Source organism: Schistocerca piceifrons, chromosome 8 (assembly GCF_021461385.2).
Source record: "Schistocerca piceifrons isolate TAMUIC-IGC-003096 chromosome 8, iqSchPice1.1, whole genome shotgun sequence".
Taxonomy (NCBI): Eukaryota; Metazoa; Arthropoda; class Insecta; order Orthoptera; family Acrididae; genus Schistocerca; species Schistocerca piceifrons.
The window spans coordinates 206,575,231-206,647,319 of NC_060145.1; positions in this window are offsets into that span (position 1 = coordinate 206,575,231).

Sequence of the window (72,089 nt, forward strand, 5' to 3'; positions counted from 1 at the left end):
AGGGGCTACAGCAGAAATGCTAACATTCAACACACCAACAACTTCACACCCACAAATATAAACATCTGCACTGTCTTCTTCAGTTTCACTTTCGGGTGATGGTGACTGTTCAGGTCAGTTGTCACTAAATTTCTCCTTGTAGTGAGTGTAGCAATTCCTGCAAATTGGATGTGACACTAATACAATTACTTGAGGACCAAGATATTTCTGCAATACCTCTGACGTATTTCCAACAAATGTGAAGTGTTTTTCACTTTTCTTAAACATCACCTTTTTCTGTCTTTTTTCATAGTCCACACACCTCACTCTTTCACTACCGTATTTCCTCACTGACATTGTATCTAACAAAAACTTCAAATCAAACACAAAACTCAATGCAGAATGGTTTATGTGCAAGTTCTCACTCATTTGTAATAAACAGAGGAGCACTGGAAACAGTGTTACCAACATGCATATTTTACACTAGAAATTCAGTGGTGTGAAATATACAGAATGTTGAAAAGTTTTTTTTTTACACAGAAAAATATTGCCCACTGTTTTTGCACTGTCTACTAACATATTAACCAAACAATATTTTGTTTAGCTCTCAAAAGTTTTCGGTCACGGGTTTTTGAGTAAATAATTGGTAAAAATCTCAGAAAAAACAAGTTTTGACATTTTTAGTAATAAATATTTACATAATACAGAAACCTGTAACAGAGAAGATAATGTTTAAAATTACATCAATAGTATCTGGTAATATGACAAAAGACATCATTCTGTGACTTTCCAAATAAGAAAAAAAAATGGTAAGTGAAAAAATTAACTTACATTTCATATTTTCGTCTTAAATTTGTAAGTTTAATGAAGTCAATAAGCGTGCAGGTGTCAACTAAATTTCAGCACACTAGGAGGGAGCATTAACGCAAAACATCTGCCAGGTGTAGAGTAGTTTTGGTTCATTAGTTATATTTTTTTGTTCTCTACTATTTTAAGAGTTATTGAAAAAACATTTTTCAAAGGGCCATACCACTTACAAAAATTAAGGTAAAAAAAATACTTTATTTCTTAACACTTATGACATAAGAGGTCTAATATATATTTTTCCAGAGAAATTCATGACCACAAGTTGACATGACATGCATGAAATCACCCTATATCAGGTGGGGCATGAATGTAGGCCAATAAGCAGATTTTATAAACCTAGATTTTCAGTAATTGTGGTAGTAACATTTACACTGCAGACATAATTAAGATTTGAACATACTTAATAAGTTTACAAGTATGTGGCTTGGGATGAAGAGTTGTTGAGTCATATAACTGAGTACACTGTCAGGGACTGCTATTGTTCATCAGAGATCAGGGTAACATCAAGAGTGTCCATTGAAATGAGACAGAACTACTGTCTTTCTCCATGTACATTACCCATCAATCTGAGACTGTAAGCTGATGCCACTGTTACTGCTATATGCGACAGGAGTGATTTTAAACGACTGACAGAATCTCTGTTTGGTATGATGAATGGCAGTTTGTGCTAAATGTATCTAAGTATCAGTTAATTGGGAAAGATAGGAGAAACATTACTGTAACATTCAAATCCAGGATAATGCTATGCTGCTTGATTCACTCATAGGTGTAATGTTGTGAAATGATACATACTGGGACAATTACATAAGGTCTGTTGTAAAGAACATGAAAGGGAGAGTTCTGTAACTACTTACGGAACACATGCACTAACAATTCTGAAATACTACTCCAGTGTTTGAGAACCCCACTAGGCAAAATTAAAGGAATACATAGCAGTAATTCATACGTTTGCCGCTAAATTTGTTACTGACTGGTTCCAAATCCTTGGGAGACGAATATCTTTTTGTAAAATGTTATTGAAGTTTAGAGAGCCATCATTTGCAAGATGCTGCAAAACAATTCTAATGTCTCCAATGTTAACGCTGTGCAAGGAAAAAATAAGAGTGTTTAGGGCTCATAGAGATATAAGATAAAGACAATTATTTTCCCCCTTCATGCATGGAAGAGGAAAAGAAAGGAAAAGAAATAACTAGCAACAGTGTGAAGTATCATTTGCTTCGCAGTGTTCAGTTGCTTCCAGAGAGAGAGAGAGAGAGAGAGAGAGAGAGAGAGAGAGAGAGAGAGAGAGAGAGAGGATGCAAGTTAATGCACTTGCCAAATAGATTTCTTCTCGATTACAATGAAGTTTGTAACTGCTCCTCTTCCACAATCTGAGAATGGAGGTGCTTTACTTTCACACTCTAACTTCAAACAACCTTCACAGATGTTTAGCAACACACAGGCAATCCACATGGATGCTTTATCAAAAATATGTCGAGTAAAACATCACTCAATTTATGGAAACATACATGGCACTTGTGCTTACCAGTAATATTCATTTTTACAACATGATATATGGTATTACTGAATACTGATGACAGAAGTGATGAACATACTTGCAAATTTTTAAACAGTAAAGTGGTAATGACAGAACAAAATTAAATGGATGTTACTATCTATCTACCAAACATTTTAAGTGATTATTTGTTAGAAAAGGAGGCAGATGAGAAAGATGGAAAGCTAACAGAGTTGAAGAGAGCTTTGAAAATCTATTAAATAAAATGTAATATACTTACACAAGGCATGAGAGGTCAGTCAGTTGGTCAACAAAATCAAATAACTGGCTTATGTCGTATGTGATGGATGGAGTGTTTGGATTTTGCCTCTTCAGGTGTTCTTCATAAATTTTGCACACCCCTGATAAAAACAACCGAGAAATAATTTAAAGGAAACTTTACTTAATTTAAATTCTTGACACTAACACAGAAGCAATAGAAATCATGTACCTAAAAGATAAGGCTTCATTCAAGTTTAAAAGTAGTATTTTTCAATAAGAGAAGTTTTTACAACAAAAATAACAAATTAAATATACAAGAATACATAAATACATGGAATATAATATGCAGTCATGAACAAGGAAAATCCTTAAAGAAATTGCTTGCAATGAACAGCTATGATTGTAATCTTATGTTCATTTTTCAGCAACATCTATTCTATCCTATGAGTAATTTACACTTCACTTCAGTATGGTATGTGTTTCAGGCACTTTCTTACATCATTTAACAACACAAACTGCTCACACAGCTTACTTAGGATCATCCCGTCAGTTCTGCCAGTCAATACTAAAATGGCCAGAAGTTCTCATTAGGCTTTAGAGCAACTGTGAGTCAGCCACATGACTTAAGTAATTCCAATTTATAAAAATAAAACTTGAAGTGCATCATCAAGCAAAAATGAGAAAAGTCACATATAAATTGGTACATCATATGCAGTACAGAACAAATCACTAATCAAAAGGTTCCAGTAATCATGACACATGGAACTGCAACTGGTTGAACAGGATCATATCACAAAAACAAAGTCCATATTATGACACTCGCTACACAAAATGCCACTGCAGGAACATTCCATACGTCTAAGTGATTTCCATAGCTATCAATGAGTAACACGATTCAACACTCATGCTGTTCTTCCACTGTTCTAAGAATCCAATCGGGGTTTGAACACTACTACTCATAGATGAGAGTCCAGTATCTAAACTCACTGTCATTGCAAGAACGAGCATTGTTTCATGTTCGTAGGTTCACAACAAACTGGAAGACAGAAATTAAAAGATTATAGATGGCTTTGAAATGTGGCATTACAAAGAACTGTTGTGTACCAGATAGTTTATACACAAATGTGGACTTTTGCAGTAATCTCCCTGTAATGGTTGAATTATTCTTGGCTAATTAATTGAGTTAATATTTTCATTCTGAGGTGACATTTCAACTAGTTTCTTGTCGTTTATCTTCTGCAAAAAATGTCTGGATCTTGTCTGACTATTATTTATTCTTTCTGGTAGTATCTTTCATTTCCAAGAGTAACACCAGGATAGTAAATTTCAAGCCCTACAAAGTGATAGTCCTGGTAGAGGAATGGCCACATGTTTATTTTTGACAGAGTAATCAGAGTACATACTTGTTAAATTTTTGGTATTTCATTGCCCCAAGTTGACCTGAAATGGAAGCCTGCACTTTTGTTCATTAGACTTTCATGTAATCTTATTTATATCACTTTCTTGATTATAGAACACAGGAAACCCATGATACAATGTAGCACCCTTCTATTTTTGAAGTTCAATGTTAGTCCCTCACTGATGCTGTAATATACCACCAGATCAAGTTGAACCCCAGAATTTTTGAGCTACTGAGTTAAGGTGGAGACAGTGGTTAGCGTAAAGACAATATGAGGCAGTGTAAAAAGTTTCTGATCACCAGTCTTTGCACCAATGTCTTAGATTAAATTCCAAACCTCTCTGCAGTGTCTCATGAAGTGAGCACATGTGACTGGCACTGCTGTTGGTGATCCGCCCATTATACAGGGACGTTAAGCTCAGTGGCTCCCTTGGCACTATTCAAGAGGGTAGGCTATGTGCCAGCACGATGTTTCACCGTCTAACTTCTATCATCATCATCCAACATGAACATGGTATTACACACACACACACACACACACACACACACACAATTACAGTCGCCAACACTTTAACAGATACACTTACTTACACAGTTCTCAGACTTCACAGTGGAAAGCTGCCTGCAGGCACAGATGATAGGGAAAACCTTTCCAATTAGGCAAATGAATTCACCCTTTGGGGTCTCCCAGCCATTCATGCCATACGACTTTTCTTTACTGACTTTACGTTAATGGGTGAAAGAGAAGGCAGTGGTAAAGGACATAAATAGACAATGGCAGAGAGAAGGAGATGCTGAGTACAAAGGCTGAACTACAAAGAGAGACAAGTTGAAAAGATTTAGCATTTTCTGTGTTAAAAGAGACCGAATATGTTAGCATGCCAAAATTTTTGGTGAGAAAGGCAGAACGCGGTTTAAAGCAGCTGCTTCCCCAATTTTCAGTCAGAGTTAACCCTTTAACTGCTCTGGATGTGTTAACGCACGCCCCTTTGTACCTGTCCCTGTGTGCCCTGAACGTATTTACGCGTGCAACCAGTCCTCCTACCTGGTACTCTGAATGCAAGACACGTTCAAGAAAGTGCTTTACTGGCTGTTGTCCTAACGGAAATTGTTCTGACCTGAGCACATGCAACCTATCCACCTTACAAGATAGGTGGGGCTGGAGTGAGGAGGATCTGTAATTTACAGTGGAAATTTAACCACAGTGTTCCTTGATGTTTTCCATAGGGCCAAGTAACTACTGTAAAAATTATGTAGACACAAAACTGTTAATTTCTTAGAAGATATAAAAAAATTAAAAACCAACAACAACAACAACAACAACAACACAAACAAAAAAACACCCTAGCCTATAACTGTATTATCAACGAATCACAACTGGAATTGGCAAACTCCTACAAATACCTGGGTGTAACACTTTGGATGGAAATGAAATGGGATGATAACATAGGCTCAGTCATGGGCAAAATAATTGCTAGACTTCAGTTTACTGGTAGGATACTGGGAAAATGCATTGAGGCTACAAAGGAGATTGCTTAAAAGTAAATCTTGTGACCCATTCTGGAATATTGCTCAAGTGTCCAGGATCTGAACCAAAAATGACTAACTGGGAATATGGAACGTATACAGAGAAGGGCAGCACAAATGGTCACAGGTTCATTTGACCCATGGGAGAGTTTCACACATACACTGAAGAAACTGAACTGGCCGACTCTGGAGGGGTGGACAGAAAGTTTACTCAAATGGTTCAAGAAATAGCTTTAAATAATAAGTCTAAGAATATACTACAACTCCAATTTATTGCTGAAATAGGAATCATACAGACAAGATTAATTTAATCATAGAAGAAACAGACGCATTTGTACAATCATTCTCTTAGTGCTCCATATCTGACTGGAACAGGAAGAAACCTTAACAACTGGTACTATGGCACCCCCCCCCCCCTTGTTTCTTTAAAGAATATAACTCCCATGTACAAAACGGTTTCAAACATGTGATTACAAGTTTACAAATGATTAATGTGTTAAATATTTAATGTTAAGCATGCAAAAACTTTATGGTTGAGGACACAAACCCCAAATTTTGTTGGCTTTATTAGTTTTGGGTAGCGAGAACTATTTACAGTTTTCTGAAAAGCTACTTTTTCTTCTAAACTATGGGTCATACAATGATACAATGTTGAAGGTACATTCTGTGGCATATGTTGATCTTGTCTGCAAAATGCGTAGTGAATGCTGTTAGTAGCAAATAAATAATACATTAAAACATTACATTTGTAGTTTGTAAACTGTTTTACTTTCATCATTTTGTGGGGCAGTAAGCAAGAGAAGGCTCACAAAAGTTTTCAAATTCTGTTTAAAGTTTATTGGACATTGCTAAGTGCACTCATCAACAAACACTGGATGAACATAGTCTGGGTTATTTGCATGCCATTTTAAGGAAAGTTAATTTTTCAAGCATCTCAATGTTTGACACCATATCTCCCAAATTATGAGTCATAAAATGACAATTTTGCAGTACATTCAGTGATATGTGGATACTGTCTGCAAAATTTGTTGCAAATAGAGTTGATATTAAAGAAGTAATAAATTTAAACATCATGCTCAATGCTGATGTTTTACTGCATAAGAAGCAAAAATGTACGCAATAAACTTTTTTCCTTTTATTTTTCTGTGGTATGTCAATGAGAAGTTTCCAAAAGGGTTTGAAATTGTGTGCACTTGATGGCAGTCATCAAGTGCTTTCACTCTCAAATACTGGATAAATACAGTCTGTGTTATTTGCACACCATGAGTTACACTGCATCAAGACACATACACAGTTTCCTAACTTTAGTACTTAAGTTACACATTTAATGAAGAATTATACCTCTTAAGGAGAAGAAGACAGTGTTTCAAATTTTTGAATCCGGTCAATATGAAACACAGAAAATAATTATTTTTGCCCCTGAAAGCCGTTAGATTGACAACCTGCAGCTGGAACCATGTGGCTGTTTTAGCCATTTTGTAATATTGAGATATTTGTGAACTGTCATGACAGAACTGCTGCAAGTGAACTGCATTGTCCTTGAGCAGCAAGAAAAGCAAAGATTGTTTCTCAGTAAGCAAGTGTGTTTAGGTAAATTGATATACACAATTCAGTCACATAAATGGACCACTGCCTGTGTTCATTGTCAATAACCTCTCACAGATGACAGCACAAGCAATGAAGGGTGTATAAAGTGTGTCAGGGGATGCAGAAAACAGTGCAGTCATCGTAAAGCAGGAAATGAGCAATTTATTTACGTTCAAAAGGGCATTATCATTGGCTTTCGGGCCAAGGACGGAAGCATTCCCAAAATTACTAAGTTTGTAAACTTTTTGCGAGATGGCAAGGTAAAGTTAACTGCGCAATGCAAGGTGGCACTATCCAAATGGGGCACCAAGGATACTGTGATGCACTAAGGACCATAAATGACAGATGAATGAAGGCTGTGGAGATACGTAAGGGCGAATCGATGTGCAACTGTTGAGCAACTGACTGCTGGATGAACCTAGGGGCTACCAACAGTGTCTCCTCTACAACTATTCACCAAACATTGCTGTGCATGGGCCTCAGGAGCAGGCATCTTGTTCAAGCAATCATCCTCACTGATATTCATAAATGACAAAGGCTGGAATTTGCATGACAATACTGTAATTTGATGTCCACTGAGTGGCAACAGTTGGCCTTTTCAGATGATTATTTATGCTCCATCAGACAGGTGGTTATTGGCATGTATGACATGAAACATCTGAAAGTAAACATCCTACAACAATAATTGGAAGAGTCCACGCAAGAGGAGGGAATGTTATGGTCTGGGGACTTTCATGGCTTTCTCTGGGTGATCTCATCATTCTGGAAGGCACAATGGATCAACACATGTATGTATCTAGCCCTGGGAACCATGCAAGGATGACCAATCTACTGGCCGATTAAACTTCTTTGATTTTGCCAAGACTTTTCCAGAGTTTTATTTTTCCCAAATAGTGTGTCACGGTTGGCACTGTTCCAATGTGTGACCTAAGATGGCATTACTTCCACCATCTGTGATTTATGAGATAGCTACCAGAAACAGTAGTTATCTGGGGAGGGAGGGGGGCAGCAAGGAGGAGACAGTTGGTGACAGTACTGAGTGCGACGAGGAAGCAGACAGTTGTGACGGCTTTCCTTGTAAACAGATGTCCACAACTGGCCTGGTGTGTGCCCTAAGTTTATGCTCTGAAAGACTGTATATCAGACATCTGTATCCTGCTGGGCCTGTACGATGGAAGAGTGTGCACTTGTGTGTGTAGTGAGCCTGGGCTGTGCCTACTTATTTGTGCTAAAAGGTACTGTCTTGAGTCCATCGACAGACTGTGTTCCTGAATTAAAGAATACAGATTGTTTCTTTTGGCATTGAAATTTCTCCTCATTATTTTATGAATCTGAGTTGTACTCAAGTGATTAACTATCAGTTACTAGAATATGTACTGGTATTTACACCAGCCAGTAGTAGTAGTGAAAGGAAATGTTGAACTGCCTTGATGTTAAGAACAGTGATTACTAGCTATTAGTTATTGTTGCAGATTCGATTCCCTTTACATTTATTACCTGAAAGAATTTATGTGCTAAATGTCTGCCACAGGTATGAAGGAAAGTGATGCAGGTGCAGAATGCAGTGAAAAATGGAAGCTAACACTGTTTATGCCTTATATTACACTCATGTTCAGAAAAAACAGAACACCTTGAACAAATAGTGATAGGACATTCATTTTCACAGAACATGTACACGAGTATGTTCCCCAGAAATGGTAAGCATTTGAGCCACATTAGCCTGTGGGTCCAACATCAACATCAACATCATGGCGCACCACCACCTACTGGTAAAATGTGACTGCGGCTCTCGTTGCCACTATAAACTGGAGGTGGATGAAAAGTGTGACTTGAGACATGCAGGACTCCTGGCAAACATACTGCATGAACTGCACCATAAAATCAGTGATTTTGAAAGAGGGCACTTTATTGGCATAAGAGAATGTGATGCATCCATCTGGGTAATTGCTGCTCATGTAAGATGAAGTGTTTCAGAAGTGCAATGGGTGTGTGCAGACAGCGCAACAGTGGAACAATGTAACACATCATACACTATCAGTGGTGACAGTCCGTTGCCATTTATTATGGCACAGTTACATGTGACTCGTCAACTTTTCCAACTGCCTTTGATGAATGTATAGAAACATGCCAGACAGCAGTGCTGTATGGAACAATGTCACTGGGGATAGGAATGGCATCAGACAGTGTTTCCGGACGAATCCAGGTTCTGTTTGTTTGAAAATGATGGCTGCATTTTGGTTCACTGCAGACAGCGGGAGCAGCATCACAGTGGCTGCATTCGCACAAGACATTCAGCGCCAACTTAACGCTTTATGGTGGGGAGTGCTATTGGGTACAACCACAAATGACAGTTGGTGCAGGTGAGAGCAGTGCGACCCGTAGCCATACCCTTTCCTCATAACACCTCAGATGCCATTTCTCAGCAAGACAATGCATGACCACATGTTCCGGCATGAACACTTGCCTTCTTGGTGTCATAGTATGTCAACCTTTTGCCCTGGCCTGCCTGATCACCAGACTTGCCACCAATCAAAAATGTATGGGATATGGCGAAACGACAGGTACAGTGCTGTGATCCAATGCTAACCACCACAGATGAACTATGGAACAAGATAAACGCAGAGTGGGTGGCTATACCACAGGCCATTCACACCTTATACCTGTTGATGTTATCAAGCATGGAAAAGTTATCAGGGCCCATGGTGGATTCTGTGCCTACTAGACAATAGGACATATGCTGAACAGGGTGACTGAAATGCTAATCATTTCTGCAGAATATACTAACATACACGTTATGCGGAATATATTAACATACATGTTCTGCGAATATGAACATCTCCTCTATAAACATTCATGGTGTTCTGTTTTTTTCTGAACATGAGTGTATCATGAATGTACTGTCTATTATTATAGCTTTTTCTAATGTTAGTTGGAAATGCTGAAAGATAGTTTTCCCCGTGATTGATGTACCAGTCTTTAAGCAGCTTCATTCCCTATGTTTGCATAATAATGTGCCGAAGAGAACCATGTGATCGAGAGTTTCCTTTGCTAGTTATTGTTGTATGTGTGTCTTGCCTAATTTTCAATTTAATCTTTTACAATTAAGCTACACTTGTCTTGACTGAAGCATATTTTTCTCAAAGACATTGTGGTTTATATGCCACAGTTAGGTATTAGCTGCCAGTTATTAAATAACTAAACCATTAATTCTTTCTTCAGATAAGATTTTTTCACTGTTGCGTTACATACCTGCCTTTCTTCTCCTAACACTAAGTATTTCTGAATTTGTAGTTACTGTCCAACTTGTTTACATAATTGAAAGACACACTGGATAAAGCTGTCTTGATATGAGATTTTCTGAATTGTTTTCTTAAATGATGTAAGTGAAGGCTTAAGTCTTAAGTAATTCTGGCTTGCTCTCAAATTCATATTTCTTTGAGCTGTGACACCATGTAAGTCTGTTTTGGTATGTTGATGTGGGATACTGTTAAATTTAATAACAGTTTCAATGTTTTATGTAAAATGTGTGAACAAGCTTAGCTGATCACTCTACCCTTTTAATCCTAATGACAACATCTGCAATATTAGTCTTTTTAGGGGTAGAAACTGAATGTTGAGCATGCTTAAAATATTCAGTATTTTTACTTTTCTTTAAATTGCCAGTTTTATATGATGTAGTATAATTGAAAGCATTTAATGTACTCAGGCAAATTGCCATTTCAATGTGCCACCAAATGGTAAAGTGAACTGGATAAAGCACACGTACCTGACAAGAATATTCCAGATATGAAGTGCACACATTTTTAATAGACACCCGAAATAAGATTAAATTAACTGATTTGACCATCAAAAATTGTGATAAATATTGAAAATATCACATTTATTCGTTGTGTGTAAACAAGCATAAGTTTAACTAATGGCCTACTACTTAAATAAAAATACTGGCAAAATACTTACAATTTAATGCAAATCCAAAATTCATACACTTTTGGAAGACTTCTTGTGAGATGGTATTTAATAAACTGAATCTCCTGTTTGATGATGTGGAGAGTGTATTTCCTTATATTTTACTGTTACACAATCAGTATTGAATAGAACAATATACTAGTCACATTAACACGCATGTAACTGTATTGCAAGTAGATAATCTTCTCCACATGCAAATTGTAAGAAAAACTTTAACATTATTTTGAAATTCCTAAAAATTCTGTAGATGCCTCAAATATACATAACTATAAGGAAGAAAGTTTTTTGTGAGACTTCTTTACAAGTTCTTGAATTTTTTCTTCATTAAGTTCCTCTTCCTTTCCAGCATCTGTTAATAATTTTAACTTTTTCATTGTAAGAATTTTAATTTCTTCAGTGTCTCTCTGCCACTATGCCTTTTCCTTTTGTTTTCTTGTTTTCTTTTTTCTCCATTTCCAGTGACTCCACACAATGAGAACGACCATTTTTCACTGTACATATGAATTGTGTTGTTATTTCAAATTTACTATCTCTCCAGAAGAAATAATAACCATCAAAAACCTGCCACTGAGCAATCAGCATATTTTCTTTTCGATGTTCTATGACACATTCTGAATTCACAGAAAACCCCCAATCCAATTACGCATTCCCATGAGAAATTAAGGAAATAAATCTTACCAAAGATTTTACATCAGGAAATTCCTCTTCCACAAATGAGCTTAAAAGTTTGATTCAGTGTTGATCCAGTATACTTTCATTTGTACATGGACATTTCTTCTTTTATTCTTGATAGTGCAATAAACTCCTTAAACTGGTGCTTCTGCATTCCAGAAAGCCATTCTTTCTCAACCACAAGCTGAAGGCACAAGTGTACATGAGTGGTTGCTTCTGCTGATTTTAATGCCACCAAATTTGGATCTAAAAATGAAATTGTCTTCGTCAAAGAAAATTTTAATGGTGACTTCTCCATTAACTTCTGTAACAGTATCTTCATACAGGATGAACAGACATTTCAGTCATTTCGGAACTGTAGTATATTTAAATCAGTGATGCCTTTAACCTACTTTAACTATTTTTTGCTGCAAAACCAAGATCAATACTTCCTGAAGGAATAAAATTACCTTTGTTAGGTCAGTTGAGGGAAAATAAGATACACTGTTCAAAACTTTCTTTTATGACACATTTCATAAAAATCTTCACAATATTTGTCAACACACCATAAGGAATGGGAGCTGATGACATCACTTTGGGACCCAGTTAAAAATGGTTCAAAGTGTGAAGCAACAGATACAAAAAATTTCAATTTTATGCCAAGTAATTTACGCGTGATGTGCTCTGAAATTACTTTGAAACTCTGACTGGTCTGACACACAGACTCTGATCATCATCTGTAACAAATACTGATAAATTTGACAATATAGAAATAGCTCACTCAGCTACATTTATATTTTCTAGCCATCTCATTCAGCAAAGCTTAAGTGGGAAAGTACTGGAACATGTAGAGTTAATATAATTACCTCTTCTTGTGGCATATCCTTGAATAAATAATACAATGGTCACAAAAACTCTACTGTATTCCAACCAACGTTTCTAAAATCTGTATTACAAGCATAATGTAGTGTGTGTAATACATATGTAACAATTTTTAAAAGAACTGCACCTGTAATTGTTTTAACTCACTTAACTCTTGCAATACCTTCAAAGTTGAAATTAGGACCATCCATTGATATTTGAATAAATTTCTTCATGTTTTCTTCATACAAACCACTTTTTAACCCATTTAAAAGTTTCATGTTGTTTGTCCTAAGAAACCGATGTTAAATATCTCGGGGAGACCTCGTTTTTCTCGGTATTCCAAAATCCTTTTGTTGCTTCTGAGTGATTATATTTAAACTTTTGTCACAGCATGCAACAACAGTCACTTTTTTTACAGTTTTTAAAATGATATCACTAAAAAATTGCGTGTACAACTTTGGTACGCTATAGCTGCATTTTTGGTGCAACAGCACTATCTGGAAACAACAACGTAAAAAGAGAAACAGTATCTGCTGTGTTGCAAAAAGATCTTGCTGAATCACGCCACTCAGGCACCACACAATTTCAGCTTTTGTCGATTGCTCCGATGATTAAACATGTTTACAGAATTTCTCTTGCACGAGTATCAGAAGTGGCATTTGACGAACAAAATGCTTGCACTGTACTTAGTCATCACTTTCCAGATGTAAAGGCTCTGTGACTCAACCAGCTTCTAAATCTTTTTTGACAAAACGAGACCCAGGTAAACATTTCTTTGAAAGTTTAAATGCAAATTTATGTTTCTTCCCTTCCATATGACTTGTTAATGCATCTCTACCCACATTACTTAAACCAAATGATCTTTGCTTAGTTTACAGTAGGCAAAATACTTGTCTTTTTTTCATTTCATCTAACCATACTCAGTATTCTTCATTGAGCTACCACAGAAGGTTGAAAGTACATCTGCTACCAGCACTCATCTGTGAAAGATGTTTTCTTATTATTTAGGTACTTAATTATTAAAACTGCACGATTAATCTGGTGCATATAAACATTAAAAACACAACTTGGGTACTGTGCTTAATAAAAGTTATACCATAATCTTAGTTCAACAAGTATAAATAAATATTAATGCCATGTATTAACTGTTAAACAAAATTGCAATTCGTAACTTACTTTTCAACATGTACAGAAACGAAAATGGTAACATGAAATAATGAAGCACAGCTCACTAACACAGGTTTTGCAAAGTGGAGAAACTGCACATTTTGTGATGTCACCCAGTTCAAAAAACTAATAGATGCCAGCCACGCTGTGGAAGAAATATCTTGCTTCACACGACATCACCTGGTAGCAAGGCTCACATATACTGAATATTTTTGTCTGCTTCTTGGCAAAACCTGTCTTAGCGAGCCATGAAACACTCGCCACTAGTAGAGCATTTCAAACACTTCAGCATCTTTTACACAAGATCTGTACGACACTAAAAGAGTGCGCCGTTTTTAGAGCTATGAACTTAAATCCCAGAAATAAGATACGAGGCCTGTCTAAAAAGTATCGGACCTTTGGCCAGAAAAAATATTTCGAATATGTGACGGGGTTGGGACCCTAATCCCCTTCAATGTAGGCCCCTTGTGCCTGCACATACTTAGCCCACCGATCCTTCCACTGCTGGAAACACCTCTGGAATTCTTCTTTTGGAATGGTGTTCAGCTCCGTCATCGTGTTCCACATTATCTCTTCTCCACTCTCAAAATGGGATCCTTTCAGTGGCGTCTTCAATTTTGGAAGCGACTGGAAGTCACAAGATGTCATGTCTGGAGAGTAGGGAAGTTGGCGCACGGCTGTAATTTCATGTTTGGCCAAGAAATTTTGGATCAAGTGGGATGAATGTGCAAGGGTGTGGTCATGATGAAGTTGTCAGTTTTTTGCCGTCCACGTCTGGTCTTCTGCACCAAACTGCGTCACGGAGAACATCTTGATAGTACTCCTTTGTCACTGTTTGTCCTTCTGGTGCATTTTTGTGATGCACAATTCAACAACAGCTGCACTCCAAGCAGTCTGAGGACTGCCAGAATGCTGGTCACTCTCCGCTGATGTGCGGCCATTTTTGAATTGGCTGAACCACTCCTTAATTTGTGTTACACCCATCGCATTTTCTCCAAACACCTGCTGAATTTTACAAACTGTTTCACTTTGAGAATCATCAAGCTATTGACAAAATTTGATGCAGTATCTTTGCTCAACACATTGTCATTTTGAGAGAATCAGTAAACCGACAAACACGTTGTTTCTCCCTCAGCAACCGACCGGCAGCGACTGATGCATTGGAAAGTAGGGACAACACACACACATAAATGTCTCTTCCTTTACAGTGTACAGTGGAACCGCGCTATAGTCTCTATTTTGCGCAGGAAAATCAAAGGTCGTATACTTTTTACAGACCTCGTATGTGAAAAATTCCTGCTTTTTCCCAGAATTTTACAATTCCCTGATGTTTCTCAGTTTTCCCAGTTTCTACATTGAGTGGCTACCCTGCAGTTTGCTTCTCCTCAGCACAATGGCATCTACCAGCATGACAATGCAGCAAGTCACACAACCAACAATTTACATGCATGGTTACAGGAGCACCAAACTCCCTGGATTTAAACCCAATCAAGAATCTGTTAAACCACCTCAATCAGGCTGTTCACACCATAGATCCTTAACTGATAAACACAGTGGAGCTGGCCACAGTACTGGAATTGGCATAGTTCCACATCCTTGTTGGTAAATTCCAGAACTTCACTGATTTTTCCTGCCAAAGCGAATGCAGCAGCTCACCTCACTTTACATGTAACTTCGTTTGGTTTTTCAGTAGATCTGATGCAAACCTCACTTTACATTCTGTGCCAATTTCTTTACCTCTGTAAAGTTACAACAGCTAACACCATCAATAATGCGTCTATTGGAATGGTGTTCAGCCAGGCCATCATATTCCACATGACTCAAATCATGTTCCTTTCATGAGTACCAACAGTTTGAGAAACAGCCAAAAATCACACGGAGCCATGTCAGAGTAGTAGGGAGCCTGCCTAACCATAGCAATGTGTTTGTTGTGGACAGTCTGAATCAGACACGCAGAATGGGCAGGTGATTTATCACGTTGGAGCTAGTTTTTGCTGTACACGGATCTGGTTGTTTGCACTGCTCTGCATGAAGGTGACAAAGGGCCTCCTGATGCTGAAGAATTTCCACAGTGATGGATTGACCTTGTGCTGTGTATTCATGAAGCACCACCCATGAGTGTCAAAGAAAACAGTAAATCTTGTCTTGACATTGCTGCAGATCTGAAGTGTGTGTTTATCTCCCTCCCTCAGCAATTCGGCAAGAATTTATTGACACATTCTCCTTGCACAAATTGTTAGTCAATACTGAGCGTACTGATCCCACACTGAGCTCATCTTGTTTGCGAGATCTCATAATGTGATATGACACACTGTTGTGTGCCACTTCTAAAGCGGTTGTCCCTTGAGTTGCTTGTGGCATTGGCCCTAAAAGCCTGCTGAACTTTGCAAATGGTTTCCATTTGCATATACCCAAGCTTTAGACAGAATTTGATGCAACATTGCCACTCAATTTGTTCCACTTTATAACTTACGATTGGATAAGCACTCACTATGTGTCCTCAGTCACAGAGTGACTGTCAGTAATTGATTTCTGCCAGCAGGACAAAATTTGCAACTACACGTGTATGTCCTCCATCACATATCCACTGAAGAAAGGCTTTCAAGGCTTCACAAGGTTATGCAGGAAAGGAGGTGGCTCAACACTTTGAACACACCCCATATGCAGGTTAAGGTAAGGAGAAGTAGTGAAGCTTTAGCAAGTGAGAGAATTGAGATGGCTGGGTTTCAACAAAAGTGGTAAAATATGTTTAGAACAATCAACAACCCACCATTTTGACTGTTGTCAGTTCCACAATAAAAAGTAGTTCCACCGAATACCACATCTACAGTAAAAACTAATATTCTGATTATCTTGCCACAACTTTTACTCACTATCAAGCTGACACATATATTCATATACTTTTTCCGTAAGTTTAATGAACACCAGAGATACATATAATAGAGACTTTAGTCATCAATATTGTATTCTCTGTCATTATTTACAACAGTTGGCCAATGCTGAGGTAACTTTTTGATTCTGTAACTGCAGAAATCACATGGTTCTGAGTTGAGTAATTCCTCTAGATATGTTTGGAACACATTTTGGTTGGTTGGTTGTTTGAGGGTAAAGGGACCAAACAGCAAGGTCATCAGTCCCTTGTTTCAAATAGACTCCATTCTGCTAACGGGACATCTCAGAAAAGTCAGAACAATAAAACGGAAAAAGGGGAAACGTGAAAGAGCAGTCACGTTGTCAATAGTAAAAACAAATGAGGGAAGTTGGCAAGAGAACGAACCCAACACTATGCTGAAGCAGCATAGGCAAGACCACCTGTGACTTAAAAGGTACAACTGCTATAATGCAGAAAGTACGTATGGGAATAGAAAAACTAACCAAGCCTTAAAAAGAAGGGGTAAAAACAGAGTAAAAGGGAAAGAAAAGAGGATTCCGGTCAGGGAGGTGAATCGGGAATCTCTGAACACTGCCTACAGTGGGAGACACCCAAACACTCACCGCCCTGCCCCAACACCAGAGGGAGATTAAAAACTTTAAAACTGAGAATAAAAACCACTCTCCCGGAGGAAACCTAGAACCAGAGAGACCATCCGGGAATCGTCAGCCAACATCAAAGGTAAAGTGTGGGGGAGTCTGTACTTAGCACGCAGAGCCAAAAGAAGGGGGCATTCAACCAAAATGTGGGCCACTGACTGGAAGGCTCCACAACCACATAGCGGGGGTGGCTCATCACGCAAAAGGAAACCATGGGTCAGCCTGGTATGGCCAATGCGGAGACGACACAGTGTGGTCGAGTCCTTGCGGGAGAGGCGAAAGGAAGAACGCCATGGGCCTGGATTCACCTTAATGGCACGAAGTTTATTTGACAGTGGAGTAGCCTCCCAAGAATTGGCCCATGACTGTGCAAAGTGGGATTTGATGTGAAGCCGTAAATCCGCTGCAGGAGGGGTTACAGAAAATGGGGGGTAAGTAACTGCTCCCCCAGCCAAACGATCAGCGAGCTCATTACCCGGGATACCCACATGGCCCGGGACCCATAGGAAGTCAATGGAACAAGCAGCACGGTGAAGATCAGCGAGATGGTCATGGATGGCAGAGACCAAGGGATGGCGCGAAAAACACCGGTCAATAGCAAGAAGGCCACTCATCGAGTCCGTACATAACAAAACGCGGTTTTGTTGGGACTGTTTAATAAAGGTAAGGGCCCGGGAAATTGCCATCAATTCCGCAGTAAACACCCCACATGAGGGTGGCAGTAGATGATTTTCCGCTCCAACAGAGGACGTGAAGGCATACCCAACATGATCAGCAGATTTAGAGCCATCAGTGTAAAAAACAACAGCATCCCGAAACTCCCATAAAATTTGGCGGAAAAAGGAACGGAACACCACCGGGGGGATGGAATCTTTTGGACCGCGGCGGAGATCCATCCGAATTCGAGGCCGAGGAACTAACCAAGGAGGGGTGGAGGAGAGGGAGCGAGGAAGACAGGACAAAGAAGGAAGCCGAAAATCACGGTTAAGAGACGCAAGGCGCAGTCCAACCGGTAAACCCGCCCGAGGGCGGGAGTCAGGCGGGCGACGTCCATGGTCTGGGAATAGAATAGAATAGGAAGGATGAGCGGGAGAAGAACGGATAGTAAGGGCATAAGACACCAGAAGCTGGGACCGCCGAACAGAAAGGGGGGGGATCCCAGCTTCAACCAGGAGACTATCAACAGGGCTAGTAGGGAAGGCACCGGTGGCCAAACGGATACCACGATGGTGGACCGGATCCAGCACGTGCAGCGTGGAAGGAGCAGCTGAACCATAAACTTGACAACCATAGTCCAAACGTGACAGAACTAGAGCACAATAAAGACGGAGGAGGAGGGAACGGTCCGCACCCCAAGAGGAGTGGGCAAGGAAGCGAAGGACATTGAGTTTACGGAAACATCCTACCTTCAGGAGTCTGATATGGGGCAGCCAAGTGAGCTTGTTGTCGAAAAGAAGACCTAGGAAACGAAACTGTGGAACCACAGGCAATCTTTGTGCAGCGAGATAGAGCTCTGGATCAGGGTGGACCATAGTACGGCGACAGAAGTGGACCACCCGCGATTTTAAAGGAGAGAATTGAAACCCGTGTGAGAGGGTCCATGCAGAGGCACGCCGTATAGCCACCTGGAGCTGCCGTTCTGCAGATGGCATCGAGGAGGAACTAACCCAAATGCAGAAATCATCCACATACAGGGCAGGGGCGACCAAGGGACTGACAGAGGCCACAAGTCCATCGATAGCAATGAGGAAAAGAAGGACACTCAAGACAGAACCCTGTGGGATGCCCGTCTCCTGGGTCCGTGGAGAACTAAAAGCAGTACCAACTCGAACTCTGAATGACCGATGGATCAGGAACTGGCGGATAAAAATCGGGAGTGGGCCCCGAAGACCCCACTGATGAAGGGTTAGTAAGATGTGATGGCGCCAGGCCGTGTCATAGGCCTTGCGAAGGTCAAAAAACACTGCAACCAAATGGCGGCGCTGGGAAAAAGCCTGCCGAACTGCGGATTCCAAGCGAAGTAAATGATCGATTGGAGATCGTCCCTCTCGAAAGCCACACTGGTAAGGGGACAATAGATCCCGAGATTCGAGGACCCAAGTGAGCCGACGGGCTACCAGCCGTTCAAGTAACTTACAACCAACATTGGTCAAACTAATTGGCCGATAGCTGTCAACAGATAGGGGGTTCTGACCAGGCTTAAGGACAGGAACCACAATGCTATCCCTCCACTGAGAAGGGAAGTCACCCTGGAGCCAGATACGGTTAAACACCCGAAGAAGATGGTGCCGTTGTGGAGCACTGAGATGTTGAAGCAGCTGGTTATGAATGGAATCTGGGCCAGGGGCCGTATCGTGAGAAGAAGATAGAGCAGAAAGAAATTCCCATTCAGTGAAAGGTTCGTTGTAAGATTCTGACTCACAAGTGGTGAAACATAAGGCGACAGCTTCAGCAGGAACACATTTTCATCTGGAAAAGTGTTCCTTGAAGGTTATTCAATAGAGAGCAAAAAAGTTGAAAATCTGAGGACGCAAGATCAGCTGAATAAGATGGGTGCAGAATGACTGCCCAATCTAACTCCTGTATAGTTTTTATCAGTCTAGCAGAATGTGGGTAGATAATATCGTGGAATAGCATCCCATCGTGCAGTCTTCTCGGTCATTTTTCCTAGGCTGTGTCAGTAAGACATCTCAGTTGTTGACAGTAAATGTCAGCACTGATAGTTACACAGCAGGGAAGCAATTCATAGCACTCCACACTGTCACTGTTCCACCAGAGTCATAACATTATCTTTTGTGGATGCACGCAGGTCTGTATGCAGGGAGTTGTTAAGTGGAGTCACTAATGTCAAGATAAACCGCCTTAAAACGAGAAAATCTTTTTTTCCAATGACATTAATCCCACACACGGTGCAAATGTTTCTGGCTATCTCCCCTGCTGTCACCCCTCCACTGAACTCAAACAGAAGAATATGTCCTGACCAACTAATCAAGCATATCTCTCAGGACACTTCTTCCCACATCTCTAATGTCATCCTCACATATGCCTACTATTCTCATCATGAAGCAAGCCAGACATACATTCCATAACAGCTGGTACATGCTTACAAGGGAAACTCGTCGTCACACCCCCTCAGATTTAGCAACAAGAGGACCCAGTGGATAGCCCGTCAAAAACTGAACACAGATCAAGCATGAAATCAGGAAGAAAGTATATTGGAGTGTGAAAGAAAGCAAAATAGAAACTGTGAACACTCCAGGAACAAGAAGTGCAATATAATGCAGCCAGAAAGAGAAACAGCGTCATGGTTAAGTGGTTACGGTGTTGGACCGTCAAGCGGGCAAGCCATATTCAAAACTCCTTTGTGCCAATTTTCTTCTTCTTCTTCTTCTTCTTCTTCTTCTTCACATTACGATTTATTCACTTTTGTGTTTGTGTCATGATGTAATGTCAGTTTGCAACAGCGAGGGTAAGGTGGGTACCGATAATGACTGATTCTGCACAACTACTCTAGCAGCAGCCGAAATAAAGTGGCTTTCGAATGAAAAAGACAAACATTTGATGACAAGGCCATAAGTTAACTGAATCATCCACCAGAAAACACATCTGGTGTGCCATATATGGCATTAGTGACAGCATGTACATCATATGATAGGAATCTCTTATCGACATACCTAATTTGTACGACTGGTGAGTGAGACACGCCCCATTGCCTGGTATGGGTGTGTGTTTGAATGTGAATGATCACTTCCAAGGAAACAATGAAAACGTAATAGTTTGTCGCATAAGCTGAAACAAATGAATGCAACAACTTCACAATCACACAGTTTTTCTGTGCTCTGTCAAAATATGTTTTTAACATTTTTCAAGTTGCATTCTGTTTTGAAGTTTTGACTCTTGAAGTCCTTTTATTGTAACATAGTTCACACCCGTTTATTTGTTGTTTTCATTTCTGTGCGACATCTATGTAGTATCTCGCCTGCTCCCACTATACATCACATTTACTTACGATGGTAACGTATTCTTACCACATGACTCATATTCTATAACAAACGTATAGTATGACAATTGCCACGACTACAGAAAGAGAATAAAACATTTCAATGACAGGATGGACAGTTCATAATGTTGTGAAAAATAAGAAATAAAATAAGTGGCACAAGGGAGTTTTGAACATGGCTTGACACCACTGCTGTCTCAGGCTGCTCTTTATTGTACTTCTTCCTCTTACACCATTCACTGCTTCTATTTTGCTTTTTATCACAGTTCAGTACACCATCTTCCTGTTTTCATGCTTAATATATATTTTTGACAGGGTATCCACTGGGCCACCTTACTGCTACATCTGAGGGGTGGGGGTAGGGGGTGCAATGCGGAGTTTCCCTTGTTATAACCAAACTGGTATATCACACAGAATGCACTCCTCGTGTTTTGCAACTATTGCTCTTTAGCAGCAATTTATGGACGTATCTCATGCAAATCAGTTTGTTTACAAAAATGGATGTGTGTAACATTGCTAAAGTATCTCTATTACCTTACACATTCCTCAATTGTTCATGTGCTACACATGTTATTCTGTCTGTAGCACAGATCAATGAAAACTTCAATACCCCCTAATAAGATACAAGGCAGAATAAAAGTTCTAGCTTTTAGAGCTTTCATTACAAATAGCGTGATACAAATTTAGAATACTCTTCCATAAGGGACAGAAATTATTTCATCATTGTTACTTTTTATTTATATATGTACGTGTGTGTGTGTGTGTGTGTGTGTGTGTGTGTGTGTGTGTGTTTTCCATCATATACTGCAGAATTTGATATGAATTAGTTCATAACATGATCCAATGGGATTGATACTGTAATTCTGCATTTACTATAATTTTGAAGTCATAACCGAAATGATGTTACATTTTACAAACAGAAATGAAGTATGAAGCTAACATAAGGTAAATTATTTCATCAGAAATTTAATTACTTTGCATTTTTAATGTATTTTACAGTTACATTCACATCTGAAGTCATGAATATTTAAAATGATAATTATAATTATACTTATTGTTTATGTAATTACTCTGAAAGATAAATTAATTGACATCTGTTTTTCTCCATGAAATAGTAATGAAATGTTGTAGCTTTTAGTTAATAAATATCGAATAACCAATTGTTTACACACATCTTCCACTAAAATTGCCATATTTCTGTTCTTGTTGATCAGTGTAACTAAATGTTGGATGAAGCATCTTACGAGCAGTTGTACTGTGAAGACATGTACTGACAATGTAGAAAGTTTTGTCAGCAATGAAAGTTTGTGGTTATGTGTAACTGTGGAGAATAAACTAGGGAAACTGGAGCTGACAACATGGGTCCGCAATGTTGTGTGGACGTGGTTCTTTATGACATTTTTAGTTAGTTCCTGCATGTGGGGCGAAGGGGGGGGGGGGGGGAGGGGGGAGGAAGCGAGCGGGCTAAACAGGCAAGGAGTCTACTTAGTTCTGCTTGTGACACGGAAGGTGATTCTGCATCTAACTGGCCTTATTCCTTCCCCGAAGCAGAAATCTGATGCGTTTTATTCAGTCTATTATGCTTTGGAATGCACTGGAACGAGAAATTCCCTATTGTTTAACTTGTCGCGAAATTGAAGTAGATACTTCCTGTGAGTTAGTATGCGCAGATGCCATTGTTGGCAACCAGAATAAAATAATAATTGGATTCTTTTACCGACCTCCCAATTCAGATGATACACTGGCTGAAAGGTTCAAAGAAAACTTGAGTTAGATTTCAAAGACGTACCCAGCTCATATGATAACAGTTGGTGGTAACTTTAATTTACCCTCTACATGTTGGCGAAAATATATGTTCAATTCCGGAGACACACATAAAATATCATCTGAAATTATGCTAAACGCATTCTCTGAAAATTATTTCGAGCAGTTAGTTCATGAGCCCTCACAAATAGTAAACGGTTGTGAAAACACATTTGACCTCTTAGCAAAAAATTATCCGGAGTTAATACGAACATCAAAACTGATTCACGGATTAGTGAACACAGGGTTGTCGTAGCGAGATTGAATATTGTAACCCCCAAATCCTTGAAAAATAAGTGAAAAATATACCTATTCAAAGAAGCAGATAAAAAATTACTTGACACCTTCCTGAGAGAATCTCCACTCACTCCAAATTAATAATATAAGTGTAGACCAGATGTGGCTTAAATTCTAAGAAATAGTACTGGCAGCAATTGAGAGATTTACACCAAGTAAATTAACAAACAACGGAGCCGATCCTCCTTGGTACACAAAATGGTTTAGAACACTGTTGCAGAAACAACGAAACAAACATGCCAAATTTAAACGGACACAAAATCCCAAGATTGGCGATCTTCTACAGAAGCTTGAAATTTAGTGCGGACTTCAATGTGAGAGGCTTATAACAGTTTCCACAACGAAACTTTGTCTCGAAACCTGGCAGAAAATCCAAAGAGATTCTGGTTGTATGTGAAGTATGTTAGCGACAAGAAACAATCAATGCCTTCTCCACGTGATAGCAATGGATATACTAGTGAAGACAGTGCTACCAAAGCAGAGTTACTAAACATAGCCTTCTGAAATGCCTTCACAAAGGAAGACAAAGTAAATATTCCAGAATTCAAATTGAGAACAGCTGCCAACATGAGTAACGTAGAAGTAAATATCCTCAGAGTAGTGAAGCAACTTAAATCAGTTAATAAAAGCAAGTCTCCTGGTCCTCCCTTTCGGAGTATGCTGATGCATTAGCTCCATACTTAACAATCATATACGACTGTTCGTTCGCCGAAAGATCCATACCCAAAGACTGGAAAGTTGCACAGGTCACACCAATATTCAAGAAAGGTAGTAGGAGTAATCCACTAAATTACAGGCTCATATCATTAACGTCGATATGCAGCAGGATTGTGTTCGAACATTATGAATTACCTCAAAGAAAAACGGTCTACTGACACACAGTCAACATGGATTTAGAAAACATCGTTCCTGTCAAACACAACTAGCTCTTTATTCGCATAAAGTGTTGAGTGCTACTGACAAGGGATTTCAGATCGATTCCGTATTTCTGGATTTCCGGAAGGCTTTTGACATGGTACCACACGAGTAGCTTGTAGTAAAATTACATGCTTATGGAATATCGTCTCAGTTATGTGACTGGATTTGCGATTTTCTGTCAGAGGTCACAGCTCGTAGTAACCAATGGAAATTCATAGAGTAAAACAGAAGTGATTTCTGGCGTTCCCTAAGGTAGCGTTATAGGCCCTTTGCTGTTCCTTATCTATATAAACGATTTGGGAGACAATCTGAGCAGCTGTCTTTGGTTGTTTGCAGACGACACTGTTGTTTATGGACTAATAAAGTCATCAGAAGATCAAAACAAATTGCAAAATGATTTAGAAAAGATATCTGAATGGTGCGGAAAGTGTCAGTTGACCCTAAATAACGAAAAGTGTGAGGTCATCCACATGGGTGCTAAAAGGAACTCATTAAACTTCGATTACATGATAAATCAGTCTAATCTAAAAGCCGTAAATTCAACTAAATACCTAGGTATTACAATTACGAACAAGTTAACTTGGAAGGAACACACAGAAAATGTTGTGGGGAAGGTTAACCAAAGACTGCGTTTTATTGGCAGGACACTTAAAAAATGTAACAGACTTACAAAGGAGGCTGCCTACACTATACTTGTCCGTCCTCTTTTAGAATACTGCTGCCTGGTGTGGGATCTGACGGAGTACATCGAAAAAGTTCAAAGAAAGGCAGCACATTTCGGATTATCGCAAAATATGGGAGAGATTGTCACAGAAATGATACAGTATTTGAGCTGGACATCATTAAAAGAAAGACATTTTACGTTGCGACGGAATCTTCTCATGAAATTCCAATCACCAACTTTCTCTTCCGAATGCGAAAATATTTTGTTGACACCAATCTACATACGGAGGAACGATCACCATGATAAAATAAGGGAAATCAGAGCTCGTACGGAAAGATATAGGTGTTAATTATTTCCGCGCGCTATACAAGATTGGAATAATAAGATAATTGTGAAGGTGGTGTGGTTCGATGAACCCTCTGCCAGGCACTTAAATGTGATTTGTAGAGTATCCATGTAGATGTAGATGTGATGTCATAGGACTATAATAGTTCATCTATGAAAACTTTCACATGTTGTATGTGGACTGCTTAAACATGCCACCACTACCCGTCACCAACTGGTCACATCACCCAAAATTACCCAGGCCTTGAAATATTGAGCTGTATCTTTCACTTTTAATCTGTCTGCTGAGAAGGTGATATCCTATCAAAAAGTTTCAAGCCCACATCTCTCAACCTCTCATATAATTCTTAACATCCTGAGTTTACTCCTACGCCCATTCTGCAGTCACGATGCCATTCCATGGCTTCAGGTTTCATACAATCACAGGCGCGCTCTCTCTCTCTCTCTCTCTCTCTCTCTCTCTCTCTCTCTCTCTCTCTCTCTCTCACACACACACACACACACACACACACACACACACACACACACACACACTCCCCCCCCCTCTTCTCATTTTCCATCACTACTCTGTATCACGGTGACACAGGACTCTTAGCGCAGCATTTAACTGAATGCTGTCTCTATGTTTATAATAAGGTTTTTTTTTTTGTTTTGGTTTTAGGGCGCAAAACTTCTAAGGTCATTAGCGCCCAGTCCGTGACTTAGGAAACAGTAAAAAAACGAAATTGAAAACCAGCAGCAATTAGAACGAAAGTCATAAAACTGGAGAAACTAAAAGCAGAAGGAAGGCTTAAAAATCCCCTAAAGAAAGGGGTTGGTTGTCCCCAAAAAAAGCTTCAGATGACTGACGTCTTTTCACTGGCACTAATAATCTTGCGAACGCGGTCAGCTGAGCGCATGTCATCTGCTAAAATCGACGATATATCAGGCGATAGCTGTAGACGGGAGCGTAACGGATTAAAATAGGGGCACTCAATTAAAAGGTGTCTTACCGTCCACAGCTGAGAGCAGTGGGGACAGAGTGGGGGAGGATCTCCGCTTAAACGATGTCGATGGCTAAAAAGACAGTGCCCTATCCGGAGTCAAGTTAAAATTACCTCCTCCCGACGACGCGTTCAGGAGGAAGAGGTCCAAGCACAAGGAAGAGCTTTCATGTCCCGCAATTTATTATGGGTAAGTGTCGACCAATGCGTGTGCCATAAATGAACAACACGTCGACATAGAACGCTTCGTAGATCGACGAAGGGAATCGATTGAATAGCTGGCCGAGGAAGAGAGATTGCAGCCTTGGCCGCTATATCAGCCGCCTCATTTCCACAGATACCAACGTGTCCCGGGAGCCAGAGGAACGCCACCGAGACGCCCCCCAGGTGGAGCAAGCGCAGACAGTCCTGAATCCGGTGGACCAGAGGGTGCACAGGATAAAGAGCGTGGAGACTGAGGAGAGAGCTGAGAGAATCTGAGCAGATTACGTACTGTATCCGCTGATGGCGGCGGATGTAGTGGACAGCCTGGAGAACAGCGTAAAGCTCCGCAGTATAAACCGAACACTGGTCGGGAAGCCGAAAGTGATTTGGGGTGTCGCCAACAATATAGGCACTCCCTACACCTAACGATGTTTTCGAGCCGTCGGTGTAAATAAATGTGGCGTCCGTCATTTGTGCACATAGAGCAGCAAATGCCCGACGATAAACAAGTGAAGGGGTACCATCCTTGGGAAATCGACAAAGGTCACTGAGCAGGCAGATCCGGGGACGGAGCCAAGGCGGTGCTGTACCCCAAGTTGTCAAGAAGGTTTTAGGAAAGCGGAATGAAAGAGACTGGAGCAGTTGACGGAAGCGGACTCCCAGTGGCAGTAGGGAGGAGGGGCGGCCTGCATACCCTACATCAAAGGAGGCGTCGAAAAAAATGTCATGGGCTGGATTAGCAGGCAGGGAAGACAGATGGCTAGCATAACGACTCAGAAGGACTGCTCGCCGATTGGACATCGGAGGTTCAGCAGTCTCAGCACAAAGGCTTTCCACGGGGCTGGTGTAAAAAGCTCCAGATACTAAACATAATCCACGGTGGTGGATAGAGTCGAGATGCCGAAGAATAGACGGCCGAGCAGAGGAATAGACTATGCTTCCATAGTCCAATTTCGAGCGCACTAAGGCGCGATAGAGGCGGAGAAGGACCACTCGGTCCGCTCCCCAGGAGGTACCATTCAGGACACAGAGGGTGTTAAGGGATCGCAGACAGCGAGCCGAAAGACAGGAAATGTGGGAGGACCAGCACAGTTTTCTGTCAAACATAAGACCCAAGAATTTAGCGACGATTGAAAATGGAAGGTTGACAGGACCTAGATGTAAGGAGGGCGGAAGAAACTCCTTACGTCGCCAAAAATTAACACAAACGGTCTTACTGGGAGAAAAGCAGAAGCCGGTTTCGATGCTCCAAGAGTGGAGGCGATCGAGACATCCTTGAAGACGTCGTTCAAGAAGGCTGGTCCGTTGAGAGCTGTAGTAGATCGCAAAATCGTCCACAAAGAGGGAGCCCGAGACATCAGGAAGGAGACAATCCATAATTGGATTGATGGCAATGGCAAACAGTACAACACTCAGCACGGAGCCCTGGGGTAACCCGTTTTCTTGGGAGAAAGTACGGGAGAGAGTAGTGTTCACCCGCACCCTAAATGTGCGCTCTGCCATAAATTCGTGAAGAAAAAGGGGCAGCCGACCTCGAAAGCCCCAAGAAAACAGTGTGCGGAGGGTGCCTGTCGTCCAACAGGTATCGTATGCTCTCTCCAGATCAAAAATTATTGCTACTGTTTGGCGTTTCCGGAGAAAATTGTTCATGATATAAGTGGAGAGAGCAACAAGATGGTCAACTGCAGAACGATGCTTTCGGAATCCGCATTGGGCTGGTGTTAAAAGACTGCGGGATTCCAGCCACCACGCTAAACGGTAATTCACCATATGCTCCGAAACCTTACAGACTCTACTCGTGAGAGAAATGGGGCGATAGCTAGAGGGGAGATGTTTGTCCTTTCCAGGTTTCGGAACAGGAATGACGATAGCTTCCCGCCATCGTCTGGGAAAAGTACTGTCAGTCCAAATTCGATTATAAAGGCGAAGGAGGTAACGCAGACTATGGGTAGATAAATGCAGCAACATTTGGACGTGGATACCATCCGGTCCTGGGGTGGAGGAGCGAGAAGAAGAGAGTGCATGTTGGAGTTCCCGCAAGGAGAAAACAGTATTGTAGCTTTCGCGATTTTGAGAGGAGAAAGCAAGAGGTCGCACTTCCGCTGCACGTTTCTTCGGGAGAAACGCTAGCGGGTAATCTGAAGAGCTCGAAATCTCAGCAAAGTGCTGTCCCAACGAGTTAGAAATTGCGACGGGGTCCACTAATGTGTCATGCGCGACAGTGAGCCCAGAGACCGGGGAGAAACTAGGCGCGCCTGAGAACCGTCGAAGCCGACTCCAAACTTCCGAGGAGGGAGTGAAGGTGTTAAATGAGCTAATAAAGAATTTCCAGCTTGCCTTCTTGCTATCGCGGATGACACGACGGCATCGCGCTCGGAACTGCTTATAGCGGATACAGTTGGCCAAAGTAGGATGGTGGCGGAAAACGCGGAGAGCACGTCGCCGCTCACGTATTGCATCACGGCATGCCTCGTTCCACCAAGGAACTGGGGGGCGCCGGGGCAATTCGGAGGTGCGTGGTATTGAATGTTCCGCAGCTGTAAGAATAACGTCGGTAATGTGTGTGACCTCATCGTTGACGCTGGGAAAGGGACGGTCATCGAATGTCGCTAGAGACGAAAAAAGTGTCCAAACTTCCAGCATCGCGGGCGAAAGTAGGGCAGTTGAGGTTGCAGTCTAAGGACACATGGAAGGTGGTCACTCGAACCTGTATCATCAAGGGCGAACCATTCGAAGCGTCGAGCTAGCGGAACAGTACCGCCCGCAAGGTCCAAATGAGATAAATTTGTCGTTGATGCAGACAAAAATGTAGGGACCCCAGTGTTGAGGCAAACTAGATCTGCTTGGTGGAAGATGTCTAGCAATAGTGAGCCACGTGGACAAGGACGTGGAGATCCCCAAAGCGGGTGGTGGGCATTGAAGTCCCCAACCAGCAAATATGGGGGTGGAAGCTGACCAAGAGAATGAAGGAGATCAGCTCGTGCCATTGGTGTGGACGATGGAATGTATACAGTACAAAGAGAGAACGTGTATCCGAAAAGGGAAAGACGGACGGTGACAGCTTGGAAGGAAGTGTTTAAATGGATTGGGTGATAATGGAGAGTTTCATGGAGAAGAATCATGAGTCCTCCATGTGCTGGAGTGCCTTCAACAGAGGGGAGATCATATCGGATGGACTGAAAATGAGGGAGAACAAAGCGGTCATGGGGATGCAGCTTTGTTTCCTGAAGACAGAAGATGACCGGCGAGTAGGATCGTAAGAGGATCGACAATTCATCCCGATTGGCTCGAATACCGCGGATATTCCAGTGGATAATGGACATAGGGTGAACAGAAAATGGAGGAATGTGACCAAGGTCACTGTCAACTCAACGACTGCTCTGAGCTTGCGACCGACAGCATGGAATGGCATTCAGCCGAAGGCAGAAGATCCTGATCCATAGGTTGCTCAGGAGCAGCTCCTGCCACCAGCGATTGACCGGTTGATCGGTCGCCAGCAGTGCGCCTCGGCGACACAGAAGACGGCCGAGGGCGATTTCCGCCAGGTGGTGCTGTAGATGGGACTCGCCTTTGCGGAGAAGGAGAGGAACTGTGTTTCTTTGTAGCCTTCTTGGAAGTATGATGTTTAGAGGAAGGAGGAACCGATGGTTGGGAAGTTGCCGTACGTAAAAACTCTTCACGAGTATGCTCTTTTTTCGAAGTCTTGGTGTCTGACTTTTGGGCTCGAGATTTAGCAGAACTTGGCGAAGGGTGAGCCAGAGAGTGGGCAGGCGAAAGTGGTGAGGTTGAACGGGCGATGTTTGCGCTGGCCAATCTGACGACCGTGGCACTAAAGGTGAGGTCGCAAGTCTGCGTGGTCGCCTCCTTTGTTGGCCGAGGAGAAGCAAGGACAGTGCTGTATTTTCCTTTCTGAGGCACAGTGGGCTGTCGACTGGCGAATAATTTTCGAGCAGCAAAGGTCGACACCTTTTCCTTTACTCTAATTTCCTGGATGAGCTTTTCGTCCTTAAAAATGGGGCAATCTCGAGAGGAAGCAGCGTGGTCACCCATACAGTTGATGCAGCGAGGGGATGGAGGCAGACAAGCACCCTCATGGTCATCCTTGCCACATGCAACACATTTGGCCGGATTGGAACAGGACTGGCTGGTGTGATTGAACCGCTGACACCGATAGCAACGCGTAGGGTTTGGGACGTAAGGGCGAAAGGAAATTATCTCATAGCCTGCTTTGATCTTCGATGGGAGTTGAACTTTGTCAAATGTCAAGAAGACAGTGCGGGTTGGAATGATGTTCGTGTCAACCCTTTTCATAACTCTATGAACAGCCGTTACGCCCTGGTCAGACAGGTAGTGCTGAATTTCTTCGTCAGACAATCCATCGAGGGAGCGTGTATAAACGACTCCATGCGAGGAATTTAAAGTACGGTGCGGTTCCACCCGAACAGGGAAGGTGTGTAGTAGTGAGGTACGCAGCAATTTTTGTGCCTGGAGGGCAGTGACTGTTTCTAACAACAAGGTGCCATTCCGTAATCTGGAACAAGACTTTACAGGACATGCAATTGCGTCGACACCTTTCTGAATAATGAAAGGGTTGACCGTGGAGAAGTCGTGACCTTCGTCAGACCGAGAAACAACAAGGAACTGTGGCAACGATGGAAGAACTGACTGTGGCTGAGACTCAGTGAACTTACGTTTGTGAGCAGACATAGTGGAAGGTGAGGAAACCATTGCGGAAGAATCCCCCATGATTACCGGCGTCTCCGATGGCGCGCTCCTCCCTTGTGGGGGCCCTCCCTGAGGGCACTCCCGCCTTAGGTGATTGTTCACACCTCAGGTCACACCTCCCGACAAACGGACGGAGGGACCAATCGGCACTTTCGGAAGGTATCAGCTCGGGTAATCACCCCTCCCTGGGCCTGGCCGTTACCAGGGGGTACGTACGTGTCCTACCTGTCTACCCGGGGCGGGGAATTACGCATTACCCCGTCACCGGCTACGCATGGAAGTGCGTGGGTCGGCCTTCAGACACGCACAGGGAGGAAGAAAGAGAAAGGGAAAGGAAAGAAGAGAGGTCTCAAACGCCACAGCGGAGAAAAGGGTAAAGAGAAAAGGTAAGGAAAAGAGAAGGACAAAGGAAGGATGAAGACATACAAGCAAGGAAGGCGAGAAATGCGGTACATTTACAAGCGTCTGTCTCCGGACGTAGGCACAAACCATACTCCCAGAGGGGAAGAAAGGGAAGGAAAGAGCCAGAGGTGGGGGGGGGGGGGGGCAAAGATGGGGGATGGGGAAGGATGTGGAAAGGGAAGGTATGCTGCCTGGAAAGGAAGGAGGGCCACATCAGCTCGGGGTCCCGTGCTCGCTACGCACGTATCCACAAAAGAGGTGTGGATCCCCTGGGGGGTTATAATAAGGTGTTAAATGATTTTTCTGGAGATATGCACTCCATTCTGAGCAATGATTGGTGAAGAAGAACACAGGTTTCAAATTTTGGGAGGGTTCAAAACTATTCCCCAAATTGTTAGGGATTAGCTTCCAATGAGCAAATGACTGCATCTTCTGTATTATTAATGTTAGTGATCACCCTGCTAAACGTCAACTTTATCCTCGCAGAGCAGATACATAGGGTAAATATTGCTAGACTCAATACTCCAAAACTTCATATAGCCAATAACATTCAACCCCTAACTAGTCAAGGAGGTCAACACCCCTTTACGGAACTAGCACATCCTGAATTGTTGAAGTGATTACATGGGTAGAGACTCTCCAACAATTCCATACACAATTTGTTTTTGTTAGGGGGAAGACAATAAAATGAGGGGTCTGAGAGACTGTTGTTGCTTTTAATGATGGCAACATGGAATGTGTGACAGTGTACAGGACTTGATCCTGGAGTAAATTGCATCAGAGAACTTGAACAGACGGACAAGGTCCGCACCAATAAAGCAAAGTATGCTGCACTAAAGGCCACCAAGGAGTCCACAAGGAATAAAAGAAAAGATTCTTGGAAAATGGTCAAGAGACGATACACATTGTGGTGTACAGTGCTTCTGAGTGAGGGGGAGGGGGGGGAATTATTTGCCATTTCAAAATTTAGAAGCAGTTGCAGAAAATTTACACTTTCTGTTACAGTTTTCCCTCAATCTCAGGAATTACTTAAGGTAGTACAGCCAAATTTTCTGGGATTTGCAGCAAGCAGATACTGAGTCGAGCGCACTAAAATAAAAACAATGTAATAATATGGAAAGCATAGACTGTTACTCACCACAAAGAAGGGGGCAATGAGTTGCAGACTGGCAGAATGAAAAGAATGCTAAAAATGTTTCTATCATTTTTTCATAGCACATGTTGCAATGCAATGTCTCCTGTATGTGGTGAGGAAAAAACTAACCTTTCCATATTACCATTATCTTGCAACTTTCCACTGTTTGAAAAACACAATGTAAAGTGTAACTAATATTACTTTGGAGCAAGTACACAAAATTTAACTGTATGGTTAAAAAACAGTACTTCCAAAACCAGTCACTGAAATGCAATAGTTTTAGTACAGTACACTAAGAACATGATGTACAATGTCCATTAGCAGGTCCAGGTCCATTGCTACAGTGATTTCTGAGATGTGAAGAAGCCAGTTAACACAATATAACATTGTTGATATAGGCATTCCAACCCCCCTTAGTGTGTTGCGCTTCTCGCAGGTTTTTTCCACACCCTCCCAAAAATTGACATTATCACACAGTGTCACAGAACTACTAATATATTTTCATGATACAACATATGTTAGCAATGAAATTCTTCTTTTCTTCATTTCATAAAATGTATACATTCACATAAAGATAAGAGTGCCAATAATCAATTAGTTGCACGTCTTGAAATCATCATCATTTTACTGAATTTTATAAGCATGGCTAATATGCAGAGCATATGAATAGTGTGGCAACATTTGTTGTTTCTGGATTTGAGACACCACAGCACCAGTCGTACGTCATACCCCACAATGGTGGATGGGGTCTAACAACTGAAATGTCGAAGGTGACGTAGAACCATAGACAGGACTCCTGTAGTCTAAACGAGACTGGACCAGTGCTTTGTACAACTGCAGTAGAATAGATCAGTCTGCAACCCAGGTGGTATTGCATGGACATCTAAGAACATTGAAATGTAACCAGCACGGCCTTTTCAGCTGTCGAAGATAAGAGAGCCACATCAACCAGGCATCGAAGACCAGACCCAAGAAGTGATCGGTGTCCACCACCTCGAGGGATTGGCCATCGAAGAACAGGTCAGGATGGGGATGGACTGTATGGAAATGGCAGAAATACATGACACACAACTTGGCCATCGAAAACTGAACGCCATGGAAGAGAGACCAAGATTGCGCCTGGTAGATTGCCCCCTGTAGATAGCGTTCTGCAGCACCCATGACTGAGGAAGCGATGTAAATACAAAAATCGTCAGCAAACAAAGAGGGGGACACTGCTGGCCCAGCAGCCACCACCACCAGTCCATTAATGGCTACAAGAAAGAGAGGGATGCTCAGCACGGAACCCTGTGGATCCCCATTTTCTTGCCAATGGGAAGTGCTGTAGAAGGAACCAACATGGACCTGGAAAGAGCGACAAGAAAGAATTACGGATAAAAACGAGCAGAGTGCCACAAAGGCCCCATTCGCAAAGGGTGGTGAGTATGTGGTGGCGCCAGGTAGTGTCATAGGCTTTATGCAGGTCAAAGAAGACTGCAATGAGATGTTGCCGAAGAACAAAAGACGGGCGGATAGCAGACTCCAGGTGGACCAAGTTATCTGCCATAGAGCAGCCACAGCGAAAACCACCTTGATTCAATGATAACAGGTCGCGGGATTCAAGGATCCGAAAACAGCTGCCAACTCACTGGGCATTCAAGGAGGTTGCATAGGGTGTTGGTAAGGCTAACTGGACTGTAGCTATCCAACTGAAGCGGTGGCTTCCCATCTTCAACACCGGAATAACAAAGCTTTACTGCCACTTAGTAGGAAATACCCCCTCACTCCACAGATGGCTGAAAATGGTCAGTATATGAAGGTGGCCAGCCACCAATAAGTGTTGGAGCGTTTGGTTATGTATCCGATGAGGGCCTAGGGGGAGGGGGCGAGGGGGGGGGACGAGGGGGGGGGACGAGGGGGGGGGGGCAAGGGCACTGGTGAATTGCCACTCGCTAAATGGGGCATTATAAGGCTCCAAGCAGCGAGAAACAAAAGACAAAGGCAGTCGTTCCGAGCTCTCTTTCAGGAGGAGGAATGTGGGTGGATACTGAGTTGATGCAGAGGCTTGGGCAAAGTGTTGAGCGAAATGCTCTGCGACAAAGTCCGGATGGATAAGGACAACACCATGAACAGAAATTCTTGCAACGCTGGTGGGAGGATGATGGCCAAAAATACGCCTGAGTTTCGTCCATACTTGTGAAAAGTGGGTGTGAGGTACTATGGCAGCCACGTATCATTCCCAGCAAACCCGTTTCTGACATTTGATTAGGTAACAGGCCCAGGTGCGGAATCATTTAAAGACCACAAAGAGAGAAGTAGAAGGGTGCTGCTTGAAGTGTTGAAGAGCACAGCAGCAGTCTTTTATGGCCACAGCAATTTCCGGAATTGACCAAGAGACCATCTTCCAATGGGGGGAACCCGAGGAAAAAGGGATGGCTGAAACAGCTGCAGAAAAATGGCGGCAATCAAAGTTGTGCAGACTCATCAATTCTGCTGTGTGGCAGTACAGGGGGGATGGTAGCAGGAGAAGGCACCACCATCAGCTTTAGAGAAGGCCCACCTGGGAGGGTGGCGGAGCGCGATACACTAAAGGAAGGTCAAAACAGTCGGGTAATGATCGCTGTCACATAAGTCATCACGGACACCCCACTGAAAGGAGGGAAGAAGGCCGGGACTGCAGATGGAGAGGTCAATGGCAGAGAAAGTGCCATATGCCACACTACAGCGTGTGGGAGTGCCAGTGTTCAGTACAGGGTTATTACAAATGATTGAAGCGATTTCACAGCTCTACAATAACTTTATTATTTGAGATATTTTCACAATGCTTTGCACACACATACAAAAACTCAAAAAGTTTTTTTAGGCATTCACAAATGTTCGATATGTGCCCCTTTAGTGATTCGGCAGACATCAGGCCGATAATCAAGTTCCTCCCACACTCGGCACAGCATGTCCCCATCAATGAGTTCGAAAGCATCATTGATGCGAGCTCGCAGTTCTGGCACGTTTCTTGGTAGAGGAGGTTTAAACACTGAATCTTTCACATAACCCCACAGAAAGAAATCGCATGGGGTTAAGTCGGGAGAGCGTGGAGGCCATGACATGACTTGCTGATCATGATCTCCACCACGACCGATCCATTGGTTTTCCAACCTCCTGTTTAAGAAATGCCGAACATCATGATGGAAGTGCGGTGGAGCACCATCCTGTTGAAAGATGAAGTCGGCGCTGTCGGTCTCCAGTTGTGGAATGAGCCAATTTTCCAGCATGTCCAGATACACGTGTCCTACAACGTTTTTTTCGCAGAAGAAAAAGGGGCCGTAAACTTCAAACCGTGAGATTGCACAAAACACGTTAACTTTTGGTGAATTGCGAATTTACTGCATGAATGCGTGAGGATTCTCTACCGCCCAGATTCGCACATTGTGTCTGTTCACTTCACCATTAAGAAAAAATGTTGCTTCATCACTGAAAACAAGTTTCGCACTGAATGCATCCTCTTCCATGAGCTGTTGCAACCGCGCCGAAAATTCAAAGTGTTTGACTTTGTCATTGGGTGTCAGGGCTTGTAGCAATTGTAAACGGTAAGGCTTCTGCTTTAGCCTTTTCCGTAAGATTTTCCAAACCGTTGGCTGTGGTACGTATAGCTCCCTGCTTGCTTTATTCGTCGACTTCCGTGGGCTACGCGTGAAACTTGCCCGCACGCGTTCAACCGTTTCTTCGCTCGCTGCAGGCCGACCCGTTGATTTCCCCTTACAGAGGCATCCAGAAGCTTTAAACTGCGCATACCATCGCCGAATGGAGTTAGCAGTTGGTGGATCTTTGTTGAACTTCGTCCTGAAGTGTCGTTGCACTGTTATGACTGACTGATGTGGGTGCATTTCAAGCACAACATACGCTTTCTCGGCTCCTGTCGCCATTTTGTCTCACTGCGCTCTCGAGCGCTCTGGCGGCAGAAACCTGAAGTGCGGCTTCAGCCGAACAAAACTTCATGAGTTTTTCTACGTATCTGTAGTGTGTCGTGACCATATGTCAATGAATGGAGCTACAGTGAATTTATGAAATCGCTTCAATCATTTGTAATAGCCCTGTAGACAGAGGTCAGGCCCTGCCAGAACAGCTTGAACTGTCCTGCCCAGGGCAGTAGTCTTGTGACTACCCCAAAGATGGTTGTGGACATTAAAATCCTCTAGAAGCAGCAAGGGAGAAGGGAGTTGTTAAAGAAGGGTGGTTAGGGCAAGGGATGTGGGCAGCCTATCAGGTGGGAGGTAGAGATTACAGATTGTGATTGGAGTGGCCTGATGGATCGTGACAGCAATTGCTTCCAGACCAGTATGGAGGGGAACCCATTTACTAAAAATGTCCTTGCGGACCAAGGTGCAAACACCACCACAATTCAGTTCCAACAGAAAATGTGGAACCCACAAAGGGTGGGTGAGTAAGAATTGACAAAATGGGTCTCCTGGAGAGCAATGCAAGCAGCAGAGTATGAGGAAGGAAGGAGCTGCAACTTCAGGGAGTGCAAATATCCACTGGAGGATTCTCAGGCTGGGGTCCAAATGGGAAGCAAATGGACCAGAGCCAATCACGCCACATAGTTGCCATCCGTCATGGATAAGGATGGAGTAATGTCCATATAGGTGGGGTCAGACACTGTTGGTTCATTGGCTGCAGGGGGGAAGGTGGCACCTCACGGGGTACCAGAGGGGCCTTGCCCTTGTTCTTGTGTTTCTGCTTCTTCTCTTGTGAAGGAAGAGAAGGGCAGACTGCAGCGAGGTCAGGCACGGAATTACACCAGGCAATCTTGGCACCCACCGGCCACGGATCGCAAGGCCAATGTGGAGCTGCAGATCGCCTTCCTGGGGGATGCTGTGAAAAGGAGTGCCGGGAGGGAGCTCCATTACCCGCAGCTGCTGAAGAAGGGGAGCATTTCTCCGGCGGGAGAGGGGGAGCAGCACCTGAAGTGGTGGGTATGGGTACTGATGGGGAGGAGGAGAGTGAGGGTGAGGCAGAAAGTGTGGGACGAATGGGGCGTGGCTGGGAAGAGGAGGGATAGGAGGGTGAATGGATATAACTGAAGCAAAAGTAGAAGTTTTAGGCATGGAATGGAGCCGGTCGTACTTTCAACAAGCCTCTATGTAGATAAGTCGATCTAAGGTCTTGTACTCTTGAATCCGTCATTCTTTCACATACACCGGACATGCTGGCAAGCATGGAGGATGCTGCACATTACAATTTACGCACACTGGCGGGGGAGCACAGGCATTCCCCTCATGGAGGGGGCGCCCACAGTCACTGCAGAGGGGTCACTGGTGCAGCAGGACGACATGTCTCCAAATTTTAAGCATTTAAAGCATCTCATCGGTGGTGGAATGTAAGGTTTCACATCACGCCGCTACACTATCGCCTTAACCTTATCTGGGAGGGTATCCCCCTTGAAGGCCAGGATAAAGGCGCCTGTATCGGTACAATTTTTTATAGGGCCTCACTGTACACGGCGGATAAATCAAACTCCTCACCACTCGAGGTTTGCACGGAGCTCCTCATCAGTTTGGTGGAGGAGAAGGTCCCGGAGTAAAATGATGCCCTGTACTGAGTTCAAAGACTGGTGTGGTGCAACGGAGACTGGGATGTCACCGAGATGGTACCAAGCATGCAGGGCTTCAGATCGGGCAGCAGAAAAGGTCTTTATGAGCAAAGAACCACACCGCATTTTACTCATGGATTCCACTTCGCCATACTTATCTTCAATTATCTCCACGAAAAACAAAGGCTTGGTCGTGGCAAAACTTTCGCCATCTGTCCTGGTACAAACCAGGTACCGAGGGAAAGGTTTCAACCCAAGCCAGCGAGCTTGACCCTCTTCCCAGGGTGTGGTCAGGTAGGGGAAGGCCGAAGGATCGGAAGGAGGAGTGTCATGTCTTCTATCACTCTTAGAGACGGCCACAGAATGGCCAGGACGTTGAAGCTTTCGTCGCTTCATGTGCAAGGCATCCAGCCTAGAACCACCCACTCCAACCAGGGGCTCGTCCCATGGGCGCCACCCAGTCACAGCAAGGGCCGTCTGGCATGGCGGCCATTGCCGGGAGTTCTGATGCCCCAAAGTGATGAGCATCGACTCCTTGGCATACACAAGGCATTAACAGCTCAGGTACTAGCAGTGTGATCCCTGTGTTGTCAGGGAGCTTAGCCAAGTGGGTACTTAACAGCCCCACCACAAGGACTGGCTACCGTGCTGGTGACCTAGAAGGAAGGGGTGCAAGGGGAAAAGGGAGAGCATGGGGAAAGGAGTCTGCACCATGGAAACTAGGTTGGGAGTTCATCCCCAAATGAGTCACACTGAACGGAAAACGGAAATGGTGGTCAAACCCCGAGGGGACCAAAAACGCTGAAAATGAGATGGAAACAGCAAACTAAACAACAGCATATACCAAAACAAAGCCGGGAGGATAGCCAGGTCCATATAAAGAAGTCCACCAAGAGGTAAAGGAGGGGGGCAAAAACAGGGAAGGAAAGGAACCGGGATGGTAATGCAGTCTGGAAAAAGAAAGAGACTGCAATAGCTCGGGGCCCTGTGTGCGCCACACATGTACCCACAAAAGGGACTGTGGGCCCCCCTGCGGGTTCCATGCGAAGGTCATGAAACTGAAGGTGATAGATAAGGCTGGAGTAGTGTCCTCAGGAAGCAAATGAAGGCCAAGGTGAACACGGGTCACCATACGGAACCAAGGTGGTGAAGTGTTCACACCTACAGGCAAAGTTGCACGTAGCGTGAAGTTAAGCCACCAGAGCTAGTGACGAAAGTGGACTCCAGGAGGGATGCACCCCATACTTGTGATCGAAGGAGCCATCAAAGGAGGAGGCATAGGATGGGTGGCCTCAAATGGCAGACAAATGGCATGCACATCTGCTGAGGAGAAAATCACGGCAACAGGACAATGGCAGTTCAGAAGCTTCAGCATACAGACTCTAAACCGGGCAAGTGTAAAAGGCACCAGTGGACAAAAGGATGCCACGATGTTGGCTAGTGTTGAGACAGCGTAAGAGGAATGGATGTGCAAACGCATAAACAAAGCACCCATAGTCTAGTTTCGAACGGACAAGGGACTGGTACAAACGGAGGAGGGTGGTGCGATCTGCACCCCAGGAAGTACCACTGAGGACACGTATGACATCAAGGGACCATGTACAGTGAGCTGCCAGGTAAGACACATAGGAGGACCAAGAGAGTTTGCTATAGAGCATGAGCTCCAGGAATTTTGTAGTTTCAACAACAGGCCCAAGATATAAAGATGGTGGGAGAAACCACTGTGCCACCAGAAATTCATACAAACGGTTCTGGCAGTGGAAAAATTAAAGCCATTGTCAATGCTCCATGAATAAAGACAATTGAGACATCACCGAAGACACCGCCGTTCAATGAGACAGGTCCATGGAGAACTGCAATAGATCGCAAAATCGTCAACAAAAAGGGAGCCAGAGATTCCTGGTGGGAGACAGCCCATTATAGGGTTAGTAGCAATAGCAAAGAGAATGACACTCAGGACGGAATCCTCTGGTACACCGTTTTCCTGGATAAAGGTGTCCTACACGACATAAACCACACACACCTTGAAAACTCAGTCTTTTAAAAATTCCTCAAGGAAACGGGGCAGGCAGCCACGTAAGCCCCATGTGTAGAGAGTACGGGGGATACCAGTTCACCAGCAGGTGTCATAGGCCTTCTCCAAGTCAAAAAACATGGCCACAGTCTGGGCTTTCTACAGAAAACCATTATGACATGGGTGGACAAAGTGACGAGTTGATCAACTGCAGAATGGCTAGCTTAAAATCCACACTGTGCAGTGGTTAGTAAATTGAGAGACTCGAGCCATCATACGAGCCGGGCATGAATCATATGTTCCATCAGCTTGAAAACAGCTGGTGAGAGATGGTTTGGTCACTATAAGGTAGATGTTTGTCCTTACCGGGTTTAGGTATGGCTATGATGGTGGCTTCACGCCAGTGACCAGAAAATGTGCCCTCTGCTGAGATGTGGTTGTACGTATTAAGCAGAAAGTGCTTGCCCACAAAAGAAAGGTGCTGCAACATCTGAATGCGGACACTGTCTGGCCCTGGGGCGAAGGATCTGAATGAACTCTGAGCATGATCTAGCTGCCTCACAGTAAAGGTGGCATTGTAGCACTCACGATTCTGAGAAGAGAAGGGTATCGCCCAGGCCGCCTCCACTTGTTTCCGATGGAGGAAGGCAGGCGGATAGTGGGAAGAATTCGAAATTGCCGCAAAATGGCAGCCCAAGAGGTTGGAGATAGCAATAGGGTCCACAATGACATCGTCTGGTACTGTCAGGCTGGAAATTGGGGAATGGATCTTGGTCCCAGACAGCCGTTGGAGGCTGGTCCACACGGCGGAGGAAGGGGTGGAACTGTTAAAAGAACTAGTGAATGAAATCCAGCTAGCTTTTTTACTATCCCAAAGAATGCGACAACACTGTGGACGCATCTGTTTATAATGTATGCAGTTTGCCGTCATTGAATGACTGTTAAAAATGTGGAAAGAACACATTCGCATGTGAGTTTTGTTGCGGCATGCCGTTGTCCACCAAGTGACTGGGATAAGGCATGGTAAAGAGGAATGGCGAGGAATGGAATGATCTAAAGCGGTAAGGGTAACGTTTGTAAAATATTCCACCTGGTCATCACAACTGGGGAAATCATTTTCTTTGAAGGTTGCCAAAGAGGAGTAAAGCTGCCAGTCAGCCTTAATAAGCTGCCATTTGGGTGTGCATGCAGGTGGGGTACTAGCCAGCAACCGGAGAGCACATGGGAAATGGTCACTCGAGTAGGTGTCAGAAAGAACGTACCACTCGGCATGATGGGCAAGCTGGGCAGTGCAGGATAGGTCCAAATAGGAATAGGTGTGCGAGGATTTGGAAAGGAATGTGGGTCCTCCTGCATTAAGACAGAACAGCTTAAGTTGATTAAGAAGGTCATCCAAGAGGACACCTCTCTGACGGGTTCTGGGAGAACCCCAAAGGGGATGATGTGCATTAAAGTAGGGGAATTGGGTGAGGTAGCTGCCCAATAAGCTGGAGGAAGTCTGCCCTGGTGACATTGAATCACAGAGGGATATTAATGGTACAAAGGGAAAAAGTCAAGCGAGGAAAACAAAGTGAACTGCAACAGCTTGAAGATCGGTAGTCAGAGAGATGGGTTGTCTATGAACGTCATCCCATATGAGCAGCATGACTCCCCTATAAGATGGAATGCCGACCTCAGAGGGAGAGTCAAAACAGACCGGGAAGAAATGCAAAAGCTCAAAACGGTCGTGAGGGCGCAATTTTGTTTCCTGAAGGCAGGGTACAACGGATGCTGCAATTCTAAAAGCAGCCATAAATCCTCTTTGTGGGATCGAAGGCTGTGAATGTTCCACTGGAGGAGTCATGATGAGGAAAAATTGAATGTGTGTCACCTTGGCGGCTGCCGAGTGCCAGTCTGTGAAGACTCACAGCTACAGGGCACAGAGGCAAGAGGATCCTGCTCCATGAGCTGCACAGAAGCATCGGCTTTCTTATGCTGTCGGTCTGTGGAGTCCAACGCAGAAAAGCGGTTGGCGGTGTCCACTGGTGACAGGGAGGCCGGCCGGGCAAAGGTATCACATGATGACATGTTGAACAGGATCTTCGAGTCTGCGAAGGAGAAGACCGTTTGCCTTTTGTTGGACGTCTTTGAGCCTTTCCGGTTAGTGAAGGAAGACTCAGATGTTGGTGAGCTGGAGGGACATAGGAAGTAGTCATGGGAGTATTCCTCCTGTCCTTTCCAGCCTGCCGGTTGTGTAGCTGGTGGCTTTGCCCCTTGAGGCGAGATTTTGATGGCTTGTTGCACAGCAGGACGAGGTGATGGCAATGCTACCTGGACACTGAGTTATTTCACAACCTCAGGGCTAAATTTGAGGTCACATGTCTATATGAACATGTCCTTCATGGAGCAAACGTAGCAAGACTAGAATTATAACTGCCAGACTTTAGAATGCAGGGTTTTATGACTAGCCAATAACTTGTGTGCGACTGGGTAAGACACACTTTCTTCTACGTGGATCTCATGGACAGCCCGCTCATCGAGATACATGGTACAATTTCGAGAGGAGGCAGCACGGTCATCTTTGCAGTTTATACAGCGGCAGAAGGAGGTGGACAATCGTAGTCATGCGCATCCCTACCAAAGATTACACATTTGGCTGGGTGTCGACAATATGTTCTAGTATGGTTGAAACAATGACAGTGATAGCAGCACATCAGGTTCAAAATGAACAGTCGGACTACGATAATTTTATAGCCTACTTTGATCTTAGATGGAAGCACCACTCTATCAAAGGTGCAAAAATAAGTGTGTTTGGACATTAAGGAGGAATCTACCTTTTTCGTCACCTGATGGACAGCAATGACACCCTAATCAGAGAGGTCTGATTGGATTTCGGCCTTGGTCAGACTGTCGAGCAGCTTAGTTTAAATAACACCATGGGAAGAATTCAAAGTACTATGGGCCTCGACCTGAACAGGATAACCGTGGAGAAGCGAGGTGTCAAACATTTGCACTTGGAAATCAGAAGTAGTCTCTAAAAGCTAAGTGCCATTCCATAAACGAGAGCAGAATTTCACAGGGCTGGCAATTGCATGAACACCTTTCTGAATAATAAGCTGATTTACCATTGTGAAGGACTGACCGTCCTCAGTGCACGAAACCACGAGGAACCATGGTGCAGCTGGGAAGGGTCTCTGAATCGTTAGCCTCATTCTGTTTACTTTTCGTAGGCATGGATTGTGAAGATGATTGGCTCATTGCGAGAAAATCTCCACGATTGCCAGCATCTCCAATGGCGCACTTCTTCCAACTGGTGGACCAGTTCACAAGTGGCCACACCTGCCTTACGTGATTGTTTACAACTCAGGTCACACCTCCCGAACACATGACAGAGGCCCAATCGGCAACTTGGGAAGGTAACAGCTCAGGCAATCACCCCTCCCTGGGCCTGGCCTGTACCAGGAGGCACGTGAAAACCCTACCCACTTGTTACCCAGTCACTTGCTACACGTCAGATGTGTGGGCCGGCCTTCAGGAGTGCCTAGGGAGAAAGACGAAAAAGAGGAACCAAAACGGTGGTGAGACTTCTTATGCCAGAGATGAACAACGTGTAACATTCCCAGTAACACCCCAGATATGTTCCCCACGGAGGAGAAGGGGGGGGGGGGGGGGGGGGGGGGGATAGCAAGAGGTCAGACATGCAGGGAAAAGTTGCTGCAAAGGCTGGGGCACTGTTGCAGCTAAGCACGAACCCGCCAAAGAGTGACGAGCTCTCGGGTTGGAGGGGGCACCTCGTTTGGCGAGCATTTGTGGGGTATGTCAGACAAGTAATAACACAGAAAGCAAGACTTGCTCTTTAATAATATCAATTACACTTAGGTTCTGTACAATTTTTCTCAACAACAAACGAATCTTCTGCTAATAAAGCTTGTTCATTTATATTCATAATTAGTACAAGATTTCACCTTCAATCAATGAAATGATTTATTTTCAAGAACTCTGGCTACAAAACACCTGGAAAATCTCATACCCTCACAAAATACAACACCTACACCCAGAAATGCTGCTGCCCCATGCACACAGGGAGAGTCCTTGGCATTAGCATGATGTTAGTACACCCCCTGATGGAGTACATTACAGCATTTCCATACATGCAGCCTGTGAGTTCAGCTAGCCTATCATAACTAACACACAGGAAAGCCACCCTAAGGTTTTCACTTACATACTGAGTATCTTATTTTCTTTTTAATCTATGTATGATGAGAAAACTAGTTCTTTCAGAATACGTTTACTCTTAAGTAGCTGCTGTTGGTCCAGAAAACAATATTGTGTGGAAACAAAAGCACCTGTAATGTACTCAATTCAAGTTCCCATACCTGGCGCACCGAATGTGTTAATTTATTTATTGCAAATGCAGTGCTCAAGTATCCAATTTTTGTAGTTATTACATGTATGAGGGGGAGTTGGAAAATACGTTTCCCCTTTCGACTGTGGGCAGAGTTGTGTGATAGGGGCGAAAGACGACACGGCAGATGAACACGCAAGTGGAAGACACCGCTACACCATTGGGTAGAGGTCGACCACGATCCAGCAGATGGCGCTGTCGCAGGCCTGCGCAAAGCGGAGGCGAGCTTCTCAGTCTTTGCCCAGAGCTATGGAGAGAAGGTGCGCTTTGGAGTCAGGGTCAAAGGTGGAAGTGAGAGCTGTTATCTACTATGAATGGGCAAGTGGAGTATCAGGCACAGAAATTCGTAACTGCCTTGTTGAAATGTATGGGTCAGGTGTGATGTCGAGATGGTGACAGCAATTCAGTGATGGACGTCAGCAAGTGCAGGACATACCGAGACCTGGACGGACGTGCACAGCCACTACAGATGCACATGTCAGGAAGGTGAATGACATGATTAAAGTGAACCAATGTATCACCATCGATGGAGTAGCAGCAGAACTTGGAATCGGACATGAGCGAGTTCACAAGATCATCCACGACATTCTTTGATACAGGAAGGTGTCAGCACGATGGGTGCCCCGCCAACTGACCCTGACACACATGGAACAATGCATGGCGTTCAGCCTGGAACAGCTTGTGCATTACCATGAATCTGGAAATGACCTTGTGTTTTGGATTGTGATGGGGGACGAAACATGGGTCCACCATTACACACCCGAATTGAAGGCCGCATCCATGGAGTGGAAACATCCGTCATCACCTGTCCGAAAGAAGTTCAAAAGCACTCCGTCTGCAGGTAAAGTGCTACTCACCATTTTCTGGGACACAAAAGGAGGTTTGCTGCTGGACTTTCTGGAGGATGCAACCATCAATGCTGCACAGTACTGTGCGACTCTGTCGAAATTGAAAGAGGTGATTCGGAAAAAGTGGCCTGGTCTTCTCAGAGACCACACATGGCAACGGCAATGCAAAACACAAATGCAACTCTTGGCTGGGAGCGCCTACACCATCCGCCTTACAGTCCGGATATCGCACAAAGTGACTTCCATCTGTTTCCTGCTTTGAAGAAGACTCCATGGAAGACACTTTGGCAGCAATGCCGACATCAAACAAGCCATTCAACACTTCTTCCGTATGCAATGCCCTGATTTTTTCCTGGAAGGCTTTTCGAAGAAGCTTATAAAGCCGCATGACAGATGTCTCAATGTACTTGGAAATTATGTAGAAAAATAAAGATATGTCTTATGTTTAATGTCTCATTCTCTTTTTTTCCTTTCACAAACAACTCTGACCACAGTCAACAGGGGAAACTTATTTTCCAACTCCACACGTTATTAATGTACATTAGTTTCTCAAGCTGTATAACATAAAAATCCATCACCCCTTAATTTCCAGAGTGGCTCCAACAAATTATAAACTAGATAAAAAAGTTTTCCAGACTGGTGTTAGAAACTGAATTGGTTAAAGTACTGTACAGACATAGCACAACGTTCATCCTTCATTGAATGCTACTTTTCACACTTACGAATCTCAAATAAAGCTAACCATTACAACCGCAGATATTATAATGCATAAGCTGATAGCTTTGCCTTTGACAAACCCTTTAAAACATGCATGAAAGTTGTTAAAATTAAAAACAAAGGAACAATGACTATTAATTTTATATCCTGAGTGACAGTCCATGCTTTGGGGATTAAAACAAATCCCTTTTAGGAGTCAAACCTTTCCCTTTATGTGATACTCTGTGTAATGGCAAACCATTGCTACAGGAAAATAAAATATGAAAACTTAAGCATGCATTACTCTCCTGTCTTGATGTTTTTACACAAAGGCACAAAGTGCCATGCACCATATGGTGGCTTGCAAAATACGTATGTATACGTAAATGAGATTATTTATTTCCGCAATCTATACACAACAGCATGCACAGTCTCCAAATGTCACATCATTTAGATGACAAGAAAATGGTAATTTATTTTCAAAATATTCAAAAGTGCCATTATGTACCATCAAGGTATTAACAGTGACAAAACTTCCGAACTCTACAGGGCTACAACATGGAAACGGATACAATGCTAAAATCTGGCATGGCCAGGCTACATCCAAATCAGAGATGGTGGATGAGACGGCCTGAATGAAACCAGGGACACAAAACAGAGGTGCATCATGTATCACATAGCACATACTGTATTTCCACCTACACAGTATAAAACAGACATAATATTATGGAAAGCATAGATTGCTACTCATCTCAGAGGATGTGTTGAGTTGCAGGCACAATGAAAAATGTAGAAGTATTTACTCTTAAGCTTTTGGAGAGGGTGGCTGTCTTTGTGTGTGTGTGTGTGTGTGTGTGTGTGTGTGTGTGTGTGTAAGGGGGAGGAGTGTGGGTGAGTGCATTTCCTACTTCAGGCAAAGACCTTTGTCCACAAGCTTATGAGTAAATACTTCAGCAGTCTTTTTCATTATGCCTGTCTACGGCTATGCCTACTGTATGTTGTGAGCAGCAATACATCCTTTCCATAATACTGTCATTATTCAATCCCGTACTTTCCATTGCTTGTTAAAACAGTTATTCTAAACTGCTGTGAATGTATGAGCACAAGCAGTTGAGACTTTAGATGAGGTGCGCTTTAATGCAGTTCTACCATCAATTCATGCATACCTATTAGGCAACAGTCGCACATGACTCTAATATTTCAATGTTAGAACAAAATAAATGCTTCTCAAAACTATTTACCTGATATAAATATTAAAACAAGCACTCAACTAAATCATGTTTACACCTTATACAGCTGAGTTTGAAGTTTTGCTCTATGTCCAACTAAGCCCTATGGAAAAACAAATTGAAATAACCCAAGAGTACCTCACCAAACAAAAAAATGCCAAACACCACTATTTCCCCTCATAGGCAACTGGTCATCTAAAACTGTTTCTAAATTTTTACCATTTGTTCACAAATTATTTCCCAGTTAACCAAATAAATTCTGACTTAAATGTAGCTCAATTCCATGTCGACCAGAATTGTACATACAATTTTCTTCAGTAAGGTCCAAATTTGGGGCAGAATAATTGATCCCCCAACGAAACTTAATCCAGAAGAATTACCACAATTACAATGTACACAAGATAACGTAAACAGGGTCAGATAGTGGTACTGTATGGAATAATTTTGAAGCACCTCCCGATCAAATGAAATGAAAACCTGATGTAGAACAACAACATAGGACATAAACAGTCATTCTGCTCATAGTCGAAAATTCGTTCTCCCTATACCTGCTGCAACGATTTATGTGAAGATCGACAGAAGATAAATATGCTAACTAATAGTTTATTAACTTCTGGCGAAAATCAGGACGTAGCTACTATCAAATTTGTAAAACACGTCCACAAATACCAAAACAAAACTTTCCCTTGTGCTGTTAATTCTCTATCACGCACTGAGTACAGTTGCCTTACCTTCCATGCATTCATTGACCGATTCAAAATCGGAATATGTTCTCGTTTCCGGCTTTGGTGCGGGTTGGATTAGAAGTATCGTGTGACTCTACAACAAAAAACAAGCCTATGACAAGTACTGGTTCCATAAAATTCTAAAGCTATAGAAATTTTACCAGAAACAAAAAAAAATATACAGCAAAAGTTCATTCACTTTACAATACCATTTTCCTGCTTAGCAAGACGCTATCAGCCAATAAGTCACCCTAGCCGCCTCTCACAACACCGTATTGCCCACAAACTTCTTGTATCATAAACCAAAGTGTTTTACCATTCAAAACATTTCGAAAAATATTATCTTTGCAGTCTATAAGCTGGTAGTCAACATGCTATACAAGCCTGCACATGCATACCTTCACAAAAAATTGTGCCATCAAAATGGATTGTGGAAACACTCTACGGGCTCATCTCCTCTGACATGACAGTCATCAGGATGAAGTTGTTTCATTTCAGGGTGATTCTCTGTGCACGTCTACAGAAAGGAATGTCCCCGTCAAACAGAGAAGTGTTACTATTGTGGTAAGTCACCACAACAACACTTCGCTTAGCCAAATAATGAACGGTAAAGGTGGGTTTTTGAAATACTGTATGTGATACACAAATTCGGAACCTTGTAATAGAATTAAGAGTCTAGCAATGACAGCAGAGGTTATTAATATCCAAAGGGAAATTCATAATGAAAGTATTCCCAAAATTGCGTATTTTCCTTATTGGTGAGAGGTGAAACAATATGAAAAATAACTTCCAAATATTTCGAATCTCGTCATATATGCTCAAGTAAACATGCACATAAAAGTACCTTAAACAGTATTTACAAGGCAATGTGTAATACCTTCTTGCTTTATCCATCGTGTATTGTGCTCTTCCCAAATACAAAAAAATATGAAAACAATTGTATTTTTCTCCTTTGCTAGACCCGACGCTTTCGCTGTTAATCTGTTTACGTTCTTTTCTAAGCACAGCGTAAACTTTTTCTTTGTATAGGCACTGTAAAACCTACACAATTTTTCGCTTTTATACATTTCACCTCACACTCGTAGGAAAAATATCCAATGCTCATGTAGCCTTCACAATCTATCGCGAAATCAAAACGGAAATAAGGATTAAGAGGGCTCAAAGCACAAGAGGTCTCAAAGCACAAAATCCACTGCTGTAACGTAAGCGCGACGATAATATGTTCACTTCTGCTATTAGCACAAGACGTAACTCCCCATCTCACCCACAGCCCCCCCCCCCCCCTCACCAAACACACACACATCCAATGATAATCTCACACCTTTTCTTCCTAGGACTTCTTGGCATTGTAGTTCCATCCAGCTCCGTTTGTGGTATACGTGAATTCGATTAACTGAAATGCTTTGTGGAACTTGACGTTTCGTTTCGTTAAGTCCAGTATAAATTGCTCTTCTACTGGCCACATGATATGCCCCCCCCCCCTCACCAAACACACACACATCCAATGATAATCTCACACCTTTTCTTCCTATGACTTCTTGGCATTGTAGTTCCATCCAGCTCCGTTTGTGATATACGTGAATTCGATTAACTGAAATGCTTTGTGGAACTTGACGTTTCGTTCCGTTAAGTCCAGTATAAATTGCTCTTCTACTGGCCATATGATATGCGCTTCCCCCACCACCACCCAACTGCTGGTAATGGATCTGCTGTCATTCTGTTTCCGTTGGGTCTATAGCATACATCTTGGGCCGTTTGTTTATGTATGTGAACAGTTATTGTCATAATAAAAATGACCTTTCTCTTAGACTGCACAAATAAATTTGTTGTAAAGCGACGAATTGTTCCTAAACTTTTGTTGACAATTCTGATATTCTAAGAGAGATCACTTACAGAGATTAATATGTACAGCAGTCTTTACCCATTTAACAGAGAACATTAGAACTAAACCGATTCCTTAAGTAAACTGACAAAGAGACAGAGCGAAAAGATTCTGTTACAGTACTATACAAAATGCAAAAAATGTACATATGAAATTATGTATGATATACAAAAATCACAACAGGAACACAGAAAAATAATTAAGACGCCTCCTACTTTATTTTTCTCCTTAATTCTGCAAACACTAGTAGTACAATACATGTCTGAAGTTTAGTAAATTGTTGTACCAAACTAGAGACAACTATGAAAGTATTATAAAACAGTCAATAGAAACAATGATCCATGAGAATCTAGTCAATGGGAATCAAGGGTATCATCTATGTTGACCATGGAATCCTGCATTAGGTAGTATAAACTGAGAATGTATCCAGCAGTGGCCAGCATGTGATACAGATAAAGAACGCCTATGTAGAGACTGTAGAGCTTGAAGTGCATGCTCCACTCCGCATCCACTCTACTGCTGCACCCGGTAAACATACACTCCACGCCTGCCAGCCACAAAAGACCCAGCCTGATGGAGGGGATGGCCATTTCAATATAAATAAAGCAGTATCAGGTCACTTTTCCAGAAGATTGTAATACTCATCGAAAGGTGACGATTTGTTAACACTGACACCCAACTAGAAATCGGAGAGCTTTTCATTAGTACATCTATTTTGATGTTCTGATCACTTTTCTTAGAATTTTACAACACAGTCTATAATGTTATCTAACACTGTCATCATCAGTTTCTGTTCATGCCAAGTAAAGTGTTCTCTTAGTTTTGTATGATGTTCTGATTTCGTTTGTAACCCAAGGATTAGGGGAATTCAATCTGCTTCCATCAGTTAGTTTCTTAGGAATGGTTTCCAAAGTAACTGTAACTGTGTTACAGAATACATTGATCTTTTATTAACACCAAGGTTGTTGCATACATCCTTGCAGCTTGTATCTTGCATTCTTGTGAATTTATTCATTTATTACTTGTATAGTTTTCCATTTGTTTCTATTTATGTCAAGCAAACCTATACTAATTGTCAAAAAGCTGATTATTGTGGTCTGAGATGACTTAGCTATAGGAATTACATTATTATCTGACATTCCTTATATATCTACAACTCTTATTGAAAATCGTGTAAATGGAGCTAGATTACAGGAAATGGCAAATGACTTAAGTACAGTTCTAAAACAAGGATGTTCTAAATATATAAATTAAGATTTCCACCTAACATTATCTCATTCTGCTTGGAAGACATGAAGTTTAATAATATTTCAAATTGTTTCATAAGTAACATATTGTCTGAAGTCCAACTATCCAGATTATCAATTATCTGGATCATATGATTATTATAGTATAAAGGATACTGCACGTTTCTCTATCGTTCTCAAATCAATCTGCAGTGAATTTATTAAAGACAAAATCATCCAGTTAACAATCAATCAAACATTTTTGTAGATGCAACATTTACATTATCTTGTCTGTGGTGTCCATCATTCATTGCAGCTCACATCAACCTGTGTCATTACCTTAACGTTTAGACTGATTTGTCTTGAGTGTGTGTGTGTTTTAATTTACTGTGCTGCATACCCCTTAGTCCACAGATTAGTGTCAGATCTGGCACCAACACTGGTCATTATTTATGCTACTGTACCCCCTCCCCCCCCTGGAGCCAACATTTAGCCCAATTCGTGTAGAGCCAACATAAACATTTCTGATGCATAGCTCGTGGTCAGTGCATTTGCTGCTTTGAGTGTGGATAATATTACTTCACTGTTTCTCAGACAAAATATTTGATCAAGTGAACATCCGCGACTGGGGAACCTATTTTTAGAATAAAAATTCCACTTCAGATGCCAGTAATTTCTTAATTTATTCCACAACCAGTTTTGAAGCTTTAAGCTTCTACACATGCACCAAATAATTATGGCAACATAAATGTGCCTTGTTGTTGGTAGGCAAAAGAAAAGCCCTTTCACAATTAGGCAAAGGCATCAGTGCTCTGCACTTAGCTGAGGTGTTTAGACTGGGAACACCAACCATTTCAGACATAAAAAACCAAGTCTCTAAATTTAAATTGTGTATTTGTTCTTGAGAAAGAAGATGGGAGTTTGTCGAGGAAGGCACTGGTTACAGCAGAAAACTAAGAGCTTGAAGAGGCAGTATTCAAAAGATTTTTACAGCAGCGAGCATTGGGAAACCCTCTTTCAGGGCTGATTATTTGTCAAGAGGCAAAACTTTTAGCTGAGAAAATCGATAGTTTGTCTTGTTGATGCTCTTCACTGGCATGCAACCGAATTTCATCCTGACGGCGAGATGGTCCAGCTGGCCGCCATCTTCTGGTGAGATTGTAGGTGCAAAGTCACACTGTAACTGAAGTAACATTTTTTTCCCTTTATTGTTATTTCAACACCTTTAAAAGAAAGGCAGGTCGGCAGCGGCCAATCTATGCCACTCTTCGGTCATGGATAATACAAACAGTACAGAAAGAGGCATAGAAAAACAAAACAAACATGGTGGATAATAACAGTAGACAGACATATTAAAATACATGGAATCGTTGACAGGCGCAGTGTCCGAATAAAAAACTTTCAGCACTTGTACACAAACAGAGACAACAGAAATAACACACATGAACAATGGAGCACAAACGGTGAGACACTGAAGCATTAACACAAAGGCACACACTACACTGGCAACGATCTCTGGGGCATGAATATTCACTGTTCACGCACAAATCTGGGGACCTGCCAAAGGGAAAATGGTTTGGGTAGGAGGGAGAGGGGGAGGGTGTAGATGCCAGTGGCAGAGGAGAAGGGAGAGGGAGAAAGGAAGGTTGGGGGGGTAAGGGAAGCCCAGGGGGAGAGGAGTGGAGGAGGAAGAGAGGAGGGAGAGGAGGGAAGAGTGTGCCCTGGGGGAAAAACACAGGGGTAGGGAAGGGAGGATCAAAGTTGGTAGGAGGGGTAGATGGAGGGGATGAGGGCATCATCAGGGAGGGGGAGTTGGCGGAAGCCACCTTGGGCAAGGGTATGGAGGGTGGGGAGATGGAGAGTGGGTGGGATGTGGGAATACAGGCGCAGCAGTGGATGGGGGTGGGAAAGGATGGGAGAGACAAGCAGGTGAGGGAATCAAGTTTGTGGGAAGTATCCGATCGAGGAAAAGGAGGTGTGGGAACGGAGTTTGGTCATATAGGATCTGCGTGGTGGAGGGTAGGCAGATGCGATAGGCGAGGAGGAGCGCATGGCATTCCAGGATTTGAAGGGATTTGTAGAAGGTAGGAGGGGTGGAGATCCAGGCAGGATGGGCATAGCAGAGGATAGGGCGGATGAGGGATTTATAGGTGTGGAGGATGGTGGAGGGGTCCAGACCCCAAGTGCAGCCAGAAAGGAGCTTGAGGAGGCGGAGTCGAAAATGTGCCTTGGCTTGGATAGTTCGGAGATGGGGGTCCAGGAGAGACGATGGTCAAGGGTGACGTCAAGGTACTTGAGGGTGGGTGTGAGGTTGATAGGACGGCCGTAGATGGTGAGATAGAAAGCAAGAAGACGGAAGGAAGGGGTGGTTTTGCCTACAATGATCACCTGGGTCACCAAGTAGTGAACCAGTCAAGATGAGATTGGAGAAGGTGTTGGAAGCGTTGCAGGGTGGGGGGGAGGGCAAGGAAGGAGGTGTCATCGGCGTACTGGAGAAGGATGACTGGGGGTGAAGGCAGTGGCATGTCCACTGTATACAGAAGGTAGAGAAGAGGGGAGAGGACGGAACCTTGGGGCACACTGGCGGAGGGATAGAAGGTGTAGGATTCTGTGTTATGAATGGTGATATAGGAAGGCCGTTGGGAAAGAAAGGACCCGATCAGAGGGATGTAGTTAATAGGAAGGGCGAAGGTTTGGAGCTTGAAGAGGAGACTGGAATTCCATACACGGTCGTAAGCACGTTCAAGGTCGAGGGAGAGGAATATGGCGGAGTGACTGGAGTTGAGTTGTTCGGAGAGGAGGTGAGTGAGGTGAAGGAGAAGGTTATCGGCAGAGAATACAGTCGAAAGCCACATTGGATAGTGGGAAGGAAGTGGTGCTGGTGGGGATGCTGATGGATGCATCGGGTGAGGATGGATTCCAGGACCTTGCCGAAGACCAATGTAAGGCTGATGGGATGGTAGGAGAAGACAGCAGATGGCGGTTTGATGGGTTTGGGTACATCAGGCTCCAGGAGGTTTTCCACAGGTTGGAGTAGAAGCCGGTGGACAAGACCACATTATAGAGTCTGGTCAGGGTGGAGAGGAAGGAGGTGGGAGCTTCATGGAGGTGATGATAGGTAACACGGTCGTGACTGGGAGCAGTGTTGCATTTCGTGCGGAGTCTAGATATGATATCCTCGGTAGTGATCGGGGCATTGAGTTCTGTGTGTGTAATGTTGTCCCAGTAATGGAAGCCAGGAGCGAGTGGAGTGGCAGAGGTGTCAGTTTGATCATGGACATCAGGAGGAGGAGGAGGAGATTAGTGTTTAACGCCCCGTCGACAACGAGGTCATTAGAGACGGAGCGCAAGCTCGGGTGAGGGAAGGATGGGGAAGGAAACCGGCCGTGCCCTTTCAAAGGCACCATCCCGGCATTTGCCTGAAGCGATTTAGGGATATCACGGGAAACCTAAATCAGGATGGCCGGAGACGGGATTGAACCTTCGTCCTCCCGAATGCGAGTCCAGTGTGCTAACCACTGCGCCACCTCGCTCGGTATGGACATCAGGGAAGAGTGAGTAATCGAAATGGGGATCGTCAGGGAGGCTAAAGATATCGGAGAGGTAAGAAGCAAAATGATTGGCCTTACTGAGGTTGTCCGGAAAGGGCTGGTCATCATAAAGGAGAGGGTAGCAGGAGGGGGTTAGATCCGGTAAGGCGACGGATGGCTGACCAGTACTTAGATGAGTTTATACGTAGGGTAGCATTAAGACAGGTGCATGTCTGTCGCCAGTCCCGCCGTTTCTTAGCAGCGAGCAAGTTTCGGACATGTCATTGGAGTTGCCGGTGGCGTCTTTGTGTGTCCCGGTCATGTGTGTGAAGGAAGGCATGGTAGAGACGGTGGGATTCATGGAGGAGGAGGACGGCCTGTGGGGGTAAAATGGGGTGGTGTGGGTGGATGGCGACAGTAGGGATGTGGGCCTCCACAGCCTCAGGCAAGGACTGCTGGAGAAAGGAGGTGGCACAGGTAATGTCATCAGGGTGGTGGTAGGCGAGGGGGTGGCTATCGACATGGGTAGTGAGGGTATCCTGGTAGGCGTTCCAGTCGACACAGGAATAATCATGGACATATTTTGGGGGAGGATCGATACTAGGATCGGGACGGAGGCGACGACCGTCTGAAATGGTGAGGAGGCCAGGGAGATGGTCACTGCCAATAGGGTCAAGGACGTCCACCGCGATGTGGCCAAGGAGGTTAGGGGAGGATAGGACGACATCAGGAGTGGTATTGGATTCGGGGTGTGTGTGTTGGGGAATGAGAATGAGGTCACCTTGGAGGGTGGAGAGGAATCGATGCCACTGCCGTAACTGGGCAAAAAGTAACATTAGATACGGTGGCTTGTTTATACACTGGAAACAGATGACTGCACATGCATGAGAAGCGAAAGGGCTTCCCTCTGTGAAGCAAAGACTTACAGCGCCGCCAGCGATATAAACTAACAAAAGTGATGAATCGCAAATTAAGACGCAGCTCGTCGAAAATCGGACCATTGTTTTTTTTTATACTTGATAAAATAGAATTCCAGCCTCATACCTGTGAAGACTATGAACATTTATTGCGCCACAAAAATCTACATAATCACTTCATGACAGTTGGGTTCATTTAAAGTGAGCAATGGCTCACTACAGAATTTCAAGGCAAGACACGGTATTCGTGAATTGGATTTAAGTGGCGAAAATCTATCAGCAGACCCAAAAGAAACAGTACATTTTACTGAAAAATCCAAAGTTGAAGCAGAATCTAATGCCCCTCAATTGTTATACAAAACAGTTGAGAGAGCTCTTATTTGGAAGGCTTTGCCTGAAACAACTTTGGCTCCTAGAAGGGAAACTATTGCTCCTGTCCATAACGTTAGTGAAGCCCCTATTACCATGCTAACTGTGTTAACCCTACAGGAAACCACAAGGTACCTGTTCTGTTGATAGGAAAGCTGAAAAACTCCAGGCTTTCAAAAACGTTAAAAAAGTTTCCATTACAAGAATCAACGAAAGGTCTGGATGACTGCTACTTTGTTTTGCAAATGATACTATTCAATTTCCATACCTGATGCAAAAAAATGCCAAAAGACCGTAGGGAAAGTAGAAAATAAGTTAATGTTAAATCTGGGTAATGCATGCACCCACCTCACGCAAAACGCCTTCCTGATAAAGAAGATGGACGTTTCAAAACAGGCTTCTTGCCCCAAACATAACGACTTTGCTACATCCAATGGACCAATCGGTTATTGAAACTACTAAGCGACATTACAGAGGAACAGCTGTTGAGGAAGCTTTTGACAGAAGATGGAAATGAAGAAAACATTGTGGCTCATCACCAAAAATTGATTTTACAAGACTGTTTTTACATGGAGATCGAAGCATGGAATTTGGTGAAGCTAACCACATTAAAAAGAGCTTGGAATAAATTGAAAGGCATTTCAACCAGTTATGAGATACAGAAATATGAAGATGAAAAGAACAAGTGTGAAAAAGTAGAGAAAGAAAGAGAAGTGGCAGGGGACGAAATATCATTTGAGAATACAAGAAAGATCCTGTTGAAAATTTCTTGATGTTCCGATTTGTGTGCAGCTGTTGCATCTGAATGGCTCGCTTGTGATACTTCAAACCCAGCATTCCAACTTATCAATAATGAAAAAAATCATTTAAAGTGTTAGTGAAGGAACTGAAGGCAGATGACATTTTCACTGAACCAGATGCAGGACTGTCAGCTGGTGAGGCATTTACGTGTCTTGACACTGTGCTAACATAGGTGGACCAGCAGCCTGAGTGTCACCATACAGAGCTACTAACTGTTAAGTGGATGTGAGATGTATCTGCATGAAAAGACTGAAGATAACAAAACCACTCGCTCTGCCCATTGTGTTCATAAATATACGCTGTATGTTAGTACAACTCAGTAAAAAATCTAAACACCATTCTTTTGTAGTCATTAAAGTAATATTACAGCAGTATGTATGCAAAAATTTAGCTTTTTTTAAAGAAGTTATAATATTACTGGTATTTTTTTAAAAAAATGTAATATTATATTTATCGCTTTTGCTGGTGGCAAAGCTTCTGAAATGGTAAAATGGTGCATAGAAAATATTTGCTCGTGGATAATGGAAATATATATTCCGCCAACCAGAATCAGATTCCTATCAGACGAACAAGAACATTGATCAATGGCATTGTTTAGTTTGCGTAATTACATTGTCCGGATACTGACAGAAACGACTGGTAAAATAAATCACAGGGATGCTGAAATAAAAGTTTGTTGAACTAATAGCCGTTTGAACACTAGTAGCGTTCGACGGTGACCACCAAACAATTCGTCGGCAACTCTCCTTTGATGCAACCTGATAATGTTCTAAAATGGGGCATAATAGTTTGGTATGTAGAGTTAATGAAAAATGAAAGTAAATTGTTAATTTAAACACGACTTTTATAATTAAATGCGCGTAATTATTTGACCAAAAGTTACAGATACGAGAGCAACACTTGCATTTTGTGAAACAGCCATCGAAAACAAACGAGGGGGATAGAGAGAGCTCACAGTTCCTTCTTTTATATAATCCAAAAACAAATTACGACGACTGCCTTCAACTTGTTTTGCAGTTTCGATAGATAAACATTTCTCTGTAACATTCTTTAACGGAACAGCAAAAAAAATAAATTTCTTACATTAAATTTTGGCCTTTTCTCCTTACTTTACAGATTAATTTACACAGAGAAAATTATTCTTAATGTATTTTATTATTAATTAAACGATTGGGGCATAGTAGATTAATTATTCAAAAAAGTAATGTTTCATTGCCCCCTTGAACACTTGTTTCTTGTTTTGTCTCTAGAAATACAAAACAAGGCTTCATTGTGATAAGTTATTATGCATTGTGTTATAGAGGAGTAAATAAATATCATTTTCCAACAGATTCATTAACAAAATATCCTGTCCATCTGGCAGTTCTTTTAGAGAAAATGTTCAGTACATACACTTTACTGTCTTTGTGTGTCTGTTTTTTAACGTTTGTTCACATACATTTGTCTTTTAGAAAATGTTAATAAACTTTTAGCAAATATGCAGAAAGACAGTAGTACAGATATAAGTTCTTTCTGACTTTGTTATGTTTTTTCTTTTTTTACTTTTTACATGTGTTGCATGTCCAATTGATACGTAGCAACACTCCCTTGTTTTGGGGGGCTCTGTTGAGGAGACAGTATCGTTGGCTCGTGCGGTGACCTCTGGCAGCGATCCAGAAAACCTGCTGCTCAGCTATATGCCTATTGTAGTTGGAACGCATGTGAATGGCTCTGGCAGCTGGCCACACTTCCACTCCTGCTTGCTCCATACACATGACGATCGCCTGCAGCCGTTCATACATGAAAATCAAAGCAAGGGAGTATAAGCTCTACAAAAATTAGTTCAATATCGCAGAGCTGCCTTAAAGCAAAATTTTATTAGCACAATAGATTTCACTTTAATTATTGTCTTCCATGTGTATTGTTCTTGCGATGAGGGTGTATCTTTAGGGAACTTTATTCATCACTAGTTTGTAGTTGGCACCACTGTCTACAGATCATGGCGTATTTTCAAACTGAGTCGAGCTCTTCACTGCTGACTTAACAAACAGTACTCGTTTACGCTTTTTACTGTTCACCATAATCATTTCAAGAATGTCTCTGCAGAATCACTGCTTAGAATTGTTGTTACATAAAAAAAGTTTCTATCACTGTATAATTGCAAAGTTTGTGTACGGCGACAATTAGGCACGCTTTCACACGGTTTTTTTTATTGATGAGGCAATGCAATAATATCATCTATAAGTTCGCTAAGTCACTTTTTGCTGCGGATACATGCGTGTACACACTGAAGACACATCCTGTGCACAGGACCTCTCACTGCATTGGCTGGTGTGCAGTTCACAATGGTGTGTTTGACATATGAACTGTTCACTTTATGTACGACTTATTTACTTTATATATTTTGGATTCCTAACGTCACTCACTTGAGTGCCCTATTGCGACCTTTGTCCACCAGTTCATGTCGAAATCTTCTTTTATAAAACACTCACAAATAAATGAGTCCCTTTTTCTTATTCACACCAGTGTTTTCGTTCCCTGGATTGCATTTTCTTCTTGTACAAATTAACTGACATAGTTTTTACATTTGTCCTCACAACTTGCGTACTTTACATGAACAATGTGTTGCTCTTGTGTGTTTTTTTATGTTAGCCCTGTTCGCTAGAATGCATTGCTTGTGGTCTGATATTCACGAAATTCTTTACTTCCCTCTTTCTATATTTCATAGATTGAGTATCATTATCTAGGTTATCGTTATGTTACCATGTACCCACGAAATAATCCCATTCTCGATACGGATAGGCAATGAGCAAAGCACAAACAAAATCCAAACAACGCAGACTGTGATCACGAAATTAATGTATGCCTCCGAAATTGCATGTGGCAAAAATCTAAACTCCTGTTCCTCATAAACTCATATAACTCATAGTCTCACATCATTTAACTATAATGAATCACGCTGATGAAATTGTGCCAGTATATCTTTGCATAGCAATTTTCTAATTTAAAATAGAATTCATATCGACTCACATGAAATAGATAAGCAAGAGATTAGGATACATATAAATATTCACATACAAAATATAATATCAGTCCAATAGCACCTTGTACTAGATTATGCTTGACTTATATACTAGAAATGCTATCTTTCATGCTGCTTGCATACTAATATTTACAGTTTGAGTATAGTTATTACGTGGTCTGTACATCTTCCCTCAATAAATGATCAGCTCAGTTTAGTGTCACCCTATACAGCACAAGTATGACCAGAGAACGCACTCTGTTAACATATAGTTCACTATGAGGTTTAACTAATTGTCCTTTACCTGGTAGTATTCAATGTATAAGTGCAGCACATTATTTATTCCATAGAAATTAAACTTGGAAAAAAGATGTTTACCACAAGATAACCTGTTACACTGAATATTACTGTCTATTGCTCTATGTACACTTAGTTGCAGATAACAGTTTATCTGCTTATGTTTGTACTAGGCAGGAAATTATGAAAACGTAACTGTATTTCTCATTTGGCCTTTTTTCATCCCTTTCCCTTATCCTATACTTTAAATGATCTATAGAGAAATATCTTGTCAAACTTCTAGACTTCATACAACTAATGCTGAAAATTATCTTGTCAAACTTCTAGACTTCATACAACTAATGCTGAAAATTATTTTTTCACTGACAAAATACTCAGTCCTCATTCCACATTTCACAGTTTTAGTGCCATAGTGATACTTTGTCATTACATAGTGTAGAATACAAGGGGTTATTATTAAGAAATATGGTGCGAAATTGTGATTTAGTGTGTTCAGTGTGCGATGGGCCAGCCTCATGGCAGACAGTGGAAGAAGGCTGCCGGCGCATTATGCAGGTGACGCCGTTTTCCAACGAGCGTTGGTATGTGTGTACGTGTGCGGCAGCCATCAACAGCCAGAATGCAGCATTAGCAGAATTACGCAGGCGAAGGCTGCATGTGGCGCGGTTGCGCTAGCCAACCCATCAAGAACGTTCTAATAAACACGTCGCCGCGCAACCGGCGGATTCAGCAGCGGTCTGCACTATTTAAGGGCATCAGAAGTGGGCGTCGGCAGCGGTTCGACCGATTGGGCGTTCGGCCGCTGTTACATCGTCGTCATCAGTGACGCTGTCCCCGAGGACCGGCCGGTGGAGGGCGTTGCCCGCTGCTGCACGGGCGTCTCCCGGCGTCGTCACGAGCCACAGCGTCTGCAGGAGGCGAGCTAGGCCGGGCCTCGTGCTGCTTACCTCCTACTGCCTGCGCAGCCACTCACCGAGCACGGCATCGTGTTCCCCGGGCTGCGCGCATCAGCACGTCTCAACCACGACACGTGCGGTGGGGCTGAGCTACTGGAAAATGTATTGGAAGAACCAACAATAAAGAGGAAGATTGCTAAAAACAGCCACCTTCTTCTACCCAGCCACGCCCTACAACCCTGCCACATCATCTGCTCCGGTCATCCTATTACAAGTGGTGTCAGTCGGGCAACCTGCGCATCACACACTCCTGTTACAATTGGTGACAGTAGTGGTCTTCTCCTTGGATTTGGAGGAAATTGTGGCTGGTAATCGATTAGGATATGTGGCACCTGAGAAGGGCAACAATGGATCAGCAACACCTGCAACATGACAAGTAAGTGCCAATTTTTCGTTTGGTGGTTTGTCTGAACCTATTGTATAGTCTGTCTTCCCTTCCTGTTCTTCTTTCTGGGCTTACTGTAGTCTTGTTTCGATAGCTGGTAGTGATGGAGCAGTCTGTGTCAGCCGAGGTGGCTATTCAGCAGCTACTTGAGCGAGTGTCAGAATTAGAGATAGAGCTTGCTCGGTCTAAAGAAGTGAGAAAGGAATGGTTTCCTGTTAATGCAGTAATTCTTGACACTAACGCTGCGTCTTTGGTCACCCCTTTCTCGGGAAAAGCTGGGGAGGATGATATGAATTTTTTGGAGAACCTGAGCACGGCCGCTAAATTGGGTGCAGAAACACTTTTGCATGTGGCTAAGTTGAAAGTAACTGGGGATGCCAGAGCATACTGTTGCTGCCACATGTAGTAAGCATTGCTTCACGCAGTGGAGAATGGCAAAACAGAGGCATGCCAGCGACTGAGGCGTTGCGAAGTAGGCAAGCACAGATAGTATTGCTGACAGGAGCAGTCTACCAACAGACTGATGCAAGGACGCACACAGACCCAGCGCCGAGTGAAGCCTGGAGAGTGCTGAGTAATGGAAGTGAGGCCAGCACGCAAAGTTACGCTGCAATATACCGCAGGAGTATTAACAAAAAGCTACCACTGAGGGTAAAAAACGTCCTCCTGCCGGATATAAGTAGTGGAGCGCAGGCAGCAGGAGACAGAAGCCATTAGGAAGTAGTTCGGATCTGAGGAAATGTTCAATCTTTGTAGGTGACGATTCCGGAAGTCTGTTCCAGCTCGCAGGAGTCATCCGTTCGCTGCCAGATGTCAACTTCAGCTCTGGAAGTCGGCCTGGCTGACTAACTACAGCGAGAACTTCCAGCAGGACCAGCCGCAGCGCGGTCTTGGTCACAGGCGCCGCCGGGGACTGACGCCCGGACTTCACAGTAACCCGGCCCCACAGCGCGTGGTCCATCCATGACGGGACCTCGCGGACATCGCGACTGACGGCTTCCCAGCCTCCGGTGCAGCAGGCATCGGCAGCTGACCTATGGCGACGCGGCTACGTTGGGGTGCCTGATCTGGAGCACCGAGTGGCGACGAGTTCATGTCAACCACAGGACATCTGGCTTCAGTGGAGCACTGGTGGCCTGAGGCTCCCGAGTGCGATCAGCGGCGAGCATTGCGCGCATTGTCGGAGAATCAACACAGCAGCAGCCAGGCGGAGGGATCCACAGGGCTGTGCAGCGACGACGAGGGAGAAATTGTAAAGAAAGTTCAATAAAAAATTCTAAAACTCCACGCCGTCTCAGTCTTTGGCGCAGCCACAGTGTCTGCTGCTAACAAGTGGTGCAGAAGTCGTAACAAGTGGTGTCAGGCATACCCACGCCACGACTTTGACTAGCACCGTGCGGAGCAACCGAGCAACTGCCTTCTCTCTATGTTTTCTGTGTAGCTAGACATGTCGAGGGTAACGTTAAGGGATGTTAGAGTGTCATTTGAAAGGCCTAGCAGCACTGTAGACTTACCGCAGTTTCGTGGGAATGTCTTAACTTAGTACCATCTAAATGTGTAGTGTGTCGATTAACAGGTCACCTCGCTCCTTGCAATAAACTTGTACCAAGCACTTATGATGTGTGTGGCTTCTATGGTCATGTAACGGGGCAATGTGGTAAGTCTAGATGGCTTGCCATTAGACGTGCTAGGAATTAACTTGCTGCTGGGTAATACAATTTTATTTTTGTGAGGTGAGGTATGCCACACGGAAAATGCCAGAGACATCTGCAACCAGGACAAATGACGCCATAGTGGCATTGACAGAGCAACTTAATAAACTGATTGAAGAAAATAAGTTGCAAAAGCCGCACATGCAGAGGATGGAGCAACAATTGTTGCAAAATACTCAATCAGGCTCGGGAAGCGATAGTGTAGAAAGCAAGGGTACTGTCTTTTCCGGTGTGGCAGATTGTTCAGCAGCTAATTTGATACCTTCCTTCTCGGGTAAAACATCAGAGGATGTGAATGTTTTCATTGGTGACGTACGTAGTACGGATAGACTGTGTGGCTGGTTGGATGAATTGTGTTTGCAAATGGCAGATTACGGTTAATTGGTGACGCAAAGACTTCTACAGCTACATCTACATTTATACTCCGCAAGCCACTCAATGGTGTGTGGCGGAGGGCACCTTACGCGCCACTGTCATTACCTCCCTTTTCTGTTCCAGTCGCGTATGGTTCACAGGAAGAATGACTGTCTGAAAGCCTCCATGCGCGCTCGAATCTCTCTAATTTTACATTCGTGATCTCCTCGGGAGGTATAAGTAGGGGGAAGCAATATATTCGATACCTCATCCAGAAAAGCACCCTCTCGAAACCTGGCGAGCAAGCTACACCGCGATGCAGAGCGCCTCTCTTGCAGAGTCTGCCACTTGAGTTTGCTAAACATCTCCGTAACGCTATCACGGTTACCAAATAACCCTGTGACGAAACGCGCCGCTCTCCTTTGGATCTTCTCTATCTCCTACATCAACTCGACCTGGTACGGGTCCCACACTGATGAGCAATACTCAAGTATAGATCGAACGAGTGTTTTGTAAGCCACCTCCTTTGTTGATGGACTACATTTTCTAAGGACTCTCCCAATGAATCTCAACCTGGTACCCACCTTACCAACAATTAATTTTATGTGATCATTCCACTTCAAATCGTTCTGCACGCATACTCCCAGATATTTTACAGAAGTAACTGCTACCAGTGTTTCTTCCGCTATCATATAATCATACAATAAAGGATCCTTCTTTCTATGTATTCGCAATATATTACATTTATCTATGTTAAGGGTCAGTTATCATTCCCTGCACCAAGTGCCTATCCGCTGCAGATCTTCCTGCATTTCGCTACAATTCTCTAATGCTGCAACTTCTCTGTGTACTACAGCATCATCCGCAAAAAGCCGCATGGAACTTCCGACACTATCTACTAGGTCATTTATATATATTGTGAAAAGCAATGGTCCCATAACACTCCCCTGTGGCACGCCAGAGGTTACCTTAACGTCTGTAGACGTCTCTCCATTGATGACAACATGCTGTGTTCTGTTTGCTAAAAACTCTTCAATCCAGCCACACAGCTGGTCTGATATTCCGCAGGCTCTTACTTTGTTTATCAGGCGACAGTGCGGAACTGTATCGAACGCCTTCCGGAAGTCAAGGAAAATAGCATCTACCTGGGAGCATGTATCTAATATTTTCTGGGTCTCATGAACAAATAAAGCGAGTTGGGTCTCACACGATCGCTGTTTCCGGAATCCATGTTGATTCCTACAGAGTAGATTCTGGGTTTCCAAAAACGATATGATACGCAAGCAAAAAACATGTTCTAAAATTCTACAACAGATCGATGTCAGAGATATAGGTCTATAGTATTGCGCATCTGCTCGACGACCCTTCTTGAAGAATGGGACTACCTGTGCTCTTTTCCAATCATTTGGAACCCTCCATTCCTCTAGAGACTTGCGGTACATGGCTGTTAGAAGGGGGGCAAGTTCTTTCGTGTACTCTGTGTAGAATCGAATTGGTATCCCGTCAGGTCCAGTGGACTTTCCTCTGTTGAGTGATTCCAGTTGCTTTTCTATTCCTTGGACACTTATTTCGATGTCAGCCATTTTTTCGTTTGTGCGAGGATTTAGAGAAGGTACTGCAGTGCGGTATTCCTCTGTGAAACAAGTCTGGAAAAAAGTGTTTAGTATTTCAGCTTTACGCGTGTCATCCTCTGTTTCAATGCCATCATCATCCCGGAGTGTCTGGATATGTTGTTTCGAGCCACTTACTGGTTTAACGTAAGACCAGAACTTCCTAGGATTTTCTGTCATGTTGGTACATAGAATTTTACTTTCGAATTCACTGAATGCTTCACGCATAGCCTTACGCTAACTTTGACATCGTTTAGCTTCTGTTTGTCTGAGAGGTTTTGGCTGCGCTTAAACATGGAGTGAAGCTCTCTTTGCTTTCACAGTAGTTTCCTAACTTTGTTGTTGAACCACGGTGGGTTTTTCCCGTCCCTTACAGTTTTACTTGGCACGTACATGTCTAAAACGCATTTTACGATTGCCTTGAACTTTTTCCATAAACACTCAACATTGTCAGTGTCGGAACAGAAATTTTCGTTTTGATCTGTTAGGTAGTCTGAAATCTGCCTTCTATTACTCTTGCTAAACAGATAAACCTTCCTCCCTTTTTTTATATTCCTCTTAACTTCCATATTCAGGGATTCTGCAATGGCCTTATGATCACTGATTCCCTGTTCTGTACTTACAGAGTCGAAAAGTTCGGGTCTGTTTGTTATCAGTAGCGCCAAGATGTTATTTCCACGAGTCGGTTCTCTGTTTAATTGCTCGAGGTAATTTTCGGATAGTGCACTCAGTATAATGTCACTCGATGCTCTGTCCCTACCACCCGTCCTAAACATCGGAGTGTCCCAGTCGATGTCTGGTAAATTGAAATCTCCACCTAAGACTATAACATGCTGAGAAAATTTATGTGAAATGTATTCCAAATTTTCTCTCAGTTGTTCTGCCACTAATGCTGCTGAGTCAGGAGGTCGGTAAAAGGAGCCAACTATTAACCTAGCTCGGTTGTTGAGTGTAACCTCCAACCATAATAATTCACAGGAACTATCCACTTCTACTTCAATACAGGATAAACTACTACTAACAGCGACAAACACGCCACCACCGGTTGCATGCAATCTATCCTTTCTAAACACCGTCTGTGCCTTTGTAAAAATTTCGGCAGAATTTATCTCTGGCTTCAGCCAGCTTTCTGTACCTATAACGATTTCAGCTTCAGTGCTTTCTATCAGCGTTTGAAGTTCCTGTACTTTACCAGTGCAGCTTCGACAGTTTACAATTACAATACCGATTGCTACTTGGTCCCCGCATGTCCTGACTTTGCCCCACACCCTTTGAGGCTGTTACCCTCTCTGTACTTGCCCGAGGCCATCTAACCTAAAAAACCGCCCAGTCCACGCCACACAACCCCTGCTACCCGTGTAGCCGCTTGCTGCGTGTAGTGGACTCCTGACCTATCCAGTGGAACCCGAAACCCCACCACCCTATGGCGCAAGTCGAGGAATCTGCAGCCCACACGGTCGCAGAAACGTCTCAACCTCTGATTCAGACCCTCCACTCGGCTCTGTACCAAAGGTCCGCAGTCAGTCCTGTCGACGATGCTGCAGATGGTGAGCTCTGCTTTCATCCCGGTGGCGAGACTGGCAGTCTTCACCAAATCAGATAGCCGCCGGAAGCCAGAGAGGATTTCCTCTGATCCATAGCGACACACATCATTGGTGCCGACATGAGCGACCACCTGCAGATGGGTGCACCCTGTACCCTTCATGGCATGCAGAAGGACCCTTTCCACATCTGGAATGACTCCCCCCAGTATGCACATTGGTATCTTCCCCTCTCTTGGTTCGATTGCCGGCGGGGTCGGGGATTTTCTCTGCCTCGTGATGACTGGGTGTTGTGTGATGTCCTTAGGTTAGTTAGGTTTAAGTAGTTCTAAGTTCTAGGGGACTGATGACCATAGATGTTAAGTCCCATAGTGCTCAGAGCCATTTGAACCGTTTTTGAACCCCTCTCTTGCTGCCATGTCCCTAAGGGGCCCCATTACGCGCCAGACGTTGGAGCTACGCGATTTTACACTATTCAGGTACTAAAACGCGATGCTACACTCTCAAATACTATAATACGCCCGAAATTTCTGAATTAAACAATGCAAGTACCAAAAACACGCAAAGAAATTAAGAATTAAACTATGTAACAAATAAGTGAGCTTAGGGTATATGACTTGCTGCTGCAGCTGCTTATCCAACGGCGGCAGGAAGCACACTTATGTGGCATACCACGAAGGGTTAAAGGATGCTACTACATTCACGGAGTTGGCTGAGGGATTATTGCAACGGTTTAGGAAACAAAACAGTGCCAGATTTTTTAGAGAAAGATTGGGGAGTATGATGCAAAAAACGGGTGAAATGGTAGAAGAATTTTCCGACAGAATTAGGAGAACGAATGCGCACACATATGAGTTAACGCAAGATGCGAGTGCAAATGAAGTTCTATTGAAAGAAGCAGAGAATAGAACTTTAGACGCATTTTTGCGAGGGGTCTCGCCGGATTTTTCACGCCAGATACGGATGGAAAATCCAAGTGACTTAGCAGCAGCATTGCACATGGCTACACATTTGCAGGAAGTGGATAGCGCCACTAGAACTGGCAATGACAAGAAAATTTTTTCGTCTTCCAAAGAGTATTACTGTTGTGGGAAGCAAGGTAATTTTAAGAGACAATGTCGGGAACCGCAGTGTTTCAACTGTCTGAAAATAGGGCATAAGGCACGGCAGTGTAAAGCCAAAACTGTTAAACGAAAAAGGAAGTGTTCCTGCCGTCGGGAGACGTTCCCATAAAAAGAGGTACTCAGAGAGTGCACGAAGAGGAGGATTGTAGTTTGATGGTTTGGATAAAAGATAAGTGGCGAAGAGTTTTAGTGCATAGTGGAGCGCATGTATCAATTGTCAGTGTGGACCTCGTGGGCAAGAAAGGATTGGAAGCTCCGAGGTACAAATTGCGCGCAGTAGGTGATAAAAAATTAGATGCACTAGCGACAACACAGCTCAGGTTTAATATAGGGAACATGTGGTTCCGGGAGTAAATGTAGGTGTTGTCAACTGTGTGACAGGGATTTTCAGCGATACTTGGGTTGGACTTTCTGATTAAACATCACGCCAAAATTCACCTCTCGCAACATACGCTGTAACTCGATGAGAACTTGTTCTCAATGGGTACAGCCGTTGCAAATGTTTCAGAGTCGCAAGGTGCACTGATAGCTAAGGTGATACCAACTGTACTGCGTACAAGTGCATTAAAGGTGATTTCGTGTGACAAAGTACGAACATGTACAGGGAAGTTGATCTGGGTACCAGTGGATGTCGATGTGTTTCAACAGCGAGGCAAGGTGTCCACCTAATTCATGGGTGGGAAACCTTATGTTGGTGGAACTGACATTCATGTTAAAAATTCATATCACTTCATCGATATTATTAAGGAAAGCAGCGTGGGCCCTAATGATATCCTGCTCAGCTTTGATGTGGTGTCGCTGTTTACCATGATCCCGGTGAATGAAGCGATCACATGTATAGAGGACATTTTTCCTAGTGATATTTTGGCATTGTTCAGACATTGCCTTACAACAACTTATTTTCAATATAATAATGTTTTTTTATGAACAGATTGACGGGGTGGCTATGGGAAGTCTTCTTAGTCCAGCAGTGGCTAACTTCTTCATGGACAACTTTGAACAATGTGTGGTGCAAACAGCTAGAAAAAGACCAGCCAGATGGTATCGTTATGTCGACGATACATTTGTTATATGGACCCATGGGGAAAAGGCACTGGATGCTTTCCTGTTACATCTGAATAGTATTAATCCAAGAATTCAATTCACTATGGAAAAGGAAATCGATGGTCACCTGAACTTCTTAGATGTGACTGTGATTAAACGAGAGGACGGTTCATTGGGTCATAAGGTTTTCAGAAAAGACACACACATACTGATCGTTACCTGCAGAAAGATTCTAACCACCACCCAAGACATAAAAGAGGGGTGATTAAAACATTAATAGACAGGGTGCACAAAAAATATGTGAACCAGCTCACTTACATGCTGAGATTGAACACCTTAGAGCGACCTTCAAGAAGAATGGGTATTCCAACAGAGAAATAGATCGTGCATTACGCCCTAGACTGACAACTAGGACAGACAAGGATCGACACCAACCCAAGGGGAAAGTGTTATTACCATTCATCACTAATATCACTGATTGTATAGGAGAAATTTTAAGTAAGTACCAGGTGGAAACTGTTTTCAGACCCACTACGAAAATAAAAGAATGTTTAAAATCCAGAAAAGATAAACGACATCCTCTAGCTACACCAGGTGTCTATAAAATTCCGTGCACTTGCGGAAAGGTCTATAAAAGCACAATGAAAAGAAGCGTCAACACCCATCTGGGTGAGCATAAAAGGAACTGAGGCCTCGGACATATTGATAAATCAGCTGTAGCGGAACATGTGCATCATGAAATAAAGTTCAGTGAGACAGCCGTCATAGCAAAGACGTCCCATTATTATCTGCGAATGTACAGAGAGGACATTGAGATTGCCAAACAGTGCAATAATTTTAATAGAAAAGATGTAGGTATTAAGCTGGATAAGATATAGATGTCAACATTGCAGCAACACCGTGACAATCGATTAGTTTCAATTGAGAAAGTCGGCAATGTCAGAGATCATAGCACAGCCGACGTCACGTGATTGACAGCGGCGCCCTCTGGATGGCTTATATATACGGCACTCACTACTGCTCTCGATGCAGTTCGGCGATAGTCCTTGGAGGATGCCTTCCGTAGTCGAAGGCGAAACGTCAGGGGAGAGTATTATGTATGGACCACAGCATCTCAGCCCAGAAATGTTAAGTGATGACAACACCTGCCGTGAAAGCCTTCATTCTATGATCAAAATTAGAAACATTTCTTCAGTTTAAAAATGCTCAGTAAGTATTCTGTGTTGAGAATCTTGTGTCAAATTTTTCTTACCATGCATGACTGTATAAAGAAGTGTGTCTTTTGGTAGCTTACTGTTAAACATACCCAGCAATTTCATCATTATCTTTTGATTTGTAACAATATTTGTATGTACCACTTAATCACATGTATACGATATTTTTTATGAAGTTATAAGGATTAACCTCAAAATCTCCTTTCATTTGAGTAACTCGTTTAAAATCGAGAAAAGCTTTATATTATTTCAGATAACTATGTGGCGTTTCTAAATTCCATACTTTGTGAGAAAGTATTTCGTTTCTTTCCTTTTTCAAACAAAGGTTATGCTCCTTTTCCGATTAGTTTAAAACACAATAAAAATAAAATAAGGCATATCAAACGCTATTGATTTGTACCAATTTGTGAGATATAGCTCGAAAGTTTTCTTTCCCACTTAATCCTGCTAACTCAACTGTTTGCACTTCATAGAAAGAAACTGGAATTTAAGGATATTTCAGTATAATTTCTTGTTGTTCAAGCCCATAATTTGGTTCATATTTAACAATAGCTACATGAATTTCCATATATTCTACTATAATTTTACCTTCTTTTGGAAGTGTATCTTTTATTTCAACTCCACCTCATCAGCCCATATAAGGAAGAGCATCTCCACTACTGGAACTCCAAGTAAAAATTACAGTATGATCAATTACCCATAAAATTTCATTATAGTCCCTAAAGAAACCACCAAGTGGATAAACCACTTCATTTTTCTTACTCTTCACTTTACCATTATCACATATATCCCCCTCCATACTTATTTCATCATTAAGACGTGAAGTGAAATACAACAAAATTGATTGTGAAATAAAGATATGCTCTGTTCTAAAAACAACATTATTTCCTTTCCTTATGGTTATAAAAGCAGATGGCTTTACCATACAATTACCATTTGGATTTCATTAAATTTTTACCATTTGTGAATAATCTGTTTGATCAGCTCCAATAACACTGAAGCTCATATACATTTGAGTATGTTTAGGATGACGCCATCTGTCTGCTCTGTATCCTTGTTAGAAATATTTAGATTGTTTTTTGATTTCTCATTCACAGGGATAGCTCTGTATCTTGTTTATTACTTGTTAAAGATAAGAATTTATTAAGCCATTTCTTAAAGAAATGTGACAGTAGCATCACTGAAGCCAATCAAATTACCAGTTTCGTCAGTTGCAATTATTTCTAATTCGTGTATAGTATCAAAAATTGGAATATGAACAGGATAATGTGGTTCATGAATTATTGGTCCACCAAATTCAGCATTAGGCTTGTATGAAGCAATAACATTAGATTCTCAATGAAAATGGTCAGTATGTTTCTCAAACATTCCATCAGAGAGATTAAAATTTATGTTGATTAATTTGAACAGAATAAATTTAGCAACATCATTAGCAACTGTTCTTTAATTAGCTTCAATAGTTTGACCATTAAATACAAGCACACTTCCATACCAGCTTTTAAATGCATATATAATTTAAGATCGATGTCTATAATAATTCTGTTCAAATTTTAATCTGCTTTGATGTAATATATAGCTTTTTTGAATGAATAAATTTTTCCAAGCTTTTCATACAGTATTTGCCAATAGGAATTTCTATCATTTCTCCATCACAATATAATTTATTACTTTTTGTGTAGTATTTGGAGCTAAAAATGTAGTATAAAAAACAACTAGTGCAACATTGCTACAACTTTCTCACATTGGTAGACTCACTCTCTTTTTGAGAACAGATGATTACCGCTCAATTGAAATAGGTGAGTCATTTAATGTTACTAAAAATTTATTGAATTAAATGAAAACTGATTGGGAACAAAAATAAGAATTTAAGAAAGGAGAAAAATAAACATGGTAA